Source organism: Staurois parvus, unplaced genomic scaffold, assembly GCF_062004578.1.
Source record: "Staurois parvus isolate SC_StPar_1 unplaced genomic scaffold, SC_StPar_1.0 ptg000582l, whole genome shotgun sequence".
Classification (NCBI taxonomy): Eukaryota; Metazoa; Chordata; class Amphibia; order Anura; family Ranidae; genus Staurois; species Staurois parvus.
The window spans coordinates 791,891-852,838 of NW_028318378.1; the positions used below are offsets into that span (position 1 = coordinate 791,891).

At 41.5% G+C, this 60,948-nt stretch overlaps 1 long non-coding RNA gene across 1 annotated transcript; it reads right to left on the minus strand.

Moving 5' to 3' along the window:
- Positions 1-9,896: 9,896 nt before the first annotated feature.
- Positions 9,897-60,213, minus strand: LOC149450107 (uncharacterized). The gene is made up of 3 exons (XR_016315306.1): positions 60,189-60,213; positions 10,212-10,309; positions 9,897-10,049 (listed from the first exon to the last, which is right to left on the minus strand). It is a non-coding gene; the product is annotated as an uncharacterized LOC149450107 (long non-coding RNA).
- Positions 60,214-60,948: the final 735 nt, after the last annotated feature.

Below are 60,948 nucleotides of genomic sequence, written 5' to 3' on the forward strand. Positions count from 1 at the left end.
AACTTACTATGTCATTCAAATTTTGTTTTTCCTCTGCTATGACAACTGTCACTGGATGAAGATACGTGAATTTCTTTACAAAAGCTTTGATCATAGCTGAGTCTTCCTCATTTTCTACTCCAAATATCATTTTATATGCTTTGGAAAACTTATTTTAAAACTCAAAAGGATCTTCGTCAGCAGTAGTCTGAAGTAAGTCTAGCATTTCTACAGAAGGTACGTCTTCACCTGTTGAACATAACAGCAATTGTCGCAGTCTGTCTGTCGCGTCATTATGTTTTTTCTGATCTTTATCGTTAATAACAGAATTTTTAATTCGAGACATAAATTTAATTGGCAGCCACAACGGAAATAAATAATTTATGTCATGATTTGGAAGCTGATGGCATTTGACATGCATTTCATATATTTCCATGTTGCTGTAGATATCTTTATCTGGATCATAAGCAGGGAAGTCTTTTAAAACTTTCATTAATTGATTATGTATTTGCAACTTAAGTTTTGCAGTTTTACATAACAATTCTTTATGTTTACTTTGTGTTTCGTCATCAGAGTCAATATCCGAACTTTCAGAGATATCGGACAGCCGTGGCTCTGATCTTGAATCACTCTGTTTGTCATCTGTGTTTATCATGGCAACCTGTTTACTGTCATTCTGCAGTCTTAACAAAAGATTTGTCTTTGAGTCAATTTGTTCCTCAAGATTCTCTATGTAATTACAAAAAATGTCACAGTTTGGGCAACTAAGAGCATCTTGAGACACATTTTCATGCTTTTCTGTATTCTGTACAGTGCTACATTCTGACTGTTTTAATATACAAACTTTAACAGATAAATCAATATTCAAAATCATTTTGTTGAATATTCTTACTAAATTTAAGATGTTAGATATCTTCTTACGCTGTCTGTGCACAGTAAATCTAGATTTATCTATCTGAATATTGGCCTGTAAACATTCGTTATACATATAGTGCCATAGCTGACCGTCTTCAGGATATAAAGAAACATCTTTAACCATTAGCCGCCCGGCCAATGGCAGTTTGGCGGCTTCAGATGTGCCTCTTCATTCCGGGTGCACGCCATTTGGCGTGCTCCCGCACATGCGCCATTTGCTATAATGCAGAGCGGCGCAGCAGCGCGATCTGTCACGGGCCATGCACCTCGGACACGGCAAATGACAGATCCGAGTACCGGCTCCCGTTGCTGGTACCATGTGACCTGCTGTGACCAATCACAGCAGGTCACATGACAGTTGTATACAATGGATGGCTTCATTCATGATGCCATCCGTTATATACTAGTGCCTAGCTGTGAATGGTCACAGCTAATCACATGCACATGTCATGTGATTAGCTGTGACCAAATCACAGCTAAGCACAAAAAAAAAAAAAAAAAAAAAGCTGAATGAATCGATTTCATTCAGGTAAATGCTTGCTTATAGCGAAGTAATTCTTTGCTATAAGCAAATTGTGTAAAAAAAAAAAAAAAATACTGATCACTTCCCCAAAGTAGTACAGTGTTGCTATGGTAACATTGTACTACTTTGGTCATAGTAAAATATGAAAAAAAAATCTTAAAAAAAAAAAAAAAAATGTAATAAAAAATTAAATATAATAAAAAAATAAAAAAAATATATATATTTTTTTTCATACTGTCACCAGTCAGTGTCCCTGTTAACCGCCATTCCAGTTATATGATGACGCTGTACTGCACTGGTGACAGTATGTAAAAAAAATAGTGAAAATAATTTTTTTAATTTTCCGAAAAATTATGACAAAAAAATACAACTTCAAAAAACTCGCCATGCCTCTTATGAAGTACGTCAGACTGTCTACTCTGCAAAAAGGGGTCATTTGTGGGATATCTGTACCGTTCTGACATTTGGGGGATATCTGTACCGTTCTGACATTTGGGGGATATCTGTACTGTCCTGACATTTGGGGGATATCTGTACCGTTCTGACATTTGGGGGATATCTGTACTGTCCTGACATTTGGGGGATATCTGTACCATCCTGACATTTGGGGGATATCTGTACCGTTCTGACATTTGGGGGATATCTGTACCGTTCTGACATTTGGGGGATATCTGTACCGTCCTGACATTTGGGGGATATCTGTACCGTTCTGACATTTGGGGGATATCTGTACCGTCCTGACATTCGGGGGATATCTGTACCGTTCTGACATTCGGGGGATATCTGTACCGTTCTGACATTTGGGGGATATCTGTACTGTTCTGAAATTCTTGGACCTCAAGAAATTAGATTGGCTGTCAGTACTTCAGGATTGATCAATATTCAGATCTATACCATAGTTTGTGAACTCTATAACTTTCCTACAAACTAAAAAATACATCCTAATTTGGGTTATTTTCAGCAAAGACATGTAGCAGAATACATCTCGGCCTAAATTTATGAAGAACAATTATTTGTAAACTTTTATAACAGAAACAAAGAAAAATGTGTTTTTTTTTCAAAATTTTTGGTCTTTTTTTGTTAATTTAGAAAAAAATAAAAACCCCAGCGGTGATTAAATACCACCAAAAGAAAGCTCTAGTTGTGTGAAGAAAATGATAAAATTTTAGTTTGGGTACAATGTTGTATGACCGCGTAATTGTCATTCAAAGAGTGAGAGCGCTGAAACCTGAAAAATGGTCTGGGCAGGAAGGTGTAAAATTGCCCGGTATTGAATTGGTTAAACTCTAGCTTGCTTTCATTAACTAAATCATCAATAAATTCCATAATTGTTACTCACCGTAATCAGATGATTTTCTTGTTTGACCCGGCTCAGTCACTGGACCTCTCGTTCACGTCTGACGAAACACAAACGCCTTCACTTCTAGGTTCTTTTCACCGTGTTTTTCCCAAGACTTGACAATCACAGAATTGTGCGTTCTCCCCCTTATCAAGGAATGGAAAACCAGAGAAAAACTGCAGCGGAGGCTGGCTCACCAAAATGTTGGATTTTAGACACATATAATACTTCTTCTAGTGTCTTGAGGCGATTATGAATGAAAGAGCCATTGAAATAAAAAATGAAGTGTGATTTTATTCTGTCACACAATGGTGTAAAATAACAATGTAAAGCGTATCATGAACAGTTCCATGGAGATACAACTACTGTAGAGATAACAATGTAAGTGTATCATGAACAGTTCCATGGAGATACAACTACTGTAGAAATAACAATGTAAAGCGTATCATGAACAGTTCCATGGAGATACAACTACTGTAGAAATAACAATGTAAAGCGTATCATGAACAGTTCCATGGAGATACAACTACTGTAGAAATAACAATGTAAAGCGTATCATGAACAGTTCCATGGAGATACAACTACTGTAGAAATAACAATGTAAAGTGTATCATGAACAGTTCCATGGAGATACAACTACTGTAGAGATAACAATGTAAAGCGTATCATGAACAGTTCCATGGAGATACAACTACTGTAGAAATAACAATGTAAAGTGTATCATGAACAGTTCCATGGAGATACAACTACTGTAGAAATAACAATGTAAAGTGTATCATGAACAGTTCCATGGAGATACAACTACTGTAGAAATAACAATGTAAAGCGTATCATGAACAGTTCCATGGAGATACAACTACTGTAGAAATAACAATGTAAAGCGTATCATGAACAGTTCCATGGAGATACAACTACTGTAGAAATAACAATGTAAAGTGTATCATGAACAGTTCCATGGAGATACAACTACTGTAGAGATAACAATGTAAAGCGTATCATGAACAGTTCCATGGAGATACAACTACTGTAGAAATAACAATGTAAAGTGTATCATGAACAGTTCCATGGAGATACAACTACTGTAGAGATAACAATGTAAAGCGTATCATGAACAGTTCCATGGAGATACAACTACTGTAGAAATAACAATGTAAGCGTATCATGAACAGTTCCATGGAGATACAACTACTGTAGAAATAACAATGTAAAGTGTATCATGAACAGTTCCATGGAGATACAACTACTGTAGAAATAACAATGTAAGCGTATCATGAACAGTTCCATGGAGATACAACTACTGTAGAAATAACAATGTAAGTGTATCATGAACAGTTCCATGGAGATACAACTACTGTAGAAATAACAATGTAAAGCGTATCATGAACAGTTCCATGGAGATACAACTACTGTAGAAATATCAATGTAAAGTGTATCATGAACAGTTCCATGGAGATACAACTACTGTAGAGATAACAATGTAAAGCGTATCATGAACAGTTCCATGGAGATACAACTACTGTAGAAATAACAATGTAAAGTGTATCATGAACAGTTCCATGGAGATACAACTACTGTAGAAATAACAATGTAAGCGTATCATGAACAGTTCCATGGAGATACAACTACTGTAGAAATAACAATGTAAAGTGTATCATGAACAGTTCCATGGAGATACAACTACTGTAGAAATAACAATGTAAGCGTATCATGAACAGTTCCATGGAGATACAACTACTGTAGAAATAACAATGTAAGTGTATCATGAACAGTTCCATGGAGATACAACTACTGTAGAAATAACAATGTAAAGCGTATCATGAACAGTTCCATGGAGATACAACTACTGTAGAAATAACAATGTAAAGTGTATCATGAACAGTTCCATGGAGATACAACTACTGTAGAAATAACAATGTAAGTGTATCATGAACAGTTCCATGGAGATACAACTACTGTAGAAATATCAAGCAGAAGTGTAAAGATAAGTCACCATTATTTGTCATGGCTGTCCTGGCCATGTGCTGTTCTCCATGTTCTTGTCCTTCTCATGTCTTTTGGGAAGTAGACGGAAGTGAGGATCTTGCAGCATGCACCTGTTGCAGCTTCTCAGACGTGGATGTGTGTATACAAGAGTGTCAGTGTTAGCGTTTCCAACTGTCCCTTATGGACCTTTTATAAAGGAACAGCGTCATAGCTAGCGATCTTAATACCTTCTATGGACATTATTACTGCTTGGCAAAGCCATTTCATACAAGGAAGGGGATGCTATACATATGATGTCTGATGGACAGGTACAGATGTGATGTACATAATACTATAAGCTGATGATGTCACCTCAGCTATTCATATATAAATGATAATATAACCTAAGAACATATCAATGTATAATCACTAATCTATATATGTATCAATGTTAGAGACGTATACTAAATACACACAGATACTATTATAATACATAATGTAATAACAAGTCACTTCTAATACCTCTGACATTTTACTACCAGAGACATCTAACCAGCTACACCTAACTATAGAATACTCAGCCTTCAGCTGGATAGCTGGTCAGCTAACTCCTGTCTTATGTTACTGTCTCAGCTTAACTGATTCATATCTTTCAGTCTCAGTTATATCTGAAGAATACTAATACTACCATTTGTCAGAAGACCATTCACACATATTAATATTAATGATGACTAATCATAAAAAACAAATATTTTGCAAGCTTGCCATCGATATAAGTGCCGAATCATAAATGTGATTTCTTACAGAGAACCCCACTAATAACACTGAACCTTGGGGTACCCCACTAATAACACTGAACCTTGGGGTACCCCACTAATAACACTGAACCTTGGGGTACACCACTAATAACACTGAACCCTGGGGTACCCCACTAATAACACTGAACCTTGGGGTACCCCACTAATACTGAACCTTGGGGTACCCCACTAATAACACTGACCCTTGGGGTACCCCACTAATAACACTGAACCCTGGGGTACCCCACTAATAACCCTGAACCTTGGGGTACCCCACTAATAACACCGAACCTTGGGGTCCCCCACTGACACCCCCAGACCATTCAGAGTATGAATCATTAACCACTACTCTCTGAATATGATATTTTAGCCAGTTTTCTATCCATTTACATTCTGATTTTTCCATCCCATAGACTTACACATTAGCCGTGTGTGGGGAACTGTGTCCAAGTATACCACGTCCACCATCACCCCTCTGTCCAAGTATACCACGTCCACCATCACCCCTCTGTCCAAGTATACCACGTCCACCGCCACCCCTCTGTCCAAGTATACCACATCCACTGCCACCCCTCTGTCCGAGTATACCACGTCCACCGCCACCCCTCTGTCCGAGTATACCACGTCCACCGCCACCCCTCTGTCCAAGTATACCACGTCCACCGCCCCCCCTCTGTCCAAGTATACCACATCCACCGCCACCCCTCTGTCCAAGTATACCACGTCCACCGCCACCCCACTGTCCAATTATACCACGTCCACCGCCACCCCTCTGTTCAAGTATACCACATCCACCGCCACCCCTCTGTCCAAGTATACCACGTCCACCGCCACCCCACTGTCCAATTATACCACGTCCACCGCCACCCCTCTGTTCAAGTATACCACATCCACAGGCACCCTTCTGTCCAAGTATACCACCTCCACAGCCACCCTTATGTCCAAGTATACCACGTCCACCACACCCCTCTGTCAAAGTATAATACATCCACCTCTCTGTCCAAGTATACCACGACCACAGCCACCCCTCTGTCCAAGTATACCACATCCACCACCCTCCCTCTGTCCAAGTATACCACATCCACCTCTCTGTCTAATTATACCACGACTACAGCCACCCCTCTGTCCAAGTATACCACGTCCACTGCCACCCCTCTGTCCAAGTATACCACGTCCACCTCCACTCCTCTGTCCAAGTATACCACATCCACCACCACTTCTCTCCTCTAAGGCCCAGTGGGTGTATGCCAGCCGGTCCACGGGCTTTATTCACCTTTATTCTATTCTATAATATTTCTGGATCATATCAATTGTGAGACAATGTGGATCATCTGGGGGGTGTCAGTACCACCCCCCATTATGGACAAGAGCCCCCCATGCTCCTTTGTATACACAGAGCTGAAGAAAGAAGGACAATGTATGAAATCCTCTTTGTCCCCAGTCACCCCCTCTAGATGGTTCTGTAAAGGGCCTACATGCTGGGACCGGACCTTTCTACTATTCATAGATTGGAGGAATGTTTTGGGGTCGTCCTGATATCTTTCTGTCGTTTGTTTTCAGTTTTTGCCTTTATTTCCTTTTTGCATCTTCTGTTCTATTCTTTGTAATGTGTAAACGATGATCGCGTTCCTTCATTGTTATATTTAATAAAAGCTCTTTTCTTATTATCTATCGCTTTTGTAACTTTGGCCGTAAGCCACATAGGTTGGATTTGTAGCCTTTTATACTTGTTGCCCATGGGAATATATTTTGCAGTGTGGTCACATACAGTCTTTTTGAAGAACTCCCATTTCTGTGTTGTGTTCATCGATGCCAATATTCCCTCCCAGTCTAAGTCTTGGAGAGCAGCTCTCAGCCTTAGAAAATTAGCTCTCTTAAAGTTGTTTTTATTTTTCCCTTATGTGCTAGCTACAGCTAACAATAAATGAAATCATGTTATGGTCACTGCTGCCCTTGCAGCCCTTTCCATCTGTGGGAGGAGCTGAGTCTCCACCTCCTCATTAACACTGGGAGGCCTATAACAAACTCCAATTATGACCTTTGTAGTACCGCCCCCCATGTGCAGTTCCACCCATAATACTTCAGCCTCATCACACTCTCCATCAACTAGGTCCTCTTTCACACTCGCTCTGAGATCACTTCTCACATAGAGACAGACACCACCACCTTTCCTATTTCCCCCGTCTCTCCGAAAGAGAACCTAGCCAGGAATATGAATGGCCCAGTCATGTGAGGAATGAAGCCAAGATTCAGCAATACCAATTCAATCCTAGTTCTCTTTATGCACCAAACCTTCCAACTCACCTATTGTGCTGGGCACACTTCTGGCATTGGGGAACAAACACTTTCATTCACTGACAGCTTGTCCATTCACTGACACCTTGTCCATTCACCGACACCTTGTCCATTCACCGACACCTTGTCCATTCACTGACACATTGTTCACACGGATTTTGTGTATTTTTCATTTGTATACAAATGGTACCAATTCCACTGGTTGTTTGTAACATGGGAACCTTCTTATCATCTGCCATAGCCCTCCCCCCATCTTTCCCCATTCCACCCCCCAAAAAGTACTGACCTCTGTCTGATCTGTCTACCCCGTTATAATACCTGATGTACACAAAGACAGGACTTCAGTGAGGAACATTTCCCTCACTCAGGACAGGAAAATAGCTTCTCCCCGTGTGAGATCTCTGATGTCTGAAAAGACTGGACGTATATGAAAAACATTTTCCACACTCAGGACAGGAATATGGCTTCTCCCCCGTGTGAGATCTTTGATGTCTGTAAAAATGGCACTTAAATGAAAAACGTTTCCCGCACTCAGGACAGAAATATGGCTTCTCCCCCGTGTGAGATTTCTGATGTTTGTTAAAACTGGACTTCACTGAAAAACATTTCCCGCACTCAGGACAGGAATACGGCTTCAATCCCGTGTGAGATCTCTGATGTTCGTAAAGATGGGACTTTTCTGAAAAACATTTTCCACACTCAGGACAAGAATACGGCTTCTCCCCTGTGTGATATCTCTGATGTGTGTAAAGATGGGACTTCACTGAAAAACATTTCCAGCACTCAGAACAGGAATACGGCTTCTCACCTGTGTGAGACCTTTCATGTATGACAAGACTTGATTTTTGTGAAAAACATTTCCCGCACTCAGGACAGGAATACGGCTTCTCCCCCGTGTGAGATCTTTTATGCACATTAAGATAGGATTTAGAACGGAAACCCTTCCCGCACTCAGTACAGGAAAAGCTCTTCCCTGTTGGAAGGCCAGCCCGGTCCCGCACAGTTTGAGGTGCCTCAGGATACGAGGAATCCGATGGTCCATCTACACTGGGTGGTCTGGAGACAAAGTGAGACAATCCTCGGAGGTTTTCCTCATCTCCCGGCCATGGACTAAAATACAAAGACAAAGAGGATTACTAGACAGGAGCTGATTGGTTCCCCCAAACCAGGACTCCGCCCACATCAGGCAGCTTGGTCTCTGAGGAGCTTACAATTCCACCCTCAAGGGAACTAGGAAATGGCTCCTCTGATCTCCTACCAGGTCATTTCTTTATTCATGGACCTTAGTCAGAGAGTGAGGAAACAACCAGAACTGTCTTTTATAGGAGGGACAGTGATGAGGGGATTATAGGACGAGGGTCCCCACCCCCTCTATCACTCATCGCCATCTTCCCAACACAAGAAGTACTGCACTTCCTTATTTAGTCCATGATTTAGTCATGAAGAACAGCGGGGCTGAGCCCCACCAGAGGTCAGAGAGTGAAGATGGGGGAAGAACAACCAAGATGGAGACTGGACTGATCCTGAAGTCAGGAGTATGTAATGTACAATATAAATTATACAGTATAAGGGTCAGGACTCATAATATTGGTATTCAGTAATCAGTGGAAGTTTAAATGTTTACTGTAGACAAGTTGCAGAGATCCCACAGCGCTGCCTCCCATCTCCTGAGACTGCACTCAGTGACTTGGGTCTGAGACACTACAGACATATCCCTCCACCCGGCACAGCCAGCAGAACACAGAGCAAGGAACCCTGGGAGAAATGTTCTGTCAGAGATCTTACTAGATCTAGGCATGGGGAAGAACACCCAAGACTCACACCCCAGGTGCCTAGGTCTAGTATCGCTTGTGCTGAAAAACATTTTGCTGCCAGCTGAACCCCAGAACCTCCATAAATCCAGTCTAGATACATAAATTGTGTCTGCAGCACAGAGAAGGAAGATTATCCGAGAGAAATCCAGGAATACAGGACGGGGAACACAGCTCAGGAAAGTGACCAGGGGATTACAGGCTGATATCACCCAGTCCCCGCCCTACTCTGGACCAATCAGTGAGCAGTATGGGTGGAGGAATGGATTTAGTGTTCATGACCCACCTGTGCTGATCTCTGTAGGAGTGTCCTCCTCTATAAATGTCCCCGTTATTCCATCCTCCTCCATAGACTGCTGATCATCCCTCACATACGCCTCTTCTTCTTCTGCTTTCACCTCAAATTCTATATCGATTGGATCTCCACTCTAAATCAAGAAACAGATCAGCAATAACATCTGTAAAATATAAGCTTTAATATTGTGACATCAATTAAAACTTTCATATCATCTATAAAATATATTAAATCACAGAAAATATCAACACATCACCTTTACAAGTCCATGCTCTAGATTCTCCATCCCACCTACCTTGTAATGGTGAGGGATGGTGTGACCTTCCTGTGTGGAATCCCGGGAATACAGAGGACGGGGACATCTCTCTGGTGGGTTCCCATGACTGGATCCATCTGTAGGAAACACACACACTGACTGAATCCATTGTTTCTATGTGTTTATCAGATGATGGGGGATCTAGGTGGATCCTCCGTACTGCTCTCTCCTTTACAATAAAGTCTCCTCTTACCCGGTGATGTGAGGGGCGGCTGATTGTCCATCATGACGTCCTTGTAGAGATCCTTGTGTCCTTCTAAATACTCCCACTCCTCCATGGAGAAATAGACAGTGACACCCTGACACCTTATAGGAACCTGACACACACAATGATACAGTCACCATCCAGACACATCCCTTGTCTGTTACTGGAGAATGTCCCAGAATTCCCGGCACCGCTCACCTCTCCTGTCAGCAGCTCAGTGATCTCTCTGGTGACTTCTAGAATCTTCTGCATGTTGTGTCTCTCAGGGTTTAGGGAGTCACATGGAGGCACTGTGATGGTCATATGATCACCTGACTTCAGAAGAGGAAATCTCTGTATTGAGGAACCAATAGGAATATCATGTTAGACTCCCAGAATCCTCCTCACCTCTCCGGTCAGGTCTGTGTTTTATTAATAGAGATAAGAGTGATGTCATGTGACCTCCCAGAATCCTCCTCACATCTCCGGTCAGGTCTGTGTTTATTATTAGAAATGAGAGTGATGTCATGTGACCTCCCAGAATCCTCCTCACCTCTCCGGTCAGGTCTGTGTTTTATTAATAGATATGAGTGTTGTCATGTGACCTCCCAGAATCCTCCTCACCTCTCCGGTCAGGTCTGTGTTTTATTAATAGAGATACGAGTGATGTCATGTGACCTCCCAGAATCCTCCTCACCTCTCCGGTCAGCTCTGTGTGTTATTAATAGAGATGAGTGATGTCATGTGACCTCCCAGAATCCTCCTCACCTCTCCGGTCAGGTCTGTGTTTTATTAATAGAGATGAGTGATGTCATGTGACCTCCCAGAATCCTCCTCACCTCTCCGGTCAGCAGGTAGATGATCTCCAGGGTGAGGTTTAGTATCTTCTCAGTCATGTGACTCCGGTCCTCCTCCATCCTCATTGGTGCCATCATGTGATCTATACAGGTCTCCTTGTAGACGGATAACTTTGGGAAATGAAAGTAAGAATGCTTTGGATGGTATTGGTCACACAATAATAGGATGTGGATGTGAGGGGGGAATAGGAGGGTTGCTGGACATATAAGATCTACTTCCCCCATGGGAAGACAGTAGTCTGGACTGTTTAGTGTTTGCTAAATTTTGGAGGTCCCGGGACCCTCTTGACCTGTCAGATCAGAAATCCCCTTTTCTCTGTTGGGTTTGTTTGGTCTCTGAACTGGTTTTGATGAGTATTAGATCTGCAGACAAGGAATGATAAATCTGATCCTTCCTATGACTACTTTGCTCTGAGGCAGTGCTGTGAGGTCAATGTCGGCTCATCATGATGTCCAGGAAGGGGAACTTGAGGACTTTTGGCCGGAGTTGCTGCCTAATCAGGACAATTGGCAGAAATCCGGCTGCAAGGCTCCAATCTGTGGCAGCCTGCTGACTGACAGGAGTGATGTCACTGTCACTCTCTGCAATAAGAGAAGAGATTGGATTGGGTAGAAGGAGGATGGTGCTGGTGGAGTAGAGAGCTGTCAGGAAGGAGCCTATTCTCTTCCCTCCAATGGAAGCATAGTGTGGGTAGAAGGAGGACAGCAGGAGGATCTGAGTATCAAGTATACTGTAGTATCCAGGACATTGTACAGAGTGGTGGTGGGTTCCTGGGGCTCTGAATTCCAGCACCGGGCACTGCCAGAGCCTGTGTCATGGGAGGTATTGGAGTGTCTCCTGAAGATGTATAGCACTGACCCCTGACTACCTTTTAGTCAATAATGCACCAACAGACCTCCTCTAAGAACAAGTGCCCACCACTGAAGGTGAAGGATTGTCCTTCTGCATTCCATTTGGTATCTTGGAATACATTATTTGACCAGTGAGATGGTAAGAAGGTGAAGGTTGTCTTCCTTTCCTGGTAGGAGTTCTGTAAGGAGGTCTGGAAAGTAAGTGCAGGTAAGAGGACAACCAGAGACCAAGATCCCCCCTCCCTGCCTCAGTGTCCCCCTGAGCCTGACAAACTTCTCTTTCCTCAGAGCCCTTCTCCCCGCCAACCCTATCAAAGACCCAGATTCCTTCAGCTACTCTACCCCCTCAAAACCCTTTAACTTCACTATCCCCTCAGGGGCCCCAAAGTCTCCCATCCTCAGTAACCCCTGAGAGACCCCTCAGCTCCTCTTCTTCCCTCAGACCCCTCAGTATTATCCTCCCCCTGACACCAATGATGGAACATGTTCTTCATGGCCGGCTGGGGAATGTTTCCTTCCTCCTGAGCAGCAATGTAAGGGGCTCTATGCTCCATACTCCTGACCCCGGCACTCCATCATTGTGTTGGCTGCATAGTGTAATGATTGCCCATTGGCTGCCTGTGTAGTGTCATCATTGCCCTTTGTAGGCCATGTATGGTCAGGATGGTCCTTGTCTTGTCTATTTATTGTCAGTGCTGTTTGTTTAGAGGACCATATTACTAGAATTTATCTCCACAATGAGGAGAATGTTCCGGCCCCGGAAGTGGGGGAATGTTCTGCCCCTGAAGGGGTTCATCTGGGTTCCCACACTATATATGTGTGTATCATCATCTGCTGGAGATAAAAGACGTCACAGTGACTATGGAGGAAGAGGACGGACAAGACTATGGAGGAAGAGGACGGACGTGACTATGGAGGAAGAGGACGGACGTGACTATGGAGGAAGAGGACGGACGTGACTATGGAGGAAGAGGACGGACGTGACTATGGAGGAAGAGGACGGACGTGACTATGGAGGAAGAGGACGGACGTGACTATGGAGGAAGAGGACGGACGTGACTATGGAGGCAGAGGACGGACGTGACTATGGAGGCAGAGGACGGACGTGACTATGGAGGCAGAGGACGGACGTGACTATGGAGGCAGAGGACGGACGTGACTATGGAGGCAGAGGACGGACGTGACTATGGAGGAAGAGGACGGACGTGACTATGGAGGAAGAGGACGGACGTGACTATGGAGGAAGAGGACGGACGTGACTATGGAGGAAGAGGACGGACGTGACTATGGAGGAAGAGGACGGACGTGACGGGGAGTTACTGGGTGTAAATAGAACATAACATCTTATTACCTCCTCTGCTGCCACTTCCACCAAGGTCTCCTCTCCACTTTGTATGGTATACAACTTCCTGTCTTTATTCCAGATGACTTCCTGTCTGTGCCTGACATCACTTCCTGTCTGTGCCTGACATCACTTCCTGTCTGTGTTCTATAATAACTTCCTTTCTGGATAGAAGTGAGATCACCACCTTGTGGAGTTCAGAGGAACTGCAGCCCCGAGAAACATTAAAATAACCGTTCCTGTGGTTTCCATGAAAGATCAAAAATAACTAAAAAAAAGGGGAGGGGAGAGGGGAGGGTCAAATCAGGAAGTAGTAGGGCATGGAGATGTATGGAATCCATGGATCCCACATTTTATCACATTGGTGATGTAGCTGGGGGCAGTGTTGTGGATGGCTTTGTAAGTTGTGGTTAGTATTTTGTATTTTATATGTTGGGTTAGTGGAAGTCAGTGAAGGGATTGGCAGAGAGGGGCAGCAGTCACTGATTGGTTGGGTTGTCTAATGAGAGCGATCCCGCCAAACCTGATCCTTCTGGGGGAGACAATGCAAAAATACATCCTAAAGTAGAAACATATATATCAATCCACTCATAATGACATCATCTTCTGGGAGTGTCTGCACATCCATCCATTTCATACACATTTCATTGTCTCAGCAGATCTCCTGCAGCCTATTAGCTCCCATTTCCCTTTCTATGTCTCAGCGGATCTCCTGCAGCCTATTAGCACCCATTTCCTTCTCTACGTCTCAGCAGATCTCCTGCAGCCTATTAGCACCCATTTCCCTTTCTATGTCTCAGCAGATCTCCTGCAGCCTATTAGCGCCCATTTTCCTCTCTATGTCTCAGCAGATCTGCTGCAGCCTATTAGCTCCCATTTCCCTCTCTATGTCTCAGCAGATCTCCTGCAGCCTATTAGCTCCCATTTCCATTTCTATGTCTCAGCAGATCTCCTGCATCCTATTAGCGCCCATTTCCCTCTCTATGTCTCAGAAGTGGTGTGACTACAGATGATCCCTCAATATCGCCTCTCCAGGAATAATGTCCCTTCAATCTAATATTCCTGAGACATCTATACAAGTCCTGTGCCAACAACGTCTTCCTGATACCTTTAGGGCTGAAGCCCAAACCTTTCCCCAGAAGGTCCATCTTACCCGATGTCAGTCCAGCTGAGGAGAAGGTGACAATTCCGTCTATTTCTGTTGATGATGAATCATCTGTTGGGATGGTTGGATGAGTGGGAGATCCCTTGTTGCAGCGTTGATGTTTCCTAGCTCCCCTGTGGCCGGATCTCTGCTGTTTCCTTGATTCTGATGGACAATACGAGGCCGGAGTTGTCCTTCTATAGATCCTAATAAAGTGCCTCCAGCAGAGGAGGGAAGTGATGGGTCAGAGGCTGTAGAAGAAGCTCTAGTGAGCAGTCTAGATGGACGAGGTGAGTCTTGTGTAGGTGGTGCTCCAAGAGTACGCCTGACTAGTAGACGTTTAGATGTTGGACTCCTTCAGCTGCTCGGCTGGCAATGCAGACTGCAGTGTAGACTCCACCTGTGTGATCTGTACAACCAGAGCAGCTTCTTCCTTCTGGAGAAAGGAAACTCCGAGAACAATGGAGCTTTTGTTTAGGACTTGTGTAACCAGACCACTGGACTCCTCCCTGTCCACAAACAGACCAGTGGACTCCTCCCTGTCCACAAACAGACCACTGGACTCCTCCCTGTCCACAAACAGACCACTGGACTCCTCCCTGTCCACAAACAGACCACTGGACTCCTCCCTGTCCACAAACAGACCACTGGACTCCTCCCTGTCCACAAACAGACCACTGGACTCCTCCCTGTCCACAAACAAAGCTGGGGTCAGTTTACCTCATAGCCCCCTTGGAATAAGCTGTGCTTATAATATTCAGCTAAAGTTATCTTTTTACATAGACAAGACAGCTGTCTTTAGGAACTTCTCAGGAGGACTTTGATCTGGTGTCATTTACCCAAAAAACCCTTCCCCTCCTCCACTAAGAACACCCTCTTCCCCCCACAGAGGACACCCCTCCCCCACTAAAGACACCCCCCACACACACAGAGGACACCCTCCCCCACTACAGACACCCTCCCCCACTAAAGACACCCCCCCCACACACACACAGAGGACACCCTCCCCCACTACAGACACCCTCTCCACTGAAGATACTTCTTCCTCTCTTTTCCTCCTCTGCAGACACTCCTCCCCCTCCTTTCCTGTGCTGGGGACACTCTTCTCCTTCTGAGGACACACCTCTCCCCTAGTGTTGTCACCCCTCCCCACTGAAGACACTCTTTCCACTGAGATCACCCCCTCCAGTTTAACCAGTTGCTGCCCAGTCTATAGCCAGATGGCGGTTGGACGAACAGCTCACCCCTCCAGGTGGTGCCATATGGCGTCCTTTCTGGAGTGTGCACCCTGCAGGGCTGTGGTGCGATCTGTCACCGGCCATGTACCTCAGACACGGCCGATGACAGATTTGTGTACTGGCCCTATTGCCAGTGCCATGTGACCTGCTGTGACCAATCACTGCAGGTCACATGACAGTTGTATACAATAGATGGCTTCCTTTCATACCATCCATTGTATACAAGTGTGTCTAGCTGTGAATGGTCACAGCGATCACATGCACAAGCTGCACCAATCACAGCCCAGCTGTGTCATGTGATTAGCTGTAGCCAAATCACAAAAAAACCCTGAATGAATCGATGTCATTCAGGTAAATGCATAAAACCTCCAGCAGCACTGAATGTCCGTTCGGAAAGCACGCTGGATGCAGGACAGGCCAGTACCTCGATGGCATATTGAGCAAGTTCTGGTCAGTGATCCATCCACAAGACCCAGTAACCCAGTGGATGCTCAGTTGGAAAGGTCTCCAAGTCTGTTCTTACCCCTAGATAATCCTGCACCATATGATGCAGACCCTGCCGATGGGTGCTTAAACCTAACAGTCCTGGGCGCTGAGGACTAAAGAACTGTTTAATCGGTCAGCTGACTGCCTTCTCCACCGCTCTTCCTTTGACAGAATGAAGCCTCAGAAACACGTTGTCCAGGAAATGGTGACCTCCCAGTGTCTGGAAAGGTGTTACACAATTTCAAGGCATCCTCAAGATGTTTCATCCTCTGCTCCCTCTGGGAAGACTGGATGAGCTCTGCACCTTGACCCTTGTAACGTGGATCAAGAAGGGTTGCCAACCAGTATTGATCCCTCTTCTTGATAACACACATCCTCAGGTCCTTACACAGACTTTGCAGAATCAGGGAGCCCATGCAGTGTAAGTTTGAGGAGGCAGGAGATTCTGAGTCCTCTGGGTCACTGAGGATGACATTGTCAGGAACTACCTCCTCCCACCCATGTACTACTCCTGGCTGGGTTTCTGAGGACTGAAAAGTGCCCCTTGAAGACTGCTCTATGTGATCCTCTACTTCCATGCTGCTGCAATCCTCCTCCTCCTCCACTTCCTCCTCCTTCTGTGTGTTCTGCAGCCCCACAGGAATGGTTTCTGCATAAAGGGGGCCTTGAGAGGACAGGAAATCCTCCTCTTCCTCCCAATGTTCTGCCTCCAGTGCCCTGTCCATGATTCCATGCAGCGTGTGCTCCAGCAGGATGACTACAGGGATAGTGTCACTGATGCATGCAGTGTCACAGCTCACCATCCTTGTGGCCTCCTCAGATGGTGACAGGACAGTGCATGCATCCTTTATCAGCAGCCACTGGTGAGGTGAGAAGAAGCCAAGCTCCCCTGAGCCTGTCCTTGTGCCATTCTCACACAGATACTCATTGATGGTCCTCTGCTGTGTGTGCAGCCACTGCCGTGTTACCAAAGTGGAGTTCCACCGAGTGGACATGTCACAAATGAGTCAGTTGGTGGGCAGGTTGAATTTCAGCCAACTGAACACAGGCCGTGCATGACCACCAGAAATGGCCAGACTTTTCTGGCCTGCCTCAGAAGATCTTGAAAGCCTGGGTACCTGTTCAAGAAGCGCTGCACCACCAAATTCAGGATGTGTGCCAAGCATGGAACATGTGTCAAGTGTCCCTGTTGGAGGGCGGAGAGACCTTTCAGAGCTGACAGAATCTGTGTCCTGGTGTGGTTCCTGTCCCTTAGACAGACCAGCTGAAGCACCACGTGGCATCTTTTATCCTGACTGCTTGCATAGCTCCTTGAACGCTTATGGAGCACTGCTGGTTCAGATGACAATTCAGCAGAAGAGGCCATAGAGGAAGAGGAAGGGGAGGGGGTGGAGCAGACAGATGTGGCAGAATCACCACCAGGTTTTTGGAGGCATGGTGGTGGAACAAGCTCCAGAACTGAACCCTGTCCTGCATCCTTCCCAGCTGCTAGCAGAGTCACCCAGTGTGCCGTGACGGATATGTACCATCCCTGACTGTGCCTGCTGGACCACGTGTCAGTAATGTGGACCTTGCTGCTGACCGCCTTGTCCAACAAGGCCAAAACATTGCCTTCCACATGATGGTACAGAGCTGGAATGGCCTTGCATGAAACAAATTGTCTTTTCGGAACCTGTCACTGTGATACAGCACATTCTGCAAATTCCCGGAAGGGGGAAGAGTCCACCAGATGGAAAGGCAGCAGTTGTAAGGCAGCAATTTGGCCAGGATAGAATGTGGATGGCTGGGACAGTCTTTTTTTCATGGTTCAGCAAATGGGGTAGTGAAATGTTCCTGCTGAAATCAACAGGTGGTGTCCTGCTGTCAGATGGGCCACCCACTGCTGTACCATCACTCCTCTCAGTGGAGGCTGTTGAGAAGACCTGACGTTTTACAGTAGAGATCCCAAATGAGGAGCAAGGAGAAGTCTGCACTTTTTCTGGGTCTTTCAGGTGCTGTTACCAGCGGGCTGCATGGCAGCTCATCATACGTCTTGTCAAGCATGTGGTGCCCAAGTGGCTGGTGTTTTGGCCACGCTTGGTCTGCTTCAGTCAAAGACTGCAAACAGCAATGCTGCACATGTGTTGAAGAAAGCCCACACCAGAGAACTTGTGGAAGTCTGCCTGGAGTCAGCAGCGCCCCCCACCTGTGGAGCTCTGTCGTGTGATGCCATTGGTTGGCTGCCCTTATGCCTGTCCCTGGAGGACATCCTGCCTTGTTGGAGTTCTGCCTCCTCCTCACTGTCCTCCTCTGTTCTCTCAGGCACCCAAGTATGGTCAGTGACCTCATCATCCCCATCCTCCTCATCAATGGAGCCAACTTGGCAGTGTGCTGCGGCTGGGGGAACAGGACTGACAATTTCTTTTCCCTCACTGGCGCCCCCTCTCTCTAGGCTCACGTCACTCCTTTCCTCATCCTGGGAACCAACATCACAGCATTCAGATTGCTGCACATCCTCCAGCAGCATGGGACTGACACTATGATCCAATCATTCTGGTGACTCCTCCATGCATGATGGTGGGGCTACGGAAGGAGCAGCTGTGGTGGACAAGGAGCCGGAGGAACAGGACACTTTGGCAGCTGTGGTGGAAGGCAAAATAGTATGAACCTGGATGACAGAGGATGAGGATGACTGACTTATCCACTCCACCACCTCTTCTGCATGTTGTGGCTCAATAATACGGCCAGCACTTTGGCCAATCATGGCTCTTCCTGAGAACTCAGCTGTTATTGGCCAAAGCATTCCACCTGACCTGTGGTCAGGTGCAATGCTTTGGCCAATCACAAAGCATGTTTTACATTGTTTGGGCACACGGGCAAACTTCCTGCATAATGGTGAACACGCAAATGGCTAATGTTTGACTCAAACCATTAGCCCATCCCTACTCAAAATATTATTCTCTGTGGATCTACTGCTTCCACTTTACACCTACTTCATTGATCTTGTGTTGTTTGCCAGTAAATTAAGAATACTGAACCATGTGCAAATTCATATACAACAAAGTCTTTTGTGCTCAAGATGCTGCTCCCTGCAGATCTACTGCTTCCACTTTACACTGACTTCATGTAGCACTACCTCAGAAGGAGCTGAATGTTGCCCCTGGTTTCCCTTTGCTTTGCCCCACAGCAAGGCAAACACACACACTTCTGCTCGTTGTCTCCAATGACCAGTCTAGGGGATGTTTTGTGTTTGGAGTTTATTGTAAAACTGGGGATAGGGATGGGGAATGTAGTCGGATCCTCCAGAATCAGAACTCTTCACACTGAGGACATCTAGCTGATCTCTTAGTAGAACACTTGTGAAGTCTCGGCTGACAGTAGATAGCAGACTTCTCAGTAACAAATAGCAGCAAGTAGTTGTAGGAGAGCGAAGTCCCATTAGCAGTAGCAATACTTGGACAAGCTCTGCAGAACACTAGGCAGGGCTCCCTTTCTCAGACCCAGGCTGACTATCAAGCACCAGAGGGGTAACAAGCACACAGAGCCCCCCAGATCTCTCAGAGTTTGCACTCACAGGTCCAAGGACAGAATGGTTGCCTCCTTCCAATCTTCCAAGCCACTCTCTCCAGTGATACCAGACAGAGCTTTGGCAGACAGCTCCCCTCAGTCAGCTTACTGTAGAATCAGGGTCACTCTCTCTAACTTCAGGCCCTCAGGTCACCCACCCGAGGCCACATAACAGCAAGTGCCAGGCGAGGCAGCCTGCCTCCAGCCTGGCTGGTGCAATCCTCTCCGAGGAAAGACACTGAATCCTCAGAGTATAAATACCACTCCCAGCATGCAATGGGGCCACCCTCCCCTGTAATTGGCCAGGACTGTATCCATATTCATGCTGGTCATTTGTCTAGCCAATTCCCATGTTCTGGAAGACTCTCATAGCTTCCTGAAGGCAGGCAGAACTCAGACAAACTCCAACAGAACCAGAGCAGCATGAGCAGCCCTGACTAATCAATCACAGCTCTCTGTAAAGCAGAATACCGACTGAATTTACCTGACAGCCTCTCTGGTGAGCAGAGAAACACAGCTATGCTTTACCTGACTACACATCCTAGACCTGACCAGGAGGGGGCGCTACATTCATTCATCTCATCAGATTTGCTGCTATAGGAAATCATCTCAAATCCTGTGCAAATCCATGGAGACCGACAATATTGTGTGCTCAGTATAGTGTTCTCTGCAAGTCCACCGCTTCCACTTTGCATCTACTTCAATCCACCTATTTTACTCCAAAAATCCACCAATCAGTGAAAAGTTGATAAGGTGTGAAAGTGCTCCGCCCTCCAAACTGTGTGGGCTGTAGTGTAGCCCCGCCTTCTTCCACCTCTTGTACACGGGATGGTGAGGGCGCCCCCTAGTAGTGCTTCCCCCTCACCACACCAATAGGACTCCCAGCTTTTCAGCTCCCAGAGTCAGAAACATCCTTCACACTCTCCTCATCTCCGATGGTAAAGGAACCGGATCCTCCTCGCTCACTCCTGCAAGTCTGCTGCGGGTTCTGTCAGTCTCCCTCCTAGACTCCGCCTCCGACCGCCATTCCAGCAGGAGCTCCGCCTCTAAATACACACTCAGGGAAGAGAGAAAGGGGAACCCGACATCGTGTGACACCTTTTATTACATGGAAATACGAAAATCAACGGGACTAATGCAATCACATTTACTGCAAAATCAGAGGAGCCAAAATATGTCCCCCGAGCAGTCATATATTTCTGTCCCCCTTGGTGGGAGTGGAGGTGACCCCTCTATAAGGATCTACAGTCCATACACACCCAGCACAAGGCCGGGGTCACACTACCAGATGCTTCTCGGGGCTGCAGTTCCTCTGAGCTCAACAAGGTGGGGATCTCACTTCTACCCAGACAAGAAGTCTCTATGGAAGACAGGAAGTGATGTCAGGTACAGACAGGAAGTGATGTCAGGTAAAGACAGGAAGTGATGTCAGCTACAGACAGGAAGTGATGTCAGGTACAGACAGGCAGTTCCATTAATGAGGAAGCAGAGAGTCCACATTCCTGGATCTGGCAGCAGAGGAGGTAATACGGAGATCAACCCCTTCAGGGGGAGGAGTTGATGATAATATATTTTGCTCCCAAAGCTGGCCTACATGGTTCAGTTTTATCGTTCAGCCAGCGGGATGACCATAAAACCTGAAGTGATTCCCCCATCCACACATTGGAGGTGGAGGGGGGAATCCTCCCCGATGCACTCTTGTATTCTGACAATGGGGGGACTCCTCCGCTCTCTGAATACACGGATCAGCACTGAAGCTATTGGCTGCAGCCGCTGGGGGAGTGGCTTTTATCCGGCAGTGGCCACACATGGATGGAAATGTGAGCGATCCCTGCTGAACCAGCTGAATTTCCATGGATCTATGGTCACCTTCAGTGACTTCCTCCCCTCCCCCTCATCTCCTTCATGATGGAAGTCATGCTGAGATCATCTCCCATTGGCTGAGCAATATTCTCATTTGTCTCTCAGCTCCTTCTTGCTATTCCTCGTCCTGCCTGTTGTTTCCTTGGATTGATTTTCTGTGTAGTGACCCCGGCTTGGTCTCTTGGATGCGCTCGTCTGTTGCTTGCCCTGACCTTTCTCCTGATTCCTGGATCTCCTCCTCATCTCTCCTCCATATCCTCTTACACAGCTTTTCTCCACACCTGCAGTGACCCTGGGGGGAGGAAACTTGGCACCAGCACGCCGCCAAATCCATCCCCACCATTAGGGGCTCTGGAGACAATTGTCTGCTATTTACACTCCGTTCCTCCGCACGTCACCTGATCACATGACAGCTTACTGCCACAGATTCCGGACAGATTTCTGGATGTAAAGGTCAAAGGTCACTCTTCAGTTTAGGAGAGGTAGGACGCACCCAGGAACAAGGATTTGGTTTATAGGGGAGCCTCATATAGAGGACCCCTCAAATCTCCCCATCCAAATGTCCCTCCATCCAGAGTCTATATGTCTTATGACATCACACTGACCTCACAGCTCCTCCCCCCAATGTCCCTCCATCCAGAGTCAGAGAATCCTATGACATCACACTGACCTCACAGCTCCTCCTCCCATTGTCCCTCTATCCAGAGTCAGAGAATCCTATGACATCACACTGACCTCACAGCTCCTCCTCCCAATGTCCCTCCATCCAGAGTCAGAGAATCCTATGACGTCACACTGACCTCACAGCTCCTCCCCCCCAATGTCCCTCCATCCAGAGTCAGAGAATCCTATGACCTCACACTGACCTCACAGCTCCTCCCCCCAATGTCCCTCCATCCAGAGTCAGAGAATCCTATGACATCACACTGACCTCACAGCTCCTCCTCCCAATGTCCCTCCATCTGATATTTTTCTGATGCTCTTAGGATGTGGGGCCCCTTGGTATCCTCACATGTAAAGTGGGACTGTTGGTCCTGCGTTGTATGTAATGACATCAGAATGCTGCAACAAGCCTATACCCTGCGTAGTGTGGGGGTCCTGTGGGGGGAAATTATACCTCAGCCTGAAGTGGGGCTTTAATAAAATGGAGACCTGAATGGAGAGGTGAGGAGGATTCTGGGAATATCATTTGATGTGACTATTTGTGTTCAGATGTAGAGTTTTCCTCCTGTGAAGTCTGGAGATCATATGACATCACATTGCCTCCACCTCCCTCCCTGATAGAAGAGAGAAAGAAGAAGAAGATTCTAGAAGTCACCAGAGAGATCACTGAGCTGCTGACAGGAGAGGTGAGCGGTGCCGGGAATTCTGGGACATTCTCCAGTAACAGACAAGGGATGTGTCTGGATGGTGACTGTATCATTGTGTGTGTCAGGTTCCTATAAGGTGTCAGGGTGTCACTGTCTATTTCTCCATGGAGGAGTGGGAGTATTTAGAAGGACACAAGGATCTCTACAAGGACGTCATGATGGACAATCAGCCGCCCCTCACATCACCGGGTAAGAGGAGACTTTATTGTAAAGGAGAGAGCAGTACGGAGGATCCACCTAGATCCCCCATCATCTGATAAACACATAGAAACAATGGATTCAGTCAGTGTGTGTGTTTCCTACAGATGGATCCAGTCATGGGAACCCACCAGAGAGATGTCCCCGTCCTCTGTATTCCCGGGATTCCACACAGGAAGGTCACACCATCCCTCACCATCATCAGGTAGATGATGACAATTATTGGTAGTTGTGATTTATACACAGCATGTTTGTTACAATGAATGTTTTATTATATCTTTCAGAGTGGAATCCTCGGGGATGAGAATATTGATGTTAAAGAAGAGTATAAAGAGGAGGATGAGGAGTATGGAGTGATGGAGGAGTTTTCAGAAGGACACAAGGATATGATGGAGCCACCTAATACCAGGAACCCACCAGAGAGATGTCCCCGTCCTCTGTATTCCCAGGATTCCACACAGGAAGGTCACACCATCCCTCACTATTACAAGGTTGGTGGGATGGGGAATCTAGAACATGGACTTGTAGAGACTATGGGCTCCAATCACAAAGCGGTATCTTCCCGTATCCCAGTATGTAGTAAGATGCTGCATGCTGTTTTTTAGTAGTGAAGCCTGCGGGGAATTTACCACTGGTGTCCATAGCAACACTTGTAAATAGCTTGTTGTTAAGGAGAGGGCAGCCGCCAGTGTCCCCAACAACCAGTAAACAAGGAGAGGACGGCTGCCAAGTTCCCCGCTGACAGCTGTGACAGGTCTGGTATGGATTTTGAGGGAATCCCCCAATGCCAAAACAATAAAAAAAAATGGCGTGGGTTTCTCTCCAAAATCAATACCAGCCCCTTAGTGAGTGCCCACCTTCCTCCTGAACCATATCAGACCACATACTCTCAACATGAGGTGGGTGCTTCAGGGCAGCGGCGCTCTGCCACCCCAAAAGCACCTTGTCCCCATGGCGATGGGGAAAAGGGTCCCTTACCCACATCCCTGGCCAGTGGTTGTGGGGGGCTGTGGGTGGGGGACTTATTGAAATCTGGAAGCCTCCTTTTAACATGGAGGCCCCCAGATGCCAGCCCCCCCACAATGTGAATGAGTATAGAGTACATAGTACCCCTATTCATTTACCAAAAAAGGGTAAAAAAAAACTGTAAGAAAGTTTTGACAAAACAAAAATAAAGAACAATATCCCCCTGATGTAGATCCATCGATGATCCAATCACAATACTCGCTGTCATCGCTGACTGGAAGAAAAAACAAAGCTCCACTCCTTCCATCTGACAGCTCCGCCGCCTCCCACTTCTGAAAACACGAAGGACTGCTACTACCCTGTGACATCACTGGGTAGCCTTGCCCTCTTGTGACATCACCAATACAACATGCCCCGGTCAATGACATCACCGAGTGGCACCGTCCCTTAGTATATTTAGTGGCAGGAGGCAGCAGAGCTGTCAGACAGAGGGGAGTCTTCATTGGGAGCGGAGCTTTTCTTTCTGAGTCAGCGGTGACAGCGAGCATCGTGATTGATGATGGATCTACACCTGCCTGCTGTCTATATAACAGAATACTTTGTTGGGGTGAATAATTAGGGGTACCACGTACCCCATACTCATTCACATGGGGTGAAGGATCTGAGGGCCTCCTTGTTAAATTTTGTAAGTCCTCTTCCCGCAAACCCCCACAGCCACTAGCCTGGGTTGTGTGGAAGAGTCCCTTGTCCCCATCAACATGGACAAGGTGCTTTGGGTGAGCAAAGCCCCCCTGCCCCAGAGCATGCACTCTATGTTAAGAGCATGTGGCCTGGTATGTTTAAGGAGGGGGGGTCACTTGCTCATCCCCCGTTTACTGACCTGCCAGGCTGCATGCTCAGATAGGGGTCTGGTATGTATTTCTTTCATTTTGGCAAGGGGTCCCCCTCAAAATTCATACCAGACCCGAGGGGGGGACCCCACGCCATTTTCTTAATTTTTCATTGCCGATAATTCTTTTTTTCAGATTTATCGGTTGGTTAGGACGCGGCACCCGCTCACTCCCTAACAACCATGTTGTTTACTGGTTGTTAACCACCTCCCGTCCGGCTGTTGTATATAAACGGCCGGACGGTGGCACTGCAGGGTAGGGTGGCTGTTTATAAATGGTCTCCCCACCCCCTGCTTGTGCGCACTCCCTGGGAGCGTGCAGCACCACGATCCGGTGCCTGCTGTGTCCTCCGGACACAGTGAAACACCGGTCGTTGGATGGGACCTCTGTACGAGGTCTCGTTCATCTGATCACTGATTGGCCAATCAGTGATCACATCCAGAGTAGTAAGCAAGATGACATTTGTGACTTCATTGCTTACTACGTGTGAAATCTGTGAATGATCACAGAGGTCACATGGTACAGGGCTATTCACAACAGCCTTGTACCATGTGACAAGCTGTGACCAATCATTGCTCACACAGTATTTCTCAATGGCTGCAAGAATGCAGACAGAGAGAAAGAGAAATGATTGCTTTTACATCCTATATGGGTGTAAAAAGCAATCAATGTAAAAAAAGAAAAAAAAAAATCTTCATCACCTCCCACAAGTAGTACAGTGTCACCATGGTGACACTGTACTGCTAGGGTGACAGTATGTAAAATAAATAAATAATAATATAAAAAAATAAAAAAAAAATAAAAAAAAAAATTGTTTACAAATTATAATTTTTGGTTATAAACTAATTTGGCTTATTTTTTTTTTTACTAAAAAGATACATTTTGGCCAAGATTTATGATGAAATATTATTTATTTGCAAAATTTTATAAGAAAAACACTTTTTTTTCAAAATTTTTGGACTTTTTCATTTACATTGCAAAAAAAATAAAAATCCCAGCGGTGAATAAATATCACCAAAATAAAGCTTTATCTGTCTAAAAAAATGGTAAAAAATTCATATGGGTACAGTGTTGCATGACCGCGCAATTGTCATTCAAAGTGTGATAGCGCTGAAAGCTGAAAATTGTCCGGGGCAGGAAGGGGGTGAAAGTGTCCGGACTGGAAGGGGGTGAAAGTGTCCGGACTGGAAGGGGGTGAAAGTGTCCGGACTGGAAGGGGGTGAAATTGTCCGGACTGGAAGGGGGGGAAAGTGTCCGGACTGGAAGGGGGGGAAAGTGTCCGGACTGGAAGGGGGGGAAAGTGTCCGGACTGGAAGGGGGTGAAAGTGTCCGGACTGGAAGGGGGTGAAAGTGTCCGGACTGGAAGGGGGTGAAAGTGTCGGACTGGAAGGGGGTGAAAGTGTCCGGACTGGAAGGGGGGGAAAGTGTCCGGACTGGAAGGGGGGGAAAGTGTCCGGACTGGAAGGGGGTGAAATTGTCCGGACTGGAAGGGGGTGAAAGTGTCTGGACTGGAAGGGGGGGAAAGTGTCCGGACTGGAAGTGGTTAAGGATGCCAGCGGCCGCCCACTCTTTACCAAGCAGTACACATTTCCTGAATGCCGCATGTCTCCACCACTAATTAATGACCGCATGCATTTCATTCTTTATTTCCTTCTGTGAATGTAACGCCTGTTCATGCGGTATTTACTGAGCGTGTTCAGTGTTTGTGGTCAATACCGCAACACGGGATAGGAAATGGACAGTTTCAGGATGGCATGCGGTATTTAGGGGAAATGTACCCACATATCACATGTGATCTGCTTCTGTGAAGGGAGACAATGTGTGGATTTTGTGTGTGATGTCACAATCATAAATCTTACATTTTACAGATGATATTTTCTCTCATTTCCTTGATTTAGAGTGGAGATCCAATCGATATAGAATTTGAGGTGAAAGCAGAAGAAGAAGAGGCGTATGTGAGGGATGATCAGCAGTCTATGGAGGAGGATGGAATAACGGGGACATTTATAGAGGAGGACACTCCTACAGAGATCAGCACAGGTGGGTCATGAACACTAAATCCATTCCTCCACCCATACTGCTCACTGATTGGTCCAGAGTAGGGCGGGGACTGGGTGATATCAGCCTGTAATCCCCTGGTCACTTTCCTGAGCTGTGTTCCCCGTCCTGTATTCCTCTCGGATAATCTTCCTTCTCTGTGCTGCAGACACAATTTATGTCTCTAGACTGGATTTATGGAGGTTCTGGGGTTCAGCTGGCAGCAAAATGTGTATTTTTACTCTAAGCATTGCATAATGTAGGCACCCAGGACATGTGACTGGGGTCTCCTGCCTTGTGCCTGACTCCTCCAGGGGACCTTCTCTGTTATCTGCTGGCTGTGCCGGGTGGAGGGATATGTCTGTAGTGTCTCAGACCCAAGTCACTGAGTGCAGTCTCAGGAGATGGGAGGCAGCGGTGTGGGACCAGTAATCTCCAGTAAACATTTAGATTAAAATTGATTACTGAATGCCAATATTATGAGTAGAGATGAGCGAAGTATTCAAAAATTCAATTCGGCTGATTCGGCGAATTTCAGGAAGAAATTCGATTCGATGCGAATTTATTCGCTACGAAATTAACTTATAAAAAGGGTTTCTAGGCTTCAGAGAGCCTTTAAATTAGTGCAGAACACTGTACCTTTAATTTAAATGCCCTTGGAGATGAGGAAGGAGAAGGAGCAGGATGAGAAGAAGGAGAAGGATGAGAAGAAGGAGAAGGATGAGAAGAAGGAGAAGGATGAGAAGATGGAGAAGGAGAAGGATGAGAAGAAGGAGAAGGATGAGAAGAAGGAGAAGGAGAAGGATGAGAAGAAGGAGAAGGATGAGAAGAAGGAGAAGGATGAGAAGAAGGAGAAGGATGAGAAGAAGGAGAAGGATGAGAAGATGGAGAAGGAGAAGGATGAGAAGAAGGAGAAGGATGAGAAGAAGGAGAAGGAGAAGGATGAGAAGAAGGATGAGAAGAAGGATGAGGAGAAGGAGAAGGATGAGGAGAAGGAGAAGGATGAGAAGAAGGAGAAGGATGAGAAGAAGGAGAAGGATGAGAAGAAGGAGAAGGATGAGAAGAAGGATGAGAAGAAGAAGGAGAAGGATGAGAAGAAGGATGAGAAGAAGGAGAAAGATGAGAAGAAGGAGAAGGATGAGAAGAAGGATGAGAAGAAGGAGAAGGATGAGAAGAAGGATGAGAAGAAGGAGAAGGATGAGAAGAAGGAGAAGGAGAAGGATGAGAAGAAGAAGGATGAGAAGAAGGAGAAGGATGAGAAGAAGGATGAGAAGAAGGAGAAGGATGAGAAGAAGGATGAGAAGAAGGAGAAGGATGAGAAGAAGGAGAAGGATGAGAAGAAGGATGAGAAGAAGGATGAGAAGAAGGAGAAGGATGAGAAGAATGAGAAGGATGAGAAGAATGAGAAGGATGAGAAGAATGAGAAGGATGAGAAGGATGAGAAGAAGGAGAAGGATGAGAAGAAGGATGAGAAGAAGGAGAAGGATGAGAAGAAGGACAGTTCTGTGACAGTTTCTGTCTATTTCTGACAGTTCTGTGACATTCACTCCATACAGCGGTTGAAACATTGTATCTATTTGTTTCCATAAATGACATTCTGCAGATACACTTAGAGGAGCTCTGCAGATACACTTTTTGCCGGCTTGGAATTATTCTTATTTTCATCCTACTTCTTCTTCTTCTTCTTCTTCTTCATCCTCATCCTCTTCTTCTTCTTCTGAGGATGAGGATGAAGAAGAAGAAGAAGAAGTAGGATGAAAATAAGATTAATTCCAAGCCGGCAAAAAGTGTATCTGCAGAGCTCCTCTAAGTGTATCTGCAGAATAGAGGAGCTCTGCAGATACACTTTTTGCTGGCTTGGAATTATTCTTATTTTCATCCTACTTCTTCTTCTTCTTCATCCTCATCCTCATCCTCTTCTTCTTCTGAGGATGAAGAAGAAGAAGAAGAAGTAGGATGAAAATAAGAATTCCAAACCGGCAAAAAGTGTATCTGCATAGTTCCTCTATTTCTGACAGTTCTCTGACAGCTCCTTCACATGTACAGCGGTTGAAACATCTGTTTCCGAATAAAAACATCTGTATCCTAAATGGAAACTAATAGATACAATGTTTCAACCGCTGTACATGTGAAGGAACTGTCAGAGAAATGTCAGAAATAGCGGAGCTCTCTGCAGGGACACTTTTGCCGGCTGATCGGAAAAATCCGATTCGCGCACCCGAAGTAGGCAAATATTCGGATTCGCCGCGAATCAAATTTTTCCTGAAATTCGTATCGAATTCCGGTTCGCCTGGTTCGATTCGCTCATCTCTAATTATGAGGCCTGACCTTTACACTATATAATTGATATTATACATTACATACTCCTGACCCCTGCACTATATACTCTATGTTGTACATTACATACTCCTGACCCCTGCACTATATACTCTATGTTGTACATTACATACTCCTGACTTCTTCTCTCCCCCCTCCCCCCACTGCTATATATACACATAATATGGATTCTCTTATTACACCCATTTCCTCCCAGCTGGACATTTTATATCGGATGATGTGATTGGAGCACAGACTTTTACATGGTGGTAATGAGGGAGGAGTCAATACCCCAATGATGGTGGTCTTCAGGATCAGTCCAGTCTTCATCTTGGTTGTTCTCCCCCCATCCTCACTCTCTGACCTCTGGTGGGGCTCAGCCCCGCTGTTCTTCATGACTAAATCATGGACTAAATAAGGAAGTGCAGTACTTCTTGTGTTGGGAAGATGGCGATGAGTGATAGAGGGGGTGGGGACCCTCGTCCTATAATCCCCTCATCACTGTCCCTCCTATAAAAGACAGTTCTGGTTGTTTCCTCACTCTCTGACTAAGGTCCATGAATAAAGAAATTACCTGGTAGGAGATCAGAGGAGCCATTTCCTAGTTCCCTTGAGGGTGGAATTGTAAGCTCCTCAGAGACCAAGCTGCCGGATGTGGGCAGAGTCCTGGTTTGGGGGAACCAATCAGCTTCTGTCTAGTAATCCTCTTTGTCTTTGTATTTTAGTCCATGGCCGGGAGATGAGGAAAACCTCCGAGGATTGTCTCACTTTGTCTCCAGACTGGAAAGTAGAAGATGAGGACATCACACAGTATAGTCCAGGAGAAAACCCGGCTCCCTCCAATGTCCATCCGGCACCACCCAGTGTAGATGGACCATCAGATTCCTCGTATCCTGAGGAACCTCAGACTGTGCGGGACCGGGCCGGCCTTCCAACAGGCAAGAGCTTCTCCTGTACTGAGTGCGGGAAGGGTTTGCGTTCTAAACATGGTCTTAATGTGCATAAAAGATTTCACATGGGGGAGAAGCCGTATTCCTGTCCTGAGTGTGGAAACTGTTTTTCACATATGTCCAATCTTTACAGACATCAAAGATCTCACACGGGGGAGAAGCCATATTCCTGTCCTGAGTGCGAGAAATGTTTTTTAGAAAAGTTCAATCTTCACATACATCAGAGATCTCACAGGAGGGAAAAGCAATATTCCTGTCCTGAGTGTGGAAAATGTTTTTCAGTGAAGTCCAGTCTTTACAGACATCAGAGATCTCACACAGGAGAGAAGCCATATTCCTGTCCTGAGTGCGGGAAATGTTTTTTAAGGAAGTCCAATCTTTACAGACACCAGAGATCTCACACAGGGGAGAAGCCGTATTCCTGTCCTGAGTGTGGGAAATGTTTTTCAGACAAGTCCTGTCTATACAAACATCAGAGATCTCACATGGAGGAGAAGCCGTATTCCTGTTCTGAGTGTGGGAAATGTTTTTCAGACAAGTCCTATCTTCACACACATCAGAGATCTCACACGGGGGAGAAGCCATATTCCTGTTCTGAGTGTGGGAAATGTTTTTCAGACAAGTCCTATCTTCACACACATCAGAGATCTCACACGGGGGAGAAGCCATATTCCTGTTCTGAGTGTGGGAAATGTTTTTCACAGAAGTCCAGTCTTTCCAAACATCAGAGATCTCACACGGAAGAGAAGCCGTATTCCTGTCCTGAGTGTGAGAAATTTTTTGCAGAGAAGTCTTATCTTCACACACATCAGAGATCTCACACGGGGGAGAAGCCGTATTCCTGTCCTGAGTGTGGGAAATGTTTTTCAGCAAAGTCCTATCTTCACGCACATAAGAGATCTCATACAGGGGAGAAGCCGTATTCCTGTCCTGAGTGTGGGAAATGTTTTTCATGGAAGTCCCATCTTTCCAGACATCAGAGATGTCACACGGGGGAGAAGCCACTTTCCTGTCCTAAGTGAGGGAAATGTTCCTCACTGAAGTCCTGTCTTCCTGTACATCAGGGGTCCCACACAACCCTGGATGTGTATTAGTGCCTTGAGTGCAGGAAATGTCTTCTAGATGAATGTTGCTGGACATCCCAGCTCTCATGTGGGGAAGAAGCACACCCTGATATACACCTCAGATATACTCCATGGCTGATCTTCATCATGGAAGGAACAGTTGATAAGGAGATGAGAGGCCCCCAAAGACATGGATGAAGTGCAGTAAATGTCGGGGTGCAGAGTGGTCAGTAGATCCTGGAAATGAAGGACACAACTTCAGCCCTTCTTGGGTGTCGGAGTTGCGTTTCCTGATAATGATATAGCGGGTTACAGAGCTAGAAGCCGGGAGAGCCCAGATCTCGTTATCGGGGAACTTTACACAGACAACAAGAACTTCTGAAGTTGATGTCCTTCATTTCAAGGCTCTACAGAACAGTGGTGACCCCGAAGCATTTCTGTGTCTTCAGTCCATCCTTCTCCTATCCCTCAACAGGAAGGAAGGAGAACTATTATGTGTGGTTTGTAAAAGGGTTGGCCCAATAGATACCACCCCACTTAGAGAATAGATGAACTAATATGACCAGCATTCATTCAGCCCAGTCACATGGTGTTACTATGATCATTGAATTATGTAAAGATTACTTGTGAGCCACTGGAGTGTGTTCTGGATTTTTATGCAAAAGAAATTTGTAGTGTATAAAATAAATTATAAAAAATATTAATATGGGCGCTGGCTTCCTTTCTCACCCTCATAAATGTGAGTCAAATATTGACAAAAATGAATATAATATAAGGTACCGCGCTCTGTTTAGGACTAATGGTTGCTTACCCACTTGTGGAGGTGACTATGTCCTCTCTACAGTATAGTCAGGAACAGTTTATAATATGATGAAATGAGATAATAATACTAAAGAAACTAATATATTAATTATTGTGATAGTATCTGTGGAAAACAGAAGAAATAAATGTATTCACCTAATTAATTTTGAAAAATTCAAATTGTGTGTGCTACTTGAAAATATACACTCATTAATTATAAATGATAAATTAGACAAAAATATATTATAATGATGAAAATATATTGTGAATATAAGTTTCAATGAAAAAAAAATGTTTCAAATGAAAAGAAAGTCTTAACCAACTTTGTGCAGAGTTCAATGAAATAATTACTGCGATGTGCTCTCTTCCCAAGCAGCCTGCTGATTTATGGGTGTAGTCTGTGTAGAGAAGATACTTCAGTGACAGGCAGACAGACCTCTCCCTCCTTGGAGCGCTCCTTATTCCTGCTCTCAGTTATTCCTCATTTCAGCCATGTAAGAAAAATGACATAGTGTCTTATCATAAACAGTGGATTTTATTAAGTGCCCAATATGCTCTCACATTTAAAAGGATAAATCACACTTTGTATAAAAAGCCGCTGCAAGCGGTGATGACCAGCCTCTTTAGTGTGTCAGCACACACTGACAATACTCGCCGTGTGGGTAGTCAGATCACTGGTGACGTCTCTGCTCCTCCCCTACGCGTTACGTTACAGGGACTCGTAGCTTCATCTGGGGGATGTAGTGAGACAAGCACCTTAGCTGGACTCCTTGAATAGCCATACGGTGCCATTTTCTTGAAGACTTAATATATTCTGCCATCTTTATGGGGTTGATCTCTCTATACTTAGGGAGATGCCACTGACATGTTGTGCATTTAGATAATAATGATACAATTTAAACAATGTTGCATAATGGATACATTGTATGCCCCAGTGTCCTGCGGTTGATGTGTCCGTGAGTGTGATGGACACTACTAGGGAGGTCTGGTATAATAGATAAAACAAATTTAAAAACATAAATATACATTGAATTACTGTTTCATTATAACTATAAACTGCCCTAAACCACAGAGCCAATTTAATATCAGAGTAGGGCAGTCATATTACAAATAATAAATATATATAAAATAAAGATAAAATTAATATAATATATTATAAAAAACTAATTGTACAAATACAAGGAAACACCCAATATAAATTCTAGTTATATTCCTGTATCCTGTTAAATGAATATATGATTGATAATAGATATTCTTATTTGATATACTAATATTTAATCAGTTCCTAACCCACCATGGCCGGGAATCCCAGGAATAGAAAATCACAACAGAGAGAATGCAGAAAGAGAGGAAAAAGGGGAGGAAGAAAACACAAACAAAAAAAGGAGAAGAAATTAGGAGAAGGGATTTTCAATTTAAGTGGAATATAGGAAGAAATATATGTACTGGACCAAGGTTTAAAATTTGCCCCAACAAAGGGACTCAACAAGTATGAAACATATGTCAGTTTACAAAAATTGATTAGAAAATTACACATCAAAAAATATTATGCTCAAAATCCGTTTGGAAATAGTAACCCAAACCAATCGTCTACATTCTTACACAGCAATTTAACCACTTGAGCTCCTGAGGATTGTTGTGGTGGTTTATGTAAGGATATATATTATTTATAAAGGGCGTGTCCCTTTCCCTTAGATGAAATATTACAGTGCCTCCAGCCGTTAAAATACGGCAAATATTTAGTAAACCAATAATTTGGACACTTTGATAATTTGATCACCACTTATTATTATACCTTGAATTCTTTTAGCCAATATGATTTCGTACCATACACACAAAATTTGCCTTATAATAGATAAATATAAAAATTTATTTATGTACAAAAATTATATATATATTAACACAAAACGCAAAAGACTGGTGATAAATGAATATTGGTACACACAATCAAAATATATCCTACCAATGTAAGACACACTAATAAGGTCTCTAACTAATTACATCAATCACAAATTTTAAATGATATGATATTTATTAAATTTATTAATAATTAATAATTTCGAATATCTCAAAGGTTATATTCTTACAAGCCGTGGCCATAGGATTGCAAGAAGGAATCCCTTGATATATGATACTCTGGTTATTAATATTCAATAAATTATGAAATATGAAAAAAAATTTATAATATGGCAATAAACAATTTTTAACAGTAACACAGTATCTTTCTACATATATCTAACTACCCAATATTGTTGTAATACACTAAGGTAATTTTATGATTCTACACAACAGAGAAAGTAATTAATACAAAATCAAATAAACATCTCACCACACCCGGACGTCAGACTAGGCAACTCTCCCGTGGATTTAGCTGGCAGTGGAACGCCTTTAGACTGATATATAGGCAAGTGATAGATTCAATAGGGGAGAATGTAGGAAGTTATAAGTTTAGAGGTTTAAAGTTTTAGGAAGTTTGAAAAGATGGAAGAGTAGTTATTCAGCAGAGATCTTCTTCAGATGTCAGGTCTTTCCATGAGGTCTTTATGAGGGTTCTTCCTTTTTCTTAAAGCACATGGGCTTTTATATCCACTAGTCCATTGTTCTAAGATACCTTCCCACCAGGCTTCCTGATTGGCTAGTTGAGAAATGTGTGTACATAAGCTATTTCTCACCTGCCCGCCAGGTGGCGGTCATGTATCACAGAACAATGTGAGTATTTGAGATGACTCATACCTTGGGTGGAATCTTCAGGTAATTTCAGGAATAAAATATACGGCTCTATCCAGATATAGCAGTGATACCTATATTATTCTAAATAGGGACCATGGAATATAGGTGTATATTCGGTTATTCCTCCTTGAAGTATCATCCTGTTTGTTTCCTGATAAGACATGTAACTAATGCTAGTTTATAATACATCTTACTTCCCATCATCTCAATACTCAAGTTAGTGATATATAGTTCCCATTGCTGAGTATTTAGTGGTGTTTAAAGTCTATGACATCTTATTTATAATCTGTTTTTGTAATACATTTTTGTAATGATATACAGTGAACTTTTAGACTTAAATGTCCTGAATTTCACCCCTTTGTTTCAGAATCAACATTTTTCTCTGTGTAGGGAAAAAACTCTCTATTTGCATGGCCCTTGTATTGGGCTCATGGTACACAATTGTTAATGCTTTCACCCTTGGTGAACAATAGTATATGGTAATAGTTTCAGAGGTCTGTTGGTTCATCACACTCTACAAGGTTTGGGTAAGCTCTCAGACAATCAGTTTGGTTCCTCTATTGTCATGTCCAGACCTTGTATATGTTTACCTGCTTATTGAAGTCTGAATAATGGTGTTTGATCACCTGTAGAATTTCAAAATAGTATTGTCTCTAGGAGGAAAGAAAAACAATCCCTTCACCCATTCTCTCCAGTTCTTTAACTAGAATTCTTGGTGGTTCAACCAAGACAAAATTAACTCTTAACATTCGGCTATGCTGAGCTGTTTGCCATATACTATTATGTCTTGATAAAAGTCATATTTTTGAGACATGATTCAAAAGCCCACAACAAATCCCCCTTTGTTTGGGGTACAGGCACGTGTATAGGGGTGTCTGTGTCGCAAAACATGAGTGGGGCTTTTGGCTAGAGTGATTGTTCGTCTTCTCCGGTGAAGTGAATGAAATAATAAAAAAGAAATTTTTTTTTTTTTTTTTTTTTTTATAATAAAATGGCAGCGGTGATGCTGGTTGGTCCTCAACTTGACTCGGCGTCTTTAGATGGACACTTCCGATGACGATCCTGGTCTTGTGATGAGGCCGGCCTGGCCTGACACATCCACCTTGGGGTCCATGGGTCCTCCGCACGACAGGTCTCTTAGACGGTCTCCTAGGCGGGTCTTTTCCTCTGGACTGGCCCTTGGTGGCCTGGGACATCAGGTTATCGTCTCCGGATCGATCTCTGGCATCTGGTCTTTCCCACAGGACATTATAGCTTCCTTCTAGGGTCCGGTCATTGACACCTCCGATCGCCGGTCTGGTCATAGTCTGGGCCTTCCTTTCTAAATTATTAAAATGAACAGTTTAAGTATGGGATATACATAAAATTATATTACTGGATCCTGTAAGGCAAAATATGAATTATATGTTTAAAAGAAATTTAATAATGATCTCAATATCTCCAGATAGGAATTGGTGAGTTCAGTCTTCCAACAACTGCAATTGAGACTTCGGATGGCAAACACGTAATTGGTTGATGTGCACCCATCTATCACTGATTTCACCATACCGGGTAACCTGCAATTTATATGCGACCGGAGAGATTTTATCAATGATAGAGAACGGACCTTTCCAAGATGGAAGGAATTTCCGTTCCTTGATCTGGTCTCTTGCAAAGTTGTATAGATAGACCTTGTCACCAATCTCATATTCCTTCTTGGAGGTTTTGAGATCATAGTATGTCTTAGCACTAGTTGCAGCTCTTTCCAAATTTCGCTGGGCAAAGGCAAAAGCATATTGCAGATGTTTACGTAAATCCTCTATGTACTGGTGTGTGGTGGTAGCATTGATCAAATTTTGATCTGTAGTGCGATACAATAAGTGCTGGGGCAGTACCATCCGTCTACCTGTCATCAGTTCAAAAGATGACATTTTTGTAACTGTATTCGGAGTAGCCCTCAACGCCATCAGGACCAGCGGCAGTTTGACATCCCAATCTTTGCCTGTTTCCTTAACAAATTTCTTAAGGACATTAACGATGGTCTGATTGTATCGTTCTACACCACCACTAGAGGCTGGCCGATAGGCGATATGCAATTTCCTTTTAACCCCCAAAATTTTCCACAATTTGGCCATCACTTCGCTAGTGAAGTGCGATCCTCTATCAGACTCTATCCTCTGAGGTAAACCAAAACGAGAAAATACATGATTTATTAGCAATGCAGCACATGTCTCGGAGCTATTATTTGGTGCTGGTATACATTCGACATACTTGGTGAATAAACATGTAACTGTTAACATATACCGATTTCCTCGTGAAGATTTTGTTACTGGCCCAATAAAATCCATCTGAAGGTCTGACCAAGGCATACATATCCCCCTCTTCTGGAGAGGTGCTCTGTGAGTTGGCTTGGTAGGTTGAAATTGGGGACATATTAGGCAACCTTGGCAGTATTCCTTCACATCACGTAACATATGAGGCCAGTAGGCATAATCCCGCAGGATCTCATACGTGATCTTCTCTCCACGATGACCGGAAGTGGGAGCATCATGGGCATGCTGTAGCATCAAACCTCTAAATTTAAGTGGGACGACCCATTGTTGTACGCCACCCTTTGAGGTTCGTATCAACAATCCCTGGTATAAAAAGAATTGGGATTTGGATTTCATTAAGATACGTAAATCCTCCTTCCCACTACATACTTCCTTATTTATGGGATTTTGGTTGGGATCTTCTATATGACTATAAAACAAGCCAATTATTGGGTCTTCTTTTTGGGCAGTAATTAAATCCTCACTAGGAGAATCGTGACTCCACTGTAATGCATTCGGATCACCAGCTGTTCTGGCCTGTTGCCTGGTGACAGCTTCAACCTGTACGGTACCTAAAAATTGATCAATGTCTAACAGTTCACCGGTGATTGCCCCTTCCTTGGCTAGAGAATCGGCCAGATCGTTCCCTTCTTTCTCGGCACCTAAAACCTTGGAGTGGCCTTTGGTCTTCTTGAAGTGCAGGGTGAGATCATTGGACCTTACCAGTTCATCGATGTGACAAAAGAGCTTACCATGTTTCACGGGTTTGTGATTACTCTTGTTCATGTTGTTTCGCTTCCACCTAGGGAAATACTCTACAAAACTATTCCTGACATAATTGGAATCGGTTATGATGGCACACTCTTTGATGTTGAACTCTATAGCCATCTCAACTGCTCTAAGAATTGCAGTAAGTTCAGCAACCTGACTGCTCTTTGGTCCAAGTTTGTATCCCACAGAAATTGGGGTGACACCTTGGGTCCAAACGATTCCAATACCTGCCACTAGTTGGAGCTGTTCCCCATCCTTGTGATGAAAAGCACAACCATCCACATATACACACGGCAGCTGTTTACAGTATTCTTCATCGTAAACCTTGTAGGGAGAGAACAGTTGTTCTTCCAGAAAGTCAGTGTCCGGGCCCTCCATAGCAGGCGTAGTTGCGGAACAATCATGGAGCTCGGCTAGGCCCTGGGCTACTGGACTTTCCTTGTTCTGTTTGTACCGAATTTCAAGAGGCCACCCTTGCAAAGACAAAGTCCAAGCAGTGATGCGGCTATTAGACACATTTCCTCCCTTGATACGTTCACTCTTTAAATACTGTAAAGGCTGGTGTGCCGTTTCAACAATGATTCTCTCTCCCTGAATGTAACTGTGAAAATTCTGTAATGCCCACACGGTGGACAATAGAGCTTTTTCACAGTCACTGAACTTTACTTCAACCGGGGACAAAGTTTTACTGGCATAGGCAATCACCTTACTGACATCATCACGTTTCTGGTAAAGAACAGAACTCATACTTACCTGCGTAAACCCTGTCTCTAGATAGAAATTTTTACCCCCTTCGGGATATCCGAGACACGGAGCTTGTGTGAGACGTTCCTTTAATTCCTTCATGGCGTCCTCCTGTTTCTTACCCCACGACCATTCGACATCCTTCTTCAGTAGGTGAAGCAGTGGCTTGCTTATCTCGGCGTAATTATCAATAAACTTACGCGAGTAGTTTACCATACCTAGGAATGATCTCAATTCTTTAAGGTTAGTAGGGACTTTACAGTTCAGAACCGCCTCAACTTTCTTCTTTTGCGGGTTCAAACCTTCAGCAGTAACTTCATGGCCTAGGAAGTTTACCTTCGTGCGACACCACTGGGCTTTTTGTAAGGACAGTTTAACTCCTGCTGCTTTTAATTGGCCCAGTACATGCCGAAGTTCTGTAATGTGTTTGGCCATATCTGTACTTTTGATCAGGATATCGTCCACATATGCCAACGTCCCCCTTTCGAAGGCGTCTGGCATGGCCTTGTGCATGAACACAGCAAATTCATGTCCGGAATTTATGAATCCGAAAGGCATTCGTACCCAACAATATTGTCGATTCCCAAAACTGAAAGCCAGTTTGTATTGGTCTTCCTCGCTCACCTTTATGGTCCAATACCCCTGTGCACAATCCAAGGCTGTGAAAACTTGGGATCCTTGGAGCTGGGCTAGACATTGGTCTATGTATGGGACAGGCCATCCTGACATGTACACACGCTTGTTTAGCTGACGGAGGTCAGCGCACAGACGCCATTGTCCATTGGGTTTTAAGATACCCAGGATCGGGTGGTTGTAGGAGCTGTGGATGGGCCGAATTATACCCCTTTCATGTAACTTCCTGATAATCTCAGCTAGAGATTCATAGGAAGCTAATGGTAACCTATACTGTCTTACGAATACTGGTGGGGCATCTGGATCTGTTTGGATCCTAGCGATGTGTAGGTCAGTAGTCCCACAATCGTAAGAATCCTTGGCAAAGATCTCTTGGAATTCAAGGAGAAGCTCTCGGAGCAATTGTCGGTCGAGATCACTGGCACACGCGTCGGCGAGGGCCACCATCTCTGCCACTAACTCCTTGAATCCAGGAAAGCTTTCCGGCTGACCTATCTCATATGCCTCTTCAAGTTTCGTGGTGAGGTCATTGGGTATGTGATGTGTGTGTGTGTTCTCCTGCCATCCAGGTTCTTTGGGGTACTCTTGTTCTTTGATTGGGTGATCAAAGACAATTGATGTCTCTTCGACTCGACAGGTGCCATCTTTAGAATCGAATGGATAAATGGACTCTATGGTGAAAATACCCTCTGGTAATGAATGGAATGTTTGTTCAATTAATTGTTCCTCCGACAAATATTCATCGGGGATGAGTCCAATCACCTGGTTAGTGACCCCAAAGGTGTAATATTCAGTCTCTACCGCTAGACCAATAAGGGTCTCTTTGGGTAAGACGATGTCCTGATTGGACAGATTATGTACGTAAATGTACATCGGGGATTGATGTGTGTTGACTAGGGGCGTGTGTGTAATGTTCAGTCCCTCCCCCTGCATTTTATGGGAGAGGCATACTAACGCATCTGACCCCTTCAGTCTATGTCCCTTTTTAACTTGGATGGGGAGTATGAAATTATTTATGCCCCTAGGAATTGTAATCCTCTGGGCTACCTGGACTTCAACAGCATAAGGCATCTGTTGCTGGGATTTTAAAGCTAAGTCCAGATTTTGGTATTTTTCGGGGTCCCCCTTTAGTCGACTCCATAAACAGTCATTAATTAGGTCGACTTGCATTGCAAAGCGATGTAATACATCGTTGCCAAAATAAATTTTAGTTTGGGAATTATCCAAGACTAGGAACACATGGGTGGCTGTTTTGTTTCCTACAGTGACGTTTAAGAGACACCTAGCCATTGAATTGTGATCATCAGAGTCATCAAGGGAGTCTGAAATCCAATGACGCTGAGGTGTGGAGAAACGGATCATTTCCATTTCGGTCAGGTGTTTTATCAACCCATGGCTTACAAAGCTGTGTTCCTGTCTCAAATCTAGTTTGGCATATTTTGACCTATTAAGACCATTTATCCGGATGGGGATAAACAAGTCGCTGTTAACCCTTTCAATACCTGTCAAGAATTGGGTATGATCTCCCCCTTTTCTTGGTTTATCCTCCTGATGAAAAGATATCGTAAGGATGTCATCTTGGAGGGAAATATCTTTTATTTTCTCTTGGGGAATTCTAAAAATGTGTTCCTCATCTCTTCTGATAGGGTTATGGTCATCAGGTTTGATAACCGTTACATCAGGAAGTTGGCTGTTCCTGAAATGGATTTCTAATGATCCAGGCCTTTCTTCCACCAGGTGGCAGTGTTGTCGGGAATGGGGAGTTTTAAGTTTCCCATATTTAATTGGGGTATTTACCTGTGACCACAGGACTTGGTTCACACAGTCAACTATGGTGTTCAGCCTTTTTAGGAAGTCCATCCCAATTATCATGTGGTGCTGGGAGATACTGGCAATGATGATGGGGTGTCTCAGTTCCTTATTACCCAGTTTCAATTTAAGCCAGGCGGTACCCATGACTTGTAACGGGTCTCCACCTACACCAATCAATGAGCTGTCAAAACTTTTAAGTCTCGGCTTGGTGGGCATGACATTCGCCACTTTGTCAAAATGTTCCTGTGACATGATGGTTGCTTGGGATCCAGTGTCTATTAAGCCGACAATCGAAAGATCACTGGCATCCTGCACCTGCACCGTGGCATAATATCTCCCATCAGATTCAGTCAGCTCACACATGAAATTAGTGTGGTTGAAGATCTGTGGGCCCTTCAATAACCTATGACTAGCTCTTATCTCACCGCATGTGGTGGACACATCACCCTTATCCTCCCTGGTGGGATTCTTGGACTGTCTCAAGACAGAAGCACAACTAGAAGTTGGTGCTCCGTCTGGCTTGTCAATCCCGACGACTTCCGATGCCGCGACTATATTAGGGGCAATAGGTGGACACTGAAAAACAGGAGAATCATTAATAACCAACAACTGGTCCCCCTTTGCCTGAGAACTAGCTTCTCCATTAGTAGGCGTGTCAGGGACGGGGCACACATCTCCTGTCATTTGACTCAGTGTCCTCCCCTGTTGGTTTAAGGCTTGGTTGCCTGTTAATTCTGTGACCCTTGGTTGGTCACAGGAGCTGCTCCTAAAAAAGGATTGGATGGAAATTGAGTGACAAGCCTGTCCATTTGTTCAGCCATTTTGCTGACCTGTGTCTCTATTTGTCCAATACGCTCAGAGGAGTCATTCTGTTGATTCTCCCTTTTCCTATACTTGCGCTTGTATTTTGGACGAGACTGGTAATGAGACTCAGAGTCAGAACTACTGCTCTGATCCCGACGCCATTGTTCTCTCTGAGGTTTTGGGGTCTCCCTGTTATTAAAGGGAGCCTGGGGTACTGTATCCCCCCTTTGAGCCTGAGGGTGTTCTTGGCGTGGAGGAAATCTTTGGAAATCGGAGTTTTTATTAAAATTGGGATTCTTATTGTAATTATGGTTCCTGTTGAAATTGGGGTTCCCATAAAAATTCCCATGTTGGTTTTGGCGAGGATAATAGAACCTCTGAGGATACCATTGCCTCCTTTGATTTTCATCACTGTACTGGCCCTTACCATACTTTTTATTCTTCTCACTTCCACTACCGTAGTTCCCTGGCTTTTGTCTATCCTTTCTCACCCACTGGTTTTGGGGTGCAAAGTTATGGACCTCCTTCACTTGCTGGGCTTGAGGTACAAATCTAGGGGAACCATTGGTTTTACCCCCACGGACTACTTCCGCATATGATTTCTTCTCTGCCTGCACATTTGGATTTGGAGGGGAAACGGTAGTGGCTGCTACTATCTTGGGGCTATTTTTAGGTTCTCTTTTTATCCCGCCCTCACTGGACTGTTGGATCGAGAATAAATAGTCACTCTCTCTCACCAACCAATCAAGAGAGCATCCCTTTCTGTAATCCTTTGCAAGTCCCAATTTTATGTAAGCAGGTAATGCTTCATAGAATAGTGTCTTGAATTCTGGCTGGTTAGGATTGGGATCCTTTTCAGCCAGGAAATAGGCATTTCTGAGGACAGCCAGAAATTCTGCAGGGCTTTGGTGAGGACCACACTTTAAATTGTAGGCCGCAGCCTTGGCAGAGGTTACAGTTTTATAAGGCCCAAATTCCATGTGGCACTTATGTTTAACCTCTCTCCAAGACTGATTGGAATAGGCCCTCAAGGTCTCAAAGAATTGCCGGTATTTCTCTTCAAACACCCATGGCAGCAATTCTATTTTGGTGTGGTCATCTCTAATGCCCAGAATCTCTAACGTCTGTTCATATGTTTCCATGTGTTCGGTGATTTCAAGGGACCCTTTCTTAGAAAACATAGGAACAGTGTCCTTCAGGAACTTAATGACCTTTGGGGTGTCATATCTCCTGAATGACCCCTGGGATTTCCCTTCCTGCCTATATGAAACCTCATATTTTTCTTCAGAGCGCTCTGGAGTGTATCTTGATAGCTTAGGAGGTGACCTATATTCTGACCCTGACTCACTATCAGATACTTCGCTGTGATGCGGGTATCTCCGCTCATCAGCCTCCTGCTTGCCTGGGTTGGTCCGGTTTCGGACCCCAGAATTTATTTGGGCCGTCAACCTTATAATCTGCTCCTCCAGAGTTTTCTGCTCAGATTTTATCAAGGTAAGTTCTGACTGGTCATGCTTATCCCCTGGGTGAACTTTAATTTTGACAGGAGATAACCTCTCTGATCTGAAGTACTCCACCTCATCTTTTAAGTCCTGATACTTCTCTTGAAGTTGTTTTAACTCCTGAAAGTTTCTTTCATACAGGTCCTGAGCACTTCGAAAGTCTCCGACCAATCTATCATAATGTTTCTCGGATTCGTCTAAACGAATACCGGCATGACCAAGCTTCCCTTTCAAAGACTCAATGTCCTGATTTTTGCTTTCTAACAAGAGGCGGGCCTCTGACAACTCTTCCCTTATAGTCATGGTCCGCTGGGCAGCTCCAGCGGTCATGAACCATAACATGGGCCAAGCTTCTAGGAGAAGTCTGTCACGGCCTCTATCACTTTCTGTTCCAGCAAATGCCATTAAAAACCCAACAACCTGGCCCTTTTGGTTAAACAGGTCCTCAAAGGTGCTCATGGCCTGCTCTTTTTCTTCATCCACAAATTCATTATTACTATCCCCCAAATTCAATCTCTTGCGGAGATAATTTATTACTTCATTTTCAACATACTTCTGCCAAGCACCGGCAGCTTTCCGAGCTGGCTTCATAACTTCCTGCTCAATGCCTTGAGCCGCCATATTTTCCTCGTTATGCTTGGAAGAGGTGGATCCGTGATTACTGGATGCCATTTTGATACAAAATATATGTTTGATAACGTGTACAAATATACAATCACCAGTGCGTTTTGTGTTATGGTACGATTTCTATGGCTCTCAGCAGCGCCTCCAAATTTATGTTGTGGTGGTTTATGTAAGGATATATATTATTTATAAAGGGCGTGTCCCTTTCCCTTAGATGAAATATTACAGTGCCTCCAGCCGTTAAAATACGGCAAATATTTAGTAAACCAATAATTTGGACACCTTGATAATTTGATCACCACTTATTATTATACCTTGAATTCTTTTAGCCAATATGATTTCGTACCATACACACAAAATTTGCCTTATAATAGATAAATATAAAAATTTATTTATGTACAAAAATTATATATATATTAACACAAAACACAGAAGACTGGTGATAAATGAATATTGGTACACACAATCAAAAATATATCCTACCAATGTAAGACACACTAATAATGTCTCTAACTAATTACATCAATCACAAATTTAAATGATATGATATTTATTAAATTTATTAATAATTAATAATTTCGAATATCTCAAAGGTTATATTCTTACATGCCGTGGCCATAGGCTTGCAAGAAGTAAGCCCTTGATATATGATACTCTGGTTATTAATATTCAATAAATTATGAAATATGGAAAAAAAATTTTAATATGGCAATAAACAATTTTTTTAACAGTAACACAGTATCTGACTACATATATCTAACTATCCAATATTGTAGTAATACACTACGGTAATTTTTATGATTCTACACAACAGAGAAAGTAATGAATACAAATCAAATAAACATCTCACCACACCCGGACGTCAGACTAGGCAACTCTCCCGTGGATTTAGCTGGCAGTGGAACGCCTTTAGACTGATATATAGGCAAGTGATAGATTCAATAGGGGAGAATGTAGGAAGTTATAAGTTTAGAGGGTTAAAGTTTTAGGAAGTTTGAAAAGATGGAAGAGTAGTTATTTCAGCAGAGATCTTCTTCAGATGTCAGGTCTTTCCATGAGGTCTTTATGAGGGTTTTTCTTCTTTTCATGAGGTTTTCTCTCTGTTACAGCACATGGGCTTTTTATATCCACTAGTCCATTGTTCTAAGATACCTTCCCACCAGGCTTCCTGATTGGCTAGTTGAGAAATGTGTGTACATAAGCTATTTCTCACCTGCCCGCCAGGTGGCGGTCATGTATCACAGAACAATGTGAGTATTTGATATGACTCATATCTTGGGTGGAATCTTCAGGTAATTTCAGGAATAAAATATACAGCACTTTCCAGATATAGCAGTGATCATACCTATGATATTCTAAATAGGGACCATGGAATATAGGTGTATATTCGGTTATTCCTCCTTGAAGTATCATCCTGTTTGTTTCCTGATAAGACATGTAACTAATGCTAGTTTATAATACATCTTACTTCCCATCATCTCAATACTCAAGTTAGTGATATATAGTTCCCATTGCTGAGTATTTAGTGGTGTTTAAAGTCTATGACATCTTATTTATAATCTGTTTTTGTAGTACATTTTTGTAATGATATACAGTGAACTTTTAAACTTAAATGTCCTGAATTTCACCCCTTGGTTTCAGCATCAACATTTCCTCTGTGTAGGGAAAAAAAAATCTCTGTTTGCCTAGCCCTTGTATTGGACTCATGGTAAACAATTGTTAATGCTTTCACCCTTGGTGAACAATAGTAGATAGTAATAGTTTCAGAGGTTTGTTGGTTCATCACACTCTACAGGTTTTGGTTAAGCTTTCAAACAGTTGAGTTCCCGTCTCATTATTGTTGAAATGTTTACAAGTCAGAGTCCTATGTGTTTGACTTTCTGTAGATGCATTCTTCTCACTTCCATATACAAATAGTCCTTGTTGACAGTTTAAACAATCCCATTGTCTTGGAAAAGTCTTAATTCCCTGTTCTCTTCAGTTCTTTAACTAGAATTCTTGAAGGTTTAACCAAGACAAAATTAACTCTTAACATCCGGTTCTGCTGAGCTGTTTGCTATATAACATTATGTCTTGATAAAAGTCATATTTTTGACATGATTCCAAAAGCCCACAACAATATATGACACCTCAGCTTCCATTCTTCCCTTGGTATATATATATATATATTTATATCTGGTGGTATATCATTGTTAGTGACTATATAGTATATTGTTGGGAATTATAATGATTTCTATGGTATGTTTCCCTGACATATATGACACCTCAGCTTCCATTCTTCCCTTGGTATGTATATATATATTTATATCTGGTGGTATATCATTGTTAGTGACTATATAGTATATTGTTGGGAATTATAATGATTTCTATGGTATGTTTCCCCTGACATATATGACACCTCAGCTTCCATTCTTCCCTTGGTATATATATACAGTTGTGACCAAAATTATTCAACCCCCACTGAAATTGAGTGTTTTGGCCAGTTTGACATTGCTTTTGATCATTCAGTCATCTTGCTTACATTTACATTAAAGAGGCACTTGTAGGTCAGACAAATATAACATAACAGTTATAATGAAATAACCACAAATGTCTTTTCTGTGCTCACAGCATTATCAGTTTTATTCAACCCCCAAGTGACATTCAATCTTAGTACTTAGTACAGCATCCTTTTACAGTTATAACAGCTTTTAAACGTGAAGCATAGCTTGACACAAGTGTCTTGCAGCGATCTACGGGTATCTTCGCCCATTCTTCATGGGCAAAGGCCTCCAGTTCAGTCACATTCTTAGGCTTGCGCACTGCAACTGCTTTCTTTAAGTCCCACCAGAGGTTCTCAATCGGATTTAAGTCTGGTGACTGCGATGGCCACTCCAAAATGTTCCAGCCTTTCCTCTGCAACCATGCTCTAGTGGACTTGGAGGTATGCTTGGGATCATTGTCCTGTTGAAAGGTCCAACGTCTCCCAAGCCTCAGGTGTGTGACGGACTGCATCACGTTTCCATCCAATATCTCCTGGTACTGAAGAGAATTCATGGTACCTTGCACACGCTGAAGCTTCCCTGTACCTGCAGAAGCAAAACAGCCCCAAAGCATGATTGACCCTCCACCATGCTTCACAGTAGGCAACGTGTTCTTTTCATCATAGGCCTTGTTCTTCCTCCTCCAAACATAGCGTTGATCCATGGGCCCAAACAGTTCTAATTTTGTTTCATCAGTCCACAGAACACTATCCCACAACTTTTGTGGTTTGTCCACATGGCTTTTGGCATACTGCAGTCGACTCTTCTTATTCTTTGGAGACAGCAAGGGGGTACGCCTGGGAGTTCTGGCACGGAGGCCTTCATTACGCAGTGTGCGTCTTATTGTCTGGGCTGAAACTTCTGTACCCACATCTGACAAATCTTTTCTCAGTTCCTCAGCAGTCACACGGGGACTTCTCTCCACTCTACGCTTCAGGTAGCGCACAGCAGTCGAAGTCAGCATCTTCTTTCTGCCACGACCAGGTAGCGTTTCAACAGTGCCCTTTGCCTTGAATTTGCGAATGATGCTTCCTAAGGTGTCTCTTGGTATGTTTAACATCTTTGCAATCTTCTTATAGCCATTGCCCTTCCTGTGAAGAGAAATCACCTCTTCTCTTGTCTTCCTGGACCATTCTCTTGCCTTCACCATGTTTGTAACCACACCAGTAAATGTCTAGAAGGAGCTGAGTATCACAGTCATTTTAAAGCTGCCTAATTGGTGCTTATTATGCTTGATTGCTGCTCGGTGACATCCACAGGTGTTTTCAATACCTGATGGAAAGCACCTGTATGAACCTCTGTTCTTCAGAGTGGTAGTCTTTAAGGGGTTGAATAATTGTGGCAATGAAGAAACCACATAAGAACCATTTACTACTGTATTACATAAACAATTGATGTCATTTTAGTTGCATTTGGGTAGTTACAACGTCCTTGTAGGATTTGATTCTGAATACAATTCCAAATGTACACTATAGTCCCTAAACCCCTTTACAGCATTGGGGGTTGAATAATTTTGGTCACAACTGTATATTTATATCTGGTGGTATATCATTGTTGATGACTATATAGTATATTGTTGGGAATTATAATGATTTCTATGGTATGTTTCCCTGACATATATGACACCTCAGCTTCCATTCTTCCCTTGGTATATATATATATATTTATATCTGGTGGTATATCATTGTTAATGACTATATAGTATATTGTTGGGAATTATAATGATTTATATGGTATGTTTCCCCTGACATATATGACACCTCAGCTTCCATTCTTCCCTTGGTATATATATATATATTTATATCTGGTGGTATATCATTGTTGATGACTATATAGTATATTGTTGGGAATTATAATGATTTATATGGTATGTTTCCCTGACATATATGACACCTCAGCTTCCATTCTTCCCTTGGTATATATATATATTTATATCTGGTGGTATATCATTGTTAGTGACTATATAGTATATTGTTGGGAATTATAATGATTTATATGGTATGTTTCCCTGACATATATGACACCTCAGCTTCCATTCTTCCCTTGGTATATATATATATTTATATCTGGTGGTATATCATTGTTGATGACTATATAGTATATTGTTGGGAATTATAATGATTTCTATGGTATGTTTCCCCTGACATATATGACACCTCAGCTTCCATTCTTCCCTTGGTATATATATATATTTATATCTGGTGGTATATCATTGTTGATGACTATATAGTATATTGTTGGGAATTATAATGATTTCTATGGTATGTTTCCCTGACATATATGACACCTCAGCTTCCATTCTTCCCTTGGTATATATATATATTTATATCTGGTGGTATATCATTGTTGATGACTATATAGTATATTGTTGGGAATTATAATGATTTCTATGGTATGTTTCCCTGACATATATGACACCTCAGCTTCCATTCTTCCCTTGGTATATATATATATTTATATCTGGTGGTATATCATTGTTAGTGACTATATAGTATATTGTTGGGAATTATAATGATTTATATGGTATGTTTCCCTGACATATATGACACCTCAGCTTCCATTCTTCCCTTGGTATATATATATATTTATATCTGGTGGTATATCATTGTTAGTGACTATATAGTATATTGTTGGGAATTATAATGATTTATATGGTATGTTTCCCTGACATATATGACACCTCAGCTTCCATTCTTCCCTTGGTATATATATATATATTTATATCTGGTGGTATATCATTGTTGATGACTATATAGTATATTGTTGGGAATTATAATGATTTATATGGTATGTTTCCCTGACATATATGACACCTCAGCTTCCATTCTTCCCTTGGTATATATATATATTTATATCTGGTGGTATATCATTGTTAGTGACTATATAGTATATTGTTGGGAATTATAATGATTTATATGGTATGTTTCCCTGACATATATGACACCTCAGCTTCCATTCTTCCCTTGGTATATATATATATATTTATATCTGGTGGTATATCATTGTTGATGACTATATAGTATATTGTTGGGAATTATAATGATTTATATGGTATGTTTCCCTGACATATATGACACCTCAGCTTCCATTCTTCCCTTGGTATATATATATATTTATATCTGGTGGTATATCATTGTTGATGACTATATAGTATATTGTTGGGAATTATAATGATTTATATGGTATGTTTCCCTGACATATATGACACCTCAGCTTCCATTCTTCCCTTGGTATATATATATATTTATATCTGGTGGTATATCATTGTTGATGACTATATAGTATATTGTTGGGAATTATAATGATTTCTATGGTATGTTTCCCTGACATATATGACACCTCAGCTTCCATTCTTCCCTTGGTATATATATATATTTATATCTGGTGGTATATCATTGTTAGTGACTATATAGTATATTGTTGGGAATTATAATGATTTATATGGTATGTTTCCCCTGACATATATGACACCTCAGCTTCCATTCTTCCCTTGGTATATATATATATATTTATATCTGGTGGTATATCATTATTAGTGACTATATAGTATATTGTTGGGAATTATAATGATTTCTATGGTATGTTTCCCCTGACATATATGACACCTCAGCTTCCATTCTTCCCTTGGTATATATATATATATTTATATCTGGTGGTATATCATTGTTAGTGACTATATAGTATATTGTTGGGAATTATAATGATTTCTATGGTATGTTTCCCCTGACATATATGACACCTCAGCTTCCATTCTTCCCTTGGTATATATATATATTTATATCTGGTGGTATATCATTGTTGATGACTATATAGTATATTGTTGGGAATTATAATGATTTATATGGTATGTTTCCCCTGACATATATGACACCTCAGCTTCCATTCTTCCCTTGGTATATATATATATTTATATCTGGTGGTATATCATTGTTAGTGACTATATAGTATATTGTTGGGAATTATAATGATTTCTATGGTATGTTTCCCCTGACATATATGACACCTCAGCTTCCATTCTTCCCTTGGTATATATATATATTTATATCTGGTGGTATATCATTGTTGATGACTATATAGTATATTGTTGGGAATTATAATGATTTATATGGTATGTTTCCCTGACATATATGACACCTCAGCTTCCATTCTTCCCTTGGTATATATATATATTTATATCTGGTGGTATATCATTGTTGATGACTATATAGTATATTGTTGGGAATTATAATGATTTCTATGGTATGTTTCCCTGACATATATGACACCTCAGCTTCCATTCTTCCCTTGGTATATATATATATATTTATATCTGGTGGTATATCATTGTTAGTGACTATATAGTATATTGTTGGGAATTATAATGATTTATATGGTATGTTTCCCCTGACATATATGACACCTCAGCTTCCATTCTTCCCTTGGTATATATATATATATTTATATCTGGTGGTATATCATTGTTGATGACTATATAGTATATTGTTGGGAATTATAATGATTTATATGGTATGTTTCCCTGACATATATGACACCTCAGCTTCCATTCTTCCCTTGGTATATATATATATATTTATATCTGGTGGTATATCATTGTTGATGACTATATAGTATATTGTTGGGAATTATAATGATTTCTATGGTATGTTTCCCTGACATATATGACACCTCAGCTTCCATTCTTCCCTTGGTATATATATATATTTATATCTGGTGGTATATCATTGTTGATGACTATATAGTATATTGTTGGGAATTATAATGATTTCTATGGTATGTTTCCCTGACATATATGACACCTCAGCTTCCATTCTTCCCTTGGTATATATATATATATTTATATCTGGTGGTATATCATTGTTAGTGACTATATAGTATATTGTTGGGAATTATAATGATTTCTATGGTATGTTTCCCCTGACATATATGACACCTCAGCTTCCATTCTTCCCTTGGTATATATATATATTTATATCTGGTGGTATATCATTGTTAGTGACTATATAGTATATTGTTGGGAATTATAATGATTTATATGGTATGTTTCCCCTGACATATATGAGACCTCAGCTTCCATTCTTCCCTTGGTATATATATATATATTTATATCTGGTGGTATATCATTGTTGATGACTATATAGTATATTGTTGGGAATTATAATGATTTCTATGGTATGTTTCCCCTGACATATATGACACCTCAGCTTCCATTCTTCCCTTGGTATATATATATATATTTATATCTGGTGGTATATCATTGTTGATGACTATATAGTATATTGTTGGGAATTATAATGATTTATATGGTATGTTTCCCTGACATATATGACACCTCAGCTTCCATTCTTCCCTTGGTATATATATATATTTATATCTGGTGGTATATCATTGTTAGTGACTATATAGTATATTGTTGGGAATTATAATGATTTATATGGTATGTTTCCCTGACATATATGACACCTCAGCTTCCATTCTTCCCTTGGTATATATATATATTTATATCTGGTGGTATATCATTGTTAGTGACTATATAGTATATTGTTGGGAATTATAATGATTTCTATGGTATGTTTCCCTGACATATATGACACCTCAGCTTCCATTCTTCCCTTGGTATATATATATATTTATATCTGGTGGTATATCATTGTTGATGACTATATAGTATATTGTTGGGAATTATAATGATTTCTATGGTATGTTTCCCTGACATATATGACACCTCAGCTTCCATTCTTCCCTTGGTATATATATATATTTATATCTGGTGGTATATCATTGTTGATGACTATATAGTATATTGTTGGGAATTATAATGATTTATATGGTATGTTTCCCTGACATATATGACACCTCAGCTTCCATTCTTCCCTTGGTATATATATATATATTTATATCTGGTGGTATATCATTGTTGATGACTATATAGTATATTGTTGGGAATTATAATGATTTATATGGTATGTTTCCCCTGACATATATGACACCTCAGCTTCCATTCTTCCCTTGGTATATATATATATATTTATATCTGGTGGTATATCATTGTTGATGACTATATAGTATATTGTTGGGAATTATAATGATTTATATGGTATGTTTCCCTGACATATATGACACCTCAGCTTCCATTCTTCCCTTGGTATATATATATATATTTATATCTGGTGGTATATCATTGTTAATGACTATATAGTATATTGTTGGGAATTATAATGATTTATATGGTATGTTTCCCTGACATATATGACACCTCAGCTTCCATTCTTCCCTTGGTATATATATATATATATTTATATCTGGTGGTATATCATTGTTGATGACTATATAGTATATTGTTGGGAATTATAATGATTTATATGGTATGTTTCCCCTGACATATATGAGACCTCAGCTTCCATTCTTCCCTTGGTATATATATATATTTATATCTGGTGGTATATCATTGTTAGTGACTATATAGTATATTGTTGGGAATTATAATGATTTCTATGGTATGTTTCCCTGACATATATGACACCTCAGCTTCCATTCTTCCCTTGGTATATATATATATTTATATCTGGTGGTATATCATTGTTGATGACTATATAGTATATTGTTGGGAATTATAATGATTTCTATGGTATGTTTCCCTGACATATATGACACCTCAGCTTCCATTCTTCCCTTGGTATATATATATATATATTTATATCTGGTGGTATATCATTGTTAGTGACTATATAGTATATTGTTGGGAATTATAATGATTTCTATGGTATGTTTCCCCTGACATATATGAGACCTCAGCTTCCATTCTTCCCTTGGTATATATATATATTTATATCTGGTGGTATATCATTGTTGATGACTATATAGTATATTGTTGGGAATTATAATTATTTATATGGTATGTTTCCCCTGACATATATGACACCTCAGCTTCCATTCTTCCCTTGGTATATATATATATATATTTATATCTGGTGGTATATCATTGTTGATGACTATATAGTATATTGTTGGGAATTATAATGATTTATATGGTATGTTTCCCCTGACATATATGACACCTCCGCTTCCATTCTTCCCTTGGTATATATATATATATTTATATCTGGTGGTATATCATTGTTGATGACTATATAGTATATTGTTGGGAATTATAATGATTTCTATGGTATGTTTCCCTGACATATATGAGACCTCAGCTTCCATTCTTCCCTTGGTATGTATATATATATATATTTATATCTGGTGGTATATCATTGTTGATGACTATATAGTATATTGTTGGGAATTATAATGATTTATATGGTATGTTTCCCTGACATATATGACACCTCAGCTTCCATTCTTCCCTTGGTATATATATATATATTTATATCTGGTGGTATATCATTGTTGATGACTATATAGTATATTGTTGGGAATTATAATGATTTATATGGTATGTTTCCCTGACATATATGACACCTCAGCTTCCATTCTTCCCTTGGTATATATATATATATTTATATCTGGTGGTATATCATTGTTGATGACTATATAGTATATTGTTGGGAATTATAATGATTTATATGGTATGTTTCCCCTGACATATATGAGACCTCAGCTTCCATTCTTCCCTTGGTATATATATATATATTTATATCTGGTGGTATATCATTGTTGATGACTATATAGTATATTGTTGGGAATTATAATGATTTATATGGTATGTTTCCCCTGACATATATGACACCTCAGCTTCCATTCTTCCCTTGGTATATATATATATATTTATATCTGGTGGTATATCATTGTTGATGACTATATAGTATATTGTTGGGAATTATAATGATTTCTATGGTATGTTTCCCTGACATATATGAGACCTCAGCTTCCATTCTTCCCTTGGTATATATATATATTTATATCTGGTGGTATATCATTGTTAGTGACTATATAGTATATTGTTGGGAATTATAATGATTTATATGGTATGTTTCCCCTGACATATATGACACCTCAGCTTCCATTCTTCCCTTGGTATATATATATATATATATATCTGGTGGTATATCATTGTTGATGACTATATAGTATATTGTTGGGAATTATAATGATTTCTATGGTATGTTTCCCCTGACATATATGACACCTCAGCTTCCATTCTTCCCTTGGTATATATATATATTTATATCTGGTGGTATATCATTGTTGATGACTATATAGTATATTGTTGGGAATTATAATGATTTCTATGGTATGTTTCCCTGACATATATGACACCTCAGCTTCCATTCTTCCCTTGGTATATATATATATTTATATCTGGTGGTATATCATTGTTGATGACTATATAGTATATTGTTGGGAATTATAATGATTTCTATGGTATGTTTCCCCTGACATATATGACACCTCAGCTTCCATTCTTCCTTGGTATATATATATATATTTATATCTGGTGGTATATCATTGTTGATGACTATATAGTATATTGTTGGGAATTATAATGATTTATATGGTATGTTTCCCCTGACATATATGACACCTCAGCTTCCATTCTTCCCTTGGTATATATATATATATTTATATCTGGTGGTATATCATTGTTGATGACTATATAGTATATTGTTGGGAATTATAATGATTTATATGGTATGTTTCCCCTGACATATATGACACCTCAGCTTCCATTCTTCCCTTGGTATATATATATATATATTTATATCTGGTGGTATATCATTGTTGATGACTATATAGTATATTGTTGGGAATTATAATGATTTATATGGTATGTTTCCCTGACATATATGACACCTCAGCTTCCATTCTTCCCTTGGTATATATATATATATTTATATCTGGTGGTATATCATTGTTAGTGACTATATAGTATATTGTTGGGAATTATAATGATTTATATGGTATGTTTCCCCTGACATATATGACACCTCAGCTTCCATTCTTCCCTTGGTATATATATATATATTTATATCTGGTGGTATATCATTGTTAGTGACTATATAGTATATTGTTGGGAATTATAATGATTTCTATGGTATGTTTCCCTGACATATATGACACCTCAGCTTCCATTCTTCCCTTGGTATATATATATATTTATATCTGGTGGTATATCATTGTTGATGACTATATAGTATATTGTTGGGAATTATAATGATTTCTATGGTATGTTTCCCTGACATATATGACACCTCAGCTTCCATTCTTCCCTTGGTATATATATATATTTATATCTGGTGGTATATCATTGTTGATGACTATATAGTATATTGTTGGGAATTATAATGATTTCTATGGTATGTTTCCCCTGACATATATGACACCTCAGCTTCCATTCTTCCTTGGTATATATATATATATTTATATCTGGTGGTATATCATTGTTGATGACTATATAGTATATTGTTGGGAATTATAATGATTTATATGGTATGTTTCCCCTGACATATATGACACCTCAGCTTCCATTCTTCCCTTGGTATATATATATATATTTATATCTGGTGGTATATCATTGTTGATGACTATATAGTATATTGTTGGGAATTATAATGATTTATATGGTATGTTTCCCCTGACATATATGACACCTCAGCTTCCATTCTTCCCTTGGTATATATATATATATTTATATCTGGTGGTATATCATTGTTGATGACTATATAGTATATTGTTGGGAATTATAATGATTTCTATGGTATGTTTCCCTGACATATATGAGACCTCAGCTTCCATTCTTCCCTTGGTATATATATATATATTTATATCTGGTGGTATATCATTGTTAGTGACTATATAGTATATTGTTGGGAATTATAATGATTTATATGGTATGTTTCCCCTGACATATATGACACCTCAGCTTCCATTCTTCCCTTGGTATATATATATATATATTTATATCTGGTGGTATATCATTGTTGATGACTATATAGTATATTGTTGGGAATTATAATGATTTATATGGTATGTTTCCCTGACATATATGACACCTCAGCTTCCATTCTTCCCTTGGTATATATATATATATTTATATCTGGTGGTATATCATTGTTAGTGACTATATAGTATATTGTTGGGAATTATAATGATTTATATGGTATGTTTCCCCTGACATATATGACACCTCAGCTTCCATTCTTCCCTTGGTATATATATATATTTATATCTGGTGGTATATCATTGTTGATGACTATATAGTATATTGTTGGGAATTATAATGATTTATATGGTATGTTTCCCCTGACATATATGACACCTCAGCTTCCATTCTTCCCTTGGTATATATATATATATATATTTATATCTGGTGGTATATCATTGTTGATGACTATATAGTATATTGTTGGGAATTATAATGATTTATATGGTATGTTTCCCCTGACATATATGACACCTCAGCTTCCATTCTTCCCTTGGTATATATATATATTTATATCTGGTGGTATATCATTGTTAATGACTATATAGTATATTGTTGGGAATTATAATGATTTCTATGGTATGTTTCCCCTGACATATATGACACCTCAGCTTCCATTCTTCCCTTGGTATATATATATATTTATATCTGGTGGTATATCATTGTTGATGACTATATAGTATATTGTTGGGAATTATAATGATTTATATGGTATGTTTCTCTGACATATATGACACCTCAGCTTCCATTCTTCCCTTGGTATATATATATATTTATATCTGGTGGTATATCATTGTTGATGACTATATAGTATATTGTTGGGAATTATAATGATTTCTATGGTATGTTTCCCTGACATATATGAGACCTCAGCTTCCATTCTTCCCTTGGTATATATATATATTTATATCTGGTGGTATATCATTGTTAGTGACTATATAGTATATTGTTGGAAATTATAATGATTTATATGGTATGTTTCCCCTGACATATATGACACCTCAGCTTCCATTCTTCCCTTGGTATATATATATATATTTATATCTGGTGGTATATCATTGTTAGTGACTATATAGTATATTGTTGGGAATTATAATGATTTATATGGCATGTTTCCCTAACATATATGACACCTCAGCTTCCATTTTTCCCTTGGTATATATATATATTTATATCTGGTGGTATATCATTGTTGATGACTATATAGTATATTGTTGGGAATTATAATGATTTCTATGGTATGTTTCCCCTGACATATATGACACCTCAGCTTCCATTCTTCCCTTGGTATATATATATATATATTTATATCTGATGGTATATCATTGTTAGTGACTATATAGTATATTGTTGGGAATTATAATGATTTCTATGGTATGTTTCCCCTGACATATATGACACCTCAGCTTCCATTCTTCCTTGGTATATATATATATATTTATATCTGGTGGTATATCATTGTTGATGACTATATAGTATATTGTTGGGAATTATAATGATTTATATGGTATGTTTCCCTGACATATATGACACCTCAGCTTCCATTCTTCCCTTGGTATATATATATATTTATATCTGGTGGTATATCATTGTTAGTGACTATATAGTATATTGTTGGGAATTATAATGATTTATATGGTATGTTTCCCCTGACATATATGACACCTCAGCTTCCATTCTTCCCTTGGTATATATATATATATTTATATCTGGTGGTATATCATTGTTGATGACTATATAGTATATTGTTGGGAATTATAATGATTTATATGGTATGTTTCCCTGACATATATGACACCTCAGCTTCCATTCTTCCCTTGGTATATATATATATTTATATCTGGTGGTATATCATTGTTGATGACTATATAGTATATTGTTGGGAATTATAATGATTTCTATGGTATGTTTCCCCTGACATATATGACACCTCAGCTTCCATTCTTCCCTTGGTATATATATATATATTTATATCTGGTGGTATATCATTGTTAGTGACTATATAGTATATTGTTGGGAATTATAATGATTTCTATGGTATGTTTCCCCTGACATATATGACACCTCAGCTTCCATTCTTCCCTTGGTATATATATATATATTTATATCTGGTGGTATATCATTGTTGATGACTATATAGTATATTGTTGGGAATTATAATGATTTATATGGTATGTTTCCCTGACATATATGACACCTCAGCTTCCATTCTTCCCTTGGTATATATATATATATTTATATCTGGTGGTATATCATTGTTGATGACTATATAGTATATTGTTGGGAATTATAATGATTTATATGGTATGTTTCCCTGACATATATGACACCTCAGCTTCCATTCTTCCCTTGGTATATATATATATATTTATATCTGGTGGTATATCATTGTTGATGACTATATAGTATATTGTTGGGAATTATAATGATTTCTATGGTATGTTTCCCCTGACATATATGACACCTCAGCTTCCATTCTTCCCTTTGGTATATGCCTGGATTTAGGACACTCAATTGTTGTCCCTTTTCTTATATCGCCTTGTTTTGATCCAACAACTGATCACTACTTACTGACCTATCCGGACCCCACTACTATCTAATATTTACTGTGTATTTGCTGACACTTGTATATGTCACTCCAGCTTGTATCCTTCAAAATACCTAAGGAAAAATGGCGCCCGCTTAGCCGTGCGTGCGCACTAAGTTACGTCTTCTCAAAGATGGCGCATGTATAATGCGAATGCGCCGTCGTCTATATAAACTGATGGCACGCGGCTTGGCATTATTGGTGTTCCCCTCAGATGACCTGTGGGTGCACGAAACGCGTAAGGAGGAGCCAATAATGCCATGATGTCACGCCGCCGGAGCAACGTGGAGCTCCGGCGGCCATCTTTAACTCTGGCCGGTTAGTCCATGCGGTTTTGCTTACTCACCCTATGTGGTTTTATCTGGATACCTATTATTATCTCAATAAACATTCATACTACTACACTATGGGATGTGTTTGCCTTGACTCCCCCGGGGAGTATTGATTTACAGACATCCAATGCCCAGTTCCCAGAGAGGGAGCCTCTATTACACCCAGTGAGCTGCACCCATCCATCCCTTAAGGCGAACTCTGGAAAACCCAGATTCATCATCTTAAAGTCCCAGGACCCATCCCCCATGAGAGGGAGTTTACTCTCTTCCTGCCCTGAGATGACCATTAGATGACAGCAGGATTTATTACAAAACGCACATTATTTTACGCGTTCCGGTGAGTGCGCATTTCTTCCAGACCTGATTGCACAGCACCGTTTCCAGGACTGTACAGGATATATGAGCACTTAGTCACTTTATGAACTTTTATATGTCTGGTGTTATTTATATCACGAGTTTATTTTTCAGAATCAATTTGTGAATATTTATGTCACTTTTATGTACCTTTTTGACCTTTTACAATAATTTTCGTGCTGCACACTATTATTTACATTGCTGATTGTAAGGATTTACTTGGTTACCTTGTGCATAGCGGCTGATATCCATTTTTGTGCGCTCACATATACCTACCATACATACTGTATTCCCAGATGGTGGGGACTGGACCTCCTGAAGGAAGGATAGGGGAACCTGAAAATTGTCCTGGGCAGGAAGGGGGGAAAAGTGCCCGGAATTGAAGGGGTTAAAGGGCAAATATGACAAGAAAACATTCAAAATGCTGAACACAGCACAAGGCCGGGATCACACCTTGAGACATTTCTCAGGGCTGCAGTTCCTCTGAGCTCCACAAGGTGGTGATCTCGCTTATACCCAAACAGGAAGTCTCTATGGAAATGATGTCAGCTACAGAAAGGAAGTGATGTCACGTACAGACAGGAAATTATGTCAGGTACAGATAGAACGTTCCATGTGGCACAAAGAAGAGGAGACATTGGGGGAAGTGGCAGCAGAGGAGGTAATAATGTTATTTCCTATTTACACCCAGTAACCCCCCGTCATGTCCATCCTCTTCCTCCATAGTCCATCTTCTTCCTCCATCATCATGTCTGTCCTCTTCCTCCATAGTCACGTCCATCCTCTTCCTCCATAGTCATGTCTGTCCTCTTCCTCCATAGTCACGTCCGTCCTCTTCCTCCATAGCCATGTCTGTCCTCTTCCTCCATAGCCATGTCTGTCCTCTTCCTCCATAGTCACGTCCATCCTCTTCCTCCATAGTCACGTCCGTCCTCTTCCTCCATAGTCACGTCCGTCCTCTTCCTCCATAGTCACGTCTGTCCTCTT